Raw genomic sequence first — 62,375 nt, 5'->3', positions numbered from 1 at the left:
CTTTTCTTTCAAAGTTGTAATAAACAAAAATGCAAGTAGTTGCTTTTGGACAATGTCCATATACTGACAAATTAAAATGTATTCATGTAAGTTAAACCTCCCAAATGTCTATCTGTTTAAGTGTTTTTACTAGATTTCACATGAATTCTTTCAACTAAATGTCTGTCAAAGATCGAATTCAGCAGATGTTTATTTCAACTCCACTTCTTTTAATCTTTGCCAGAATTCTCATAAGGGTTGGATTTATAGTTGGCTTATCAGTTTTTGTAGCTAAAATGTGACTATAGAACAGTGATTCTGAGCTCTGTTTTTATAATTTCACTAGCTGTTTCTAAAAGGCATATCGTAAAATTCCAAAATTTTTAGTGAAAAAAGGTAATTTTTATTGAATTGATATTTTTTAAATATAGCATTTTGGAGGAAAAAAATGGGTTTTATAAAAAAAAGGTCCCAATATGTAAAAAAGAGAAACATTCTTTAAACACTTTCCAAAATTCCCATTCTCAAAATACTTATTTTGATTTAAGTTTGTTTTGCAGGTTCTTTGCATGTTTTACTTACAAAATAAATAGTTTAGAGAAGTTTTATACAGCTTTTACTGTGTGACATGTCTTTTCTGAGGACATTCATGTATAAACCTATGTAACCCTTATAACATCCTTAGGAAGTATGTATAGTAATTCACCCCTTTTTACACATGGAGAAACTGAGGTACAGAGAAGGTAAATTGTTCAAAGCCACATAGCCAGCAATGCGCAACACTGAGATTCAAACCCAGGAAGTCCAACTCCAGACTCATGTCCAACTTTGTTCACTAAAAGTTTACCTATTTCCACTTAGAATTCCGGAAGCACTCGGTGAGAGTTGGAATAGGTGATTGTTGAAAAGGACTGTGCAGTAAATGAATAACTAAATCGAACTTTGACTGGATGCTTGAATCACTTGGGAAATTTAAAAGGAAAAAGTACCTAACCCCACCCAGGCCAGCTGAATCAGAATCTAGGGGGTGGCAGGTGATTCCAGTGTATAGCTGGGTTGAGAACCACTGATCCAAATCTCCTTAGCTAAGTCTTAGCCCAGCGGATCTCAAACTTGAGTCTGCATCAGAATCGCCCAGAGGGCTCGCTAATGCTCACAGCTGGCTGAGTCTCGCCCCCAGGGCTCCTCATTTCATCTTGGGTGGAGCCAGAGTATTTCTATTAAGTTCCTAGATGTTGATGCCGCTGGTTTAGGGAGTACACTTTGAGAACCACTGTCTTAATAGTTTAGAATAGAGACAAAGGTGTGGGGGGGGGCTGGGAGAAACTGGGCTAATTCTCTCAGCATCTCATCAACCCTGATGCTGACATGTCCTCTCCTTTGTTGTTTTACCCAATACCATTGAGCGAGGATAGGGGAGAAAAGAAAAGGGAAAGATATGAAGCTAAAGGGAAGTGCGGGAAAAGAGTTTTGAGAAAAGGAATCAACCCTGATCAGTAAATTAGTTTTCTAGTTCTCTCACCGACCTAATTATATGGCAAGGATAGATAGCATATAAAATAAAAATATTTAAAGATGGCCATACTCAAAAAGAAGACAAACCATTCTAGATCAGAAACACAATAGAAATGCAAAACAGTGTGTGGCACTGGAGGACGGGAGGACTGGTGAGGTGGGCCATTGGCTCAGGGTATGGAAACACTTGTTAGTTCAGCTCCTATGGGGTAACCTGAAAACCTGAGTGAGGGTGGCTCTTTGAAACCAAGGGCAGGGGCAGATATGCTTTCCTGTCCTTAGCACCATGAAACGAGGTCAAATGATTGGCCTTAATAAGTTGCCTTAAGATAGACAAGCATTTCTCAACTGGGGACGATTTTAATAGAGCATGGGTGGAGGTGGGGAGCACATTTTGCAATATCTGGAAATACTTTGTGTTGCTACAATGAGGGGGGGGGGTGTTACTAAAATCTAATGGGTGGGGATCAGAGATGCCACTAAACATACTACAATGCATGAAAGTGACCAGGTTGAGAAACCCTGGGCCAGAGAGCCCCAGAGCCATAACCTGGGCCAGGATGCCAGTTGACTAAATAATGAATATGCGAAATGAAACATTATTGCGGGCCTGGGTCATGCAGCTATTAGTGTAAACCTGGCTCTAGGCTGGAGTCTTCAAGGAGAAGCAGAGATCAGCACAACACTAGCGAAGGTGGAGTCAAGGGAGGCAGGAAGAAAAAGCCAACCAACCAACCAACAAAACCTTCTCAAAATGGCTTTGCCACACTAAACTCCAAAATACAAGAAGAAAACTGTTAATAAGAAGTAATAATAAAAAACTCCAACAAAATAAGCAGTTATAAGACAGGTTTACCTAAATTAAATTAAAATAAAAGAACAACCTGAAAATGACTTCAAAACTTTAGGATTCATCAAGAAACAAATGAATAATATCCATAGGAGAGTATAAGAATATTTGAAACAAAAACAGGCAGACATTAGGCAAGAACAAATCGTTATGGAAATTAACCAATTAAAAAATCGGGAGGAAACAGGATGGCCACATAGTTAGCAGCTGCCCCCGCCGCCTCCCACAGCCACATCAAAATTACAACTAAAACACAGAACCACCAGCACTCAGAACCTCCTGAGATCCAGCTGAACAGAAGCCCCACAGCCAGGGAGCTGAGGAAGCACCGAGACCAGCAGGAGGGGCGCAGACACGGGCGGATCGGGGCTGAATCTCGGAGATGCGGCCTCGGGCCCAAACCTGGTGCCTCGGGGTAAACCCAGGAGGGAACCTTGGCGGCAGAGGGTTCCCGGAGGAGCGAGGGGTCCCAGCCCCACAGCAGGCCCCAGCCCAGGACTCCAGGCCGGGAAGAGACTTCAGGCTGTGAAACCAGCAGGGACTGTCCCCGAGGGTCGCGGAGGCTGCGGGAGCCCCAGCAGCTCCTCTAAAGGGCCCGGCACGGACTCACTCGGACGCTCCCTCTGAGCCCAGCGCCGGGCAGCAGCCGGAAAGGACCCGGGACACTCGGGGGGGGAACTAACCTGCCTGAGATCCGGGCGAGAGGCGGAGGGGCGGCTTCCTCCCGGGCAGAAGGGCTGGCGGAGGCCATGGCTCCTGTGGCGAGTCCTCTGGACGGAGCCGGCAGGCAGGCACCATATTTGAGACGCCAGCACCTGACTCACACCTTTGGCCCCGCCCCGTGATTCCCGGAGGCCCCGCCCCTCCCCACCTGCAGCTCATCCGGGCCATTTCCAGGGGCTTTTCTGTGCAAGTGGCCTCTCGAGCCTCATGCTTAGGACTTTCCTAGAATCTCTCAAACAAGCAGCAGCAGGCCCCGTAGGGCTTGATAAGTGGCCCCGGGCCTGCACTAGTGGCAGCTGCATTGGCTCATAGCTTGGCCTCTCCTGGGCACCTCCAAGCCCAGTACAAGTAGCAGCCAACTACGGTTTGCTGTGTAGCTCATGCTGGGTGGCCCTGGGCAAGGCACTGGCAGAGGCTGACTTTGCACCTCCCAGGAGGCCCCAGAGACAGTGCACCTGGTGCTCAGACTCCACCACGCTGGATTACAACCCTACCACATCCACAAGTGACACACTCTAGGGCCGCACTTGGTGAACACCAAAGCCCCACTGAAGTAAATCCTGCTCCATAGGGGTGTCTCCAGCACAGCAGCTCTCTGGCTGTAGTTGCAGCTGGTCCTCACATCCGATTGGCCTGAGGGTCAATTCTTCCCAGTGACGCCAACAGCAATCAAGGCTCAACTACAATAGGACAGTGCACACAGCCCACACAGGGGAGCACCTGGAAGGCCCAACTCAGGGGACTGGGGAGGCTGAGCCACTGGATCCTACAGGACACCTACTACACAAAGCTACTCTACAAATCCCAGGAGACATAGCAGCTCTACCTAATACATAGAAACAAACACCTGGAAGCAGCCAAAATGCGGAGGCAAAGAAACAGGTCACAAAGGAAAGAACAGAAAAAATCTCTAGAAAAGGAACTAAATGAAATAGATCCAAGCAAGCTAACAGATAGAGAGTTTAGAATTTTGTTTATAAGGATGCTCAACCATACTAGTAAGAGTTTTACGAAAATAACTGAGAAAATCGATGACATAATAAAGTGCCAATTTAAAATGAAGGCTGCACAAACTGAAATGAAGAATAATTTACAGGGAATCAACAGTAGAGTAGAGGACGCTGAGAATCAAATCAGCAATTTGGAACATGAGGAAACAAAAAACACCCAACCAGAAGAGCAAAAAGAAAAAAGAATCCAGAAATATGAAGATAGTATAAGGAGCCTCTGGGAGAACTTCAAGAGCCCCAATATTTGTATTATTGGGGTGCCAGAAGGGGAAGAAAGAGACCAAGAAATTGAAAACCTATTTCAAAAAATAATTACAGAAAACTTCCCTTACCTCAGGAAAGAAATAGACTTACAAGTCCAGGAAGCGAGTCCAGGAAGAGAGTCCCAAACAAGAGGAACCCAAAGAGGCACACACCAAGACACATCATAATTAAAATGCCAGAGGTTAAAGACAAAGAATCTTAAAAGCAGCAAGAGAAAAATATTTACCTATAAGGGAGCACCCATATGACAGTCAGCTGATTTCTCAACAGAAGCCTTGCAGGCCAGAAGGGAGTGGCAAGAAATATTCAAAGTGATGAAAAACATGGAACTACAACCAAGATTGCTCTACCCAGCAAAGCTATCATTTAGAATTGAAGGTCAGATAAAGAGCTTCTCAGACAAGGAAAAGCTAAAGGAGTTCATCACCACCAGATCAGCACTACAGGAAATGTTGAAGGGTCTTCTTTAAGAAGAAGCTAATGAACAAAACAATCTGACAAACTATATAAATCCAGAGACACTGATGATCATATCTCAGAGGAAAGAGGGAAGGGGGCTGGAGGGTGGGAAGACATTAACAAAGAAGTTATATGCATATATGCATAACCCATGGAAACAGTCAATAATGGGGTAAAGGCCTGGGGAGGGGGTGGGAGTGAGGTGGAGGGAGTCAATTGGGGGGAAAAATGGGACACCTGTAATACTTTCAACAATAAAGATTAATTAAAAATAAATAAATAAATAAATAAATAAATAATTGGAAATAAAAACTTAATTATTGAAACAAAAACTTTATATGGGATTAAACCTGGATTGGACACAGATAGGGTAAACAACTATCCTCATCTGTCTAGGACTGAGAGGTTTCCAGGACATGGGGCATTAGTGCTAAAACTGCAAAAGTGCTGGGTAAACAGACAATTAGTCACTCTAGACACAGATGAAGAAAAACTTAGCAAAGTGGAAGATAAAGTTGATAATAAACTGACCTGTAATTTACAGAGATAAAAAATTTGGAAAAGCAACTAAAATCATTGAAGATAGGTTGAAACTAATTTTTATCTAATAGAAACTCCAGATAAAATAACTAGGAAGGAAGAAACGGTAGACTAATAGTTTTGGAAGAAATAATAGCTGAGAACTTTGAAGAACTGAAGAAAATTATTAGGCTATGGACTAGCCAACTACAGCCATGGGCCAAATTCAGCCTGCCACTTGTTTTTATAAATAAAGTTTAATTGGAACACAGTCATAAGTGTCATTGGTTATGATTGTCTGTGGCTGCTTTCATGCTAAAATGGTAGAGCTGAATAGTTGTAACAGAGGCCACAAATCCTGCAAAGCCTAAAATATTTACTATCTAGCTCTTTACAGAAATGATGTAGACCACTGCTTTAAGCTGATACTCTGAATACCAAATAGAATAAGTGAAAATAAATTCACATCTTTGAAGTATAAAAAAGTTGCGAAACATAAATATAAACATCTCAAAAGAAGTGACAGAATTTCACCTACAGGAAATGACAATTATATTTGACAGTACACTTATCCAAGCAACAATAGAACTCAGAAGTCAATAGAGTAAGTCTGCAAAATCTGAGGAAAAGTATCAATTTAGAATATTTATACACAGCTAAACTATCATTTAAGAGTGAAGTCAAAATTAAGTTTTAAGTCATACAAAGACCAATATACATCATAGCACGTTTTACTCTTCTTCCAAATTAGTACCCATCTGTGTCATTACTCTGCATACCTGAGGATCATGCATTCCTACATCTCTGTCCTGCTTAGCTGAGGCATGACCATGTAACTAATTTTGCCCAATTAAATGTGAGTGAAAGTAATCAAACATCTCTTCCAAGTAGAAGTTTTAAGAACTAGAAATAGGGTTGGAGAATTATGTCCAATGGGTAATAAGATTGTATTTAGGTTTTTGTCATGTTCGCGAGAGAGTAATAATAGAAATACTAAATAATTGTAGAAATTGTTGGACAATAGGTAAGAGCATATGTACTTAGGTAAGAAGACATATGAATCCACACCAGAAGAATCTGATATAAGAAACAATGATAAACATGGAATTTTATAAACATACTGACCAGTATGACAGATGGGAGCCTAGAAGCAGAGGCACATAGATATGGCAAATGAACTCATGATGGTGGAGGCATCAGAAGCAGTAAGGGGAAAGAACAGAGTAAAAAAAATAATACTAAATTAGTTATCCATATAAGAATATATTAGATGCCTACCTCACAACATAACAGTAGATAAAATCCAGATGATTAAAGACCTAAACATAAAAATAAAATCTTTAAACTATTTAAAGGAAAGGTTAGGAAAATACCTTTAATATTTTGGGGTCAAGAATAACTTATTTAAAATAACATCAAAAGCAGAAATTATAAAAGGCAAACTTTAAATTTTGACACCATTAAGATTTAAAACTTCTGTATAAAAAAGAAACACCAATTATAAAGTAAAAAAGAAGCCATAGATTGGGAACATGAAATTCACAACACATGCAGTTTACACAGGATTAATGCCTAGAATTATTATATAAGGATTGCCCATAAATCACGAGGAAAAGGTAGTACATAAGAAGATTGGTAAAACACATGAGGAAAATGTATAGAAGAGGTTACCTGAATGATTAATAAGGTTATAAAAATATGTTCCATCTCAGCAGTGATCAGGAAACTTAAAACAACAATGAAGTAGACTTCTGCATATAACATATTTTCAAAACTCTATAGATAAATGTGACAATATCAAGTTTTAGGGATGTTGTAGAGAAATCGTAACTCTCATGTGGGGCTGGTGCGAGGTGAATTGTTACAATTACTTTGGAGAACAACTTGCTGATATTCAATAAACTTGAAGGTGCTTGTGCTCTCCATGTAAAAGAATATTCATTCTAGTACAGCTCAAAATGGAAAATAACGTTGGTGAAGAGGTGAATAAATTGCAATATAATTACATAGCAATTCAATAAATTGAACCAGAGCTGCGTGTGTCCAAATGGATATATCTTGACAACATACCAACGTAGAGTGAAAAACAGCAAACGCAGAAATCATGAAAATAAAACCCAGCAAAACAATTCTATGTGTCATTTTATGGATATAGACCTGCAAAATAAAAATATAAAAATATTCATGGGAAGGTGAGATGCCACTTTCAGAGCTGGGGGTCCTTAGCTATTGGAGGGAGGAGCATGGAACTGGGAAAAGCAAAATTTGAAACTATGGCAAATGACAATCTTATGGCAAATGGTTAATATGCATGAGATCTGGGTGGTGAGAATGTGAGCATTTGTTATTTGTTTTATAACATACCATAATATTCCATTGTTTTTATACTATCATATTTTTAAAAAGAGAAGGACCTGAGAAGAAATAAAGGGCAGACAGAATGCACCTCGAAGTATTTGGAAGGTGATCTTGACGTTGCCAGATCGAGAGCTGGACCCCACAGGTTCACTTTAAGAAGGAGGGTGCCACACGGTGTGTGCTCAGATCTGCTCCAAGACGTGGCTCCCATTTCCTCCTACACGCATCGACGTGTAGATGACAAGGATCCCCTAGAATTTAAACCTCTCATCATTGGCTTAAAACCCGCTAGTCATGGCACAGAAAATTTTCCTTTAACCCTTTGGGCTAGATCTTGCTATAAAACGTAGGTGGCCCCGTTTGCAGAAGGGGGGGATAAGAACAGCTCAGGGAGTGGGGGTGGGGGTGGGGCAGTATGTGGAGGTGAATGAATTTCTATTTGGGGATATGAACATATCATTCAGGACTGTGGTTGACCACCCTCTCCCCGCCCCCAGCTTACAAGGCAAGGGCAAGAATCACAACTCTACTTGAAAGTGGTGGGTTGGAAGCCCTGGCTCTCAGAGGGATCCTGATTCAAATATTATGATTTCCCTGGGACACCAGCATTTAACTGGGTTTCCATGACAACCTCTCAAGTTATTTGCAGGTCCCCAAACCTGTTCCCCTCAGAAACCCTACATTTATTCTTTAACTTGGCTATGTGCAGATTTGAAGCCATAGTTTTAATGGATGAGGGAGAGGAAAGCCCATATTTAAGAGTCAAGGCTGTCGATGAAGATGCATGTCACTCCAGAGGTAGCCCTGCTCTCAAAATGTGGATCAGGTAACGGCGCTCCCTCCTTCACTTAGGAGCCTCCCATGACTGCCAGGGTGGACACAATAAGGTCGAATTCGAATTCCTTGTCATGGCATTGGAGGCGCACCAGTTAGGTGGCACTGCCTGTTTCGTGAAGGCACCTCTTGCCACTCTCTTCTCTTGTTCACCCTCTAGACATCCTGGTCTCCCTGCAGATCCAGCCTGCCCTCTGCCTCGCTTCTTTGTACCTGCCATTTCCTTTGCTAGACATGGTTTCACTGCCACTTCCCCGTTGCCCAGCTCATTCTCGCCCTGGTGCAATTCTCAGCCCTTGCTGGGTCCCACCTGCCATGTCAAAGTTTCTCTTTAACTGGTCTCACCTTGAGAATGGAGGTGACATATAAGCTGCTGAAGGGATTCTAATGTGCAGCCAGAGTTGAGAGCCACTGCTCTAGTCTAAATGTCACCTTGCCAGAGACCAGGCCCCTTCCTAAGAAGACATCTCTTCTGTATGCTCTACCTCAGCTCCTTAGTCACCTCCTCCGAGGTCACTACCGGGTATTTCTTTATATGTTTACTTTGATTAGCTTCTGAAAGATCCACTTCCACGGAACAGTGGTCTCCCGGTGGCTGGACCAGCAGGGTCAGCATCACCTTAGAATTGACTAGAAACATGAATTCTCAGGCCGCATCCTGAGCCTGCAGCTGATTTAGGTGCTGAAATTTGAGGCTCGTGCGGGAAGCGAGTGCACCGTGCGGTTCTCCCTAGATTCGCATCCAGAGCCCCACACGGAGCGAGCGGGGCTCCATAACCTTGGTGGAGGGAATGAGTGAGTGACAGCATATTTCTCTCCTCAGGAGCTCACCTGTGAACTGAAAGCCGAATGAAAGGAGCAAAACGAATGAACAAAAGCCCCAAACACATTTTTTACTTCATTTCTTAAAACCTTCTAAAATTTATCTATGAAAGACTTTTCTCCCCACTATCCATGAACATACAAACATTTGCGCATTACTGGAGAGCTGCTCCTCCATTCCCCCCCCCAGAAAATTCTACAAGTTGAAATGCACCTAAAAATGCTTGTCTTGTGAACAGGTATTACTTTCTATTATTCCCATTTTAGGGCTAAAGTGAACAGATTCGTCTAAGGCTGCAGATTAAGTCAGTTTCCACAGGGGCAGATGCTTGAGACGCAATTTAGATCCTGTTACCCATGTCTTTCACTTCTTAAATGTAGAATCATAGCATAAAGAACATGGGGGGACACCCAGGCCGGCTCTGTACCTTCACGGAGAGAGCGGCTAGAGAGAGACCTGGGAAGATGGGTCGAGATCGCACAGGGCATTATGGGAGCCTGGGCCTAGAACCCAGCACTCCTGGCCACTGTATGGCTAACACCCATCAATCTTAGTAGCCCACATGCTTGCCCTCACAAAACCCCGCATACTTTTGTGCTTCATTCCAGCAGGTTTCCACAGTTCCCCTACCAATAAGTTATGTTTTGGGCAATAAAAGGTGAATTTCCCGATAGCCACCTGGGCCACCACATGGTCCTGCTTTCTGATAGCTTCTTTCCTGCACACAGCCTGGAGGAGGCCAGGTCAGTCACACCGGCGACAACGAGGTGAGCTTGGGAGGGGCAGGAGGGAGAAGGCATTTGATCACTTAACCCCCCTTCTTGAACCGTGGGGTGGAGAACCCCTCCGGCCTCCCACCCCAGTGGCCTCTGCAAGGTTTCAATAAAGCGAGCGTTCTGAAGTGTAGACAGTTCACACTGGCAGTAGCAGAGGCTGCTACGCCCTGATTCCCAACTCTGCCAGGGAGGGCCACCTGCCTGAAGAAAGGCCCCTGCCCCTCTAAAAGCCAGTCCCCGACGTTCCTTGGACCACCTTGTCGTCTTCTCTGTGCCTACTTTTTCTCAGATGCAGACTAATGTACACAAGCTCTGACTCTGAGAGCGACAGAATTGTGCACGAATCCCAGTCCCGATATTTCATAGTTGTGTGACTGTGAGCAAGTGACTTACCCTCCCAAAGACTCAGTGTGCCTGGCTAGACAACAGGAAAACAGCGGTAACTGTCTCTAAAGTTTGCTGTGGGTTCTAATGACATAGTGCATGTCAGGGCTCACACACGTAACTGCCGTTGTCATACTCCTCCTCTGGTCCCGGAGAGTCTCCAGGCCGCCTCAGGAAAGTCTTTATCTGGGGCTAGAAGGACGGAAACTCATAGTCATCAGTGTGCGGCGGGTGCCTGCACTGTAGTAGGTGCTGCATAATTGTGATCCTGTTTCCTCTCCAAACCAGCACTGTGGGAGAGTCATCACTGTCACCATCCCTCTCCTCCCCCTCTCCTCCTCATCTCACCGCTGTTGGCCAAAGAAGCAAACTCAGAACGTAAACGACGGGCGGAAAACACATTCAGCTAGTGAGCAAAGCGTACGGAGCCGCGGCATAGCCTGTTGACTAGGCCACGATGCCTCTCCAGGAGAAGCAAGGTTTGTTTGCCTTCCTTTAATTTGCTACCTGCCTTTCTGCGGCCTTTCATACAAATGGCAGAAGCTACACTGGGGAGAGAGAAATGAACAGAAATGGACTTCCTCTTTAAAAATAACCCGACGTGCTACAAAGATAGGCACACATAGGCCAGGGCTGCAACTTGGAAATTTATCCACCGCACCACTATAGAGCAAGCAGACTTAAACAGATGGTTTGAAAAGAGGGCATCTTTTGTTAAAAGTCTCAAATTTATGTATTTTTTTTCACGTAGGAATTTTTCTAGTAGTTCTGCCGATGAAAACATCATCGGGCAATGCGTATGACAGAATGCTGCGACAGGCTTGTCTGCATTACCGTAAAGAAGGAAAAACAAGGAAAGTAAATGTCTAGATACAAGGAGCCGATCAAAATAAATTACGGGATGCTGCACAGTAGTTAAAAGTGGTTTATCATTAGAAATGATATCTAACTCATGAATCCAAAATATTTCAAATACAAAAGCAGATAAGAAAATGGTCTACAAAGTATGAAGGCACTTACAGAAAATTATATTTATACAATACATTTTTAAATGGTAAAGTTTAAAAGGATTGGTATTGACGTAACAATGATTGTCTCCTAGATGACAAAACTCCGGAAACCACGTATTTCTGCATGTCTATATTTCTAAGAAATTTTCTTTATAAGAAGATAACCTCGTAAGAAAACATCGCTTACGTATTCACCAAACACACACCATCCAGTTAAACTTTCTTTTTTCCTGCTATTATCCCCTTGTTTTCCCCAAGAAAATCCAAATAACTCTTTGTGAAGCACAATGCCCTCATTTATTTATTTTCTTATCAATCTGTAAATTTTATTTAAAAAAATCACTCAAAAACATGTGTAGACTGCAGTGAGACACTAGTACCGTATTAAATTTTACATTTTGATCACCAGTTCAAGAAATGTGCTCGTTTGTTTTTGAAGAGGGTAGCAGTAATTAAGGTCAGGCTGCTTTCTAAGAATCCTGAGCCTACGCACCCACTTTGGAAACACTAAAGGGATCTGCCAGCCCCGCCTGGATGCCAGCTGCCTTCCTCAGAGGGGGGCTGCGGGGAGGGCCCCGAGCTGCTGTTTGCTCAGCGCTTTGCTGTCCTGTCCCCTGTGCCGGCCACTCGCACCCATCTCTCCTTCCCTCTCCTCCAGGGCAAGGTTACACCCTCTCACTCCCACACTGTCCCCCCCCTCAAGAGCTGCCAGGCTACAAACGCATCCCATGAACCCCCTTCCCTCCCCATTCCAGCGCCCGCGGGGCGCTCCCTCCCCCACTGAGAACCTGTCAGAGTCCTGGTCTCCCTCCCACGTCCCCACTGGGAGCTGGTACAAGGAGTGACCCTCTCTGTGATGAGAGGGGGGACCAGCTCCAGTGTCCCCGGGCTGGGGAGGGGCGCGTGGGATAGAAAGTTGGCTCTCTTCTGGACTCTGGGAGCGTAAGACCACCACGTGTGTTAAGAACGCAGCCGATTTTTACAGAGAAATAGCAGGAAACTATGCAGCAGAATGTTTATGCTGTAGTTCAGCCACGTTATAGGTTACACTAGTTTTTTATGGTACGACTGGGAACCGGGTCACAATTGTAAGCGTGCTCTGAATGATGACTTTCAATTAACTTGGGGAACACAACCCATCCATTCCTAAGGTTTGGACTATTTGGGCTTTGTTTACTTTTCTTATTTAAAATAATAAAAATGCATTTTTTTAAAACAAAGGAGCTCCTTTTGCAAAATCCACTGTGCTGTCCAAACAGCCCTGGCCGTCAGCACTATTACCCAGCACATCTGATTGCAGTGCTCTTCTGGGATCCAAGTGCTCATCATAGGAAACCTAACTGCATTGCTCGTTCTGGAACCCAGCTAGCTTAAGAAGCAAAGGCAAAAAAATACAACTTTTCTTTCTCTAAGGCAAAGCTCTTCCTCTATTCTGAAGGCTAGAATCAGAAAAGGGAACTCCTGTAGCCCCAGTCTCTCAAGTGGTATAACAAACACTCAGCAGCTTCAATAGCAAATGGAACAACTTGGGACAAGCAAAACTTCCCGAGGCCTGGAGCACCCGGCCGAGAGGCACCCCTGCCCCTCCCTGCTCTCTGAGAGGTTAGGTGTTTGCCAGGAGACCAGGGAGAGCCTCCAGATGGATTACTTACCATTTTCCTTGAAGCGTTGGCGTGCCTGGCACACAGCGACCCCGCAGATGCTGAAACTTGGACAGTGAGTGTGCAGTTAACTCTGCAGAAGGCACTTCCTTTTTTGAACTGTGTGGTCTGTCCAGCTTTCGCACATTGATATGGAAGGTTTATTTGCATGTTATCTCAGCCCTCAGAACATTTGTATAACTGGTCAGGTTTACCCAGTTATTACACTTCAGTGGTATGAGAACAGCTATAGGTGAAGGTTTGAAGTTGGAAAGTTGACAAAATTTTTTTAAAAGTACCTGGGTATTAACGTCTGTGTACATTATTAACCTGTCTTGTATAAAGTCTGTGTTTGTGGATCAATCTACCCATTTTATCTGTCTTTCATCTATGAATGAAGGACTCACTCTAAAACATTAACAGTGGTTGACTTGGGTAGAGGTGTTATTATACATAATTCTTACTTTGTAGTTTGCTGACTTTTCTATTTTGAGTAGACAGTGCTTTTTACAAATGTAACTATAATGCTTAAAAGAACAAAAGGATCATGATCATTTTAATCACCAGTCCCAAGTGTATTTAAACCATTCTCATCAACATTTAAATGGTGGAAATATTCATAAGCTTATGATAAGCTGTCATTCATTTCATTAAAAACATAAAGCACATTTCAATCTAAGTTCATGTGTTAATTTTTCAGTAATTTTTGTTAGCATCAAATGCCTCAATCCTTCACACTGGCGAACTAGATATTCTTGAGTTAAGGGCACGGTATTTGATAACAAATAGTTAGATTGCCCACCAATCAACTGCAGTACCTATCTAAACATATTCTGGTACACAGATTTCTTTTATTTTAAATATATAGCCTGATTCTAAAGTAATTTCAAAAGCAAAAAGATCATCTTTGTTACCTATTGCAAAGGAAAGCCAACTGAATCCCTAATTTGGGGATGAAAATCTCTAGATCTTCTTGTATGTACGATAGCATTTACCTAATAGAGGGGCACCAGCTTTCTTAATTTGATGACGAGCTAATACTAATTATCCCTTATTAAAAGAGGTGTTCCTTATGTATTCCCTAAAATGAAAATGTTTTTCAAAATCAAGATGTGGTAGGAAATACGGATGGAATCATTGCCAGGGCAAGGCAGGAAGGCAGGGCAGGGGCAAGTTTAGGGGGTAGAAAGGAACCTGACATTGCTCCAGAGCTTGTGGGTATTTTAAAGAGGGGTGGGGCGTGAGGAGTCGCCAGACGCTAGGTGGGTGTCAGAGGCTGAAGCTGGGCAATCTGGGCGCACAGGGAGGCCGCGTGCGTCTGGGCGCCGGCAGGCCACCCATGTGAGCCGGCCCAGGACACCCTGAAGGGCAGCCAGAAAGCCTTTCTTTCGCTGCCTGCTCAGACGGGGCTCGTCACACTGCAGGGACAGCTGAGGGTCTAACGCAGTGACTCGCAACCTGGCTGTGTGTTAAAATCACCTGGAAGTGTTTTTAAAAGCCCAGTTACCAAGCTTTACCCCAGACTATTCAAATAAAAACATCGTTTTGAGACCAAGGCATCAGTATTTTCTAAAGCTCCCCAGGTGATTTCAAGGCGCGGGCCTGCAAAAAGGAGGGGCACACTGGCAACTCACACTAGCGAGGTGGCGAACAGGTCACCAGGCAACTTTGCAGGCAAGAATAATTCTGCACCCTGACAGTTTACTACCAAGTTTATCACGCATTTTCACCTTGCACTACGTACTAGTTACTTACACTTACTTGGTCTTTCCATGACTTTCCCTTTGTAGCAGTAAGCTGGACAAAATTCTGTGCCAAACAGAAGTCTAGCAATTTCCATGAACAATGTAGCTGATCGGACAAGACTTTGGGTAAGAGAACTTCGAATTTTAGTTCCTTAACTTGAATTCCATTTCAAATTCTGCTTATTTGTAAAGGCAGATTAAGGCAATTTTTAGTTGTTATTGACACAAATTTTCTCAAAAACATACACTTAGGAGAAGTATTTTGGCTAAGAGAAAACCAGGTAAGGGTTGAAGCTCCAGGCCGTAACTCATAACCCACTAATAAGTTTATACTTTTAGTTTTTGGAGCATAATCACTTTACGTAAAATAATTATCTCTCCCCAGCCAGTTTGGCTCAGTGGTTAGAGCATTGGCCCGTGGACTGAAGGGTCGAGGGTTCGATTCTGGCCAAGGGCATGTACCTCAGCTGCAGGCTCGATCCCCAGCCCAGGGGCTCATGCAGGACACAACCAATTGATGTGTCTCTCTCATATCGATGTTTCTCTCCCTCCCTCCCACTCTCTCTGGAAAGCAATGGAAAAAATATCCTCTGGTGAAGATTAAAAAAATATATATTATTTCAATATGTGAGTATATTTTCTGTCACATCAACTAAGTACACAAGTCCTTGAGCAGAAAGATGAAACAGGAAATGCAATAAAGATGACAATGTCATGATACCATCAAAGGAAGATAAAGCTATATTTTCCTGGTATGGGCACTGCAATTATTCCTGCTAGTGGAAGGAGAAGTAGCTCAGAGAATGCAAAAGTGGTTAGAATCCTTCAAGGACTTGGGCGTGCATTCTCTTTCCATTATTTGCAGTCTAGAAAACTGTTTTTGCTCAGGCAATGGTAAAATCTGTCCCTTTGGTATTCACTGAAGGTGACAGGTAGGTGGAGACTGTGAGGCCCAGAAACAGTGTGAGGCTGGCAGAAACCAGCTTCATTTTTAAAAGTCAATTTACAGGAAAATGGAGGAAAATTGCACAAATGAAAATTTAAGTAACACTACCTACTGATCATTATTTAACAGTATTGTCAATGTTGCATCTAACAGGCTTTGAAAAGCCTATGGTTGAAATTGTTTAGTATACAGGGTTAGAAATAATCTTACATAATTTTTGCTTTATCACCTGAATGGTTAACATTTTAGGGAAGAAACATAAGATCATTGACTTTAAGTGTGCAGCACGAATATGCTAGATAAAACCCCTGAGATAGGAGAATAGGGGGATGTCGAGCCTCACCTCTTCTAGGAAGCCTTCCCTGCTTGCTCATTCATCTCCCCATTTTCCTGAACTCCTGCGGACAACACCGTGAAACAAAGCTCTTTGATATGGTTCTCCCACTGAATTGGCCGCATTAAGTTTGGTTCCCTAATTAGATTTGAAACTCCTCCAATGCGAGCTAATTTTTGCACTTCCTTCTGTCACCCTAAGATCCTAGAGCAGCTTTTGTTTTTTTTAAACTTTTTTTGGCTCATGGGTTCATTTCAGAATCTGATAAAAACAGTACACTCTCTGGACACTCATTCTGCATGTGCACACAGCCGCCCTTGAAGCCCACCATTTATGGGAAGCAGCAGGAAAACTCTCGGCTAAAATATTGTCAAACACTAGTTGATGATCACCACATTGTTGCTTTTTGATGATGAAATGAAAGCACGCAAATGTTAAGTGACCCCTCAAGTTTCTAGACTGAGAGTCTGGTGAGCTAAAACTTCATTATTTTTTATACTTGACTCTCCTTATCAACATGTTTTTGAACTTTGCCGGCAAAGAACAACTCGAACTCATGAAATAGCTTCATAGCAATTCAAGGAAATTCTAGCCTCCCTGCTTGGACAGCTGCGGGACAGCCAAATGGAAAGCGGCAGGGACACCACAGGCTATGGCCAGGCCCGTTTAAAAGGCGGTGCAGCGGGAAATGGGCAGTCTCTTGATTTGGCTGTTTCCTTTCACTTTTTGTTTTAAAAACAAAATGGATTTCTTTTCACTCTTGTACTTTCTATTTTTGATGAAAGGAGGCCTTAACTCTTTCAGAACATCAATGCTCTAGAAGAAATAACTTATTAATCCCCTTCAGTACAAAGTGAACTCATCTTCCAATAGGAGAGCTCCCACCGTATTTACTAAGATGAGGAAATTTTATTTAAACTCAAGAAGGGCAGGAAACAGTTGTCATTACAATTTAAACCCAACCCCAGGCAAATGTTTACTAAACTCTAAAAGAACTGCTGAAGTAAGAAAATGGAAAAGTAACCTAAACTTTACTTAAGAAGTCTTTTATCCAAACAACTTACAGAGCAACGAGCAAAGAGAACAAAGCGCAGAGCAGAATTCTGTTGTATGTTAATTTACTTACTACTTTCTTCTGCTGTTGTGGCTATAGTTTGTATCTGACCCTCATCTTGGGTTTTGGGGAACTCAGAATACACAGGAGGACCTGCTAGTCTTGCATGTTCCTCTCATGACTTTTCACCTCTTTATTCCTTCTTCTCCAAAGCAGAATGCAAGTTGTAATTCTTTTATCTCATTGGGTTTCCAAGACAAGGAGATTTAACTGACATCATCAAAATATATGCCCTCATTGGATTGGTCATTGTGCTTAACAACTTAATGGTAACTTGCATTTTAATGGATGAAAGAAAGAAAAGGTCCTATATGGAAAAATGGATCTATTTTCCTTCCTTCCTTCCTTCCTTCCTTCCTTCCTTCCTTCCTTCCTTCCTTCCTTCCTTCCTTCCTTCCTTCCTTCCTTCCTTCCTCCCTCCCTCCCTTCCTCCCTTCCTCCCTTCCTCCCTTCCTCCCTTCCTTCCTCCCTTCCCAGTTTCCTTCCCAACAGGAAGATTAGGCCAGAAAGTTTGGCAAGTAATGGACATGCCTTGGGATTTTACAGACTCAGGGAAGATGACAAAGGTGAAAGTAGATCACCCCATGATTCCCTGAGTTTTTTCCCTTTCTCATTGCCAGTTAAGTGTGTTGTCTGTCTACCATGTGATCAGTAGACTAACTAAGCAACCTAAGTTGTAAGTACAAAAAGGAAAACATATAACAATACCCTAAAGTTTCTTTCTCCATTAGGCCCAAGAGAACACAATTTCCATCTGGCTTCTCCAGGTTCTTTTGATAACAGATGGGGTTCAGTGTAATGATCTGAATGTATAGCCAGAGCTCCAGAGGACTCTCTTCCTCACATGCCCCTTGCCTTGAATTGGTGGTGTGCTTGGCGGGCAGCATGTGAAGGGGAAGTTATACTCCACCGAGTCAGGACTTCCCTTCTCAGGAGTCTGCTTCTCCCAGCCACAATCCAGGATGAGCCATGTAATGCCCAGCAGCCAGAAGGTTCTCTCCCCAAATTTCTGGTGATTCTTCCTCAGTTTAGGTCTAGAGACTCTTCTTGGCTGCTTCCTGTTGGGTAGTTTCTAGTATCTTAATGGTGCACCCTCCTGGAAATGATCTACTGAGGGAGGTTGAAGGATCTCACTGCCAGTGGTAACCCTACATTGTTCCCCCCATTTCCAGTAGAAGGAACTCAGAAAAATCATTAAGCTGATCCTTGGGAATCTGGTTGAGGCTCAGCTCTTTTGTTGTTTGACAAAACAACAAAATTCTCGGTAGTTACTACTCCCCTTGTTCTAGATGCTCTATATCAAAAACTCTCTCAGTGAATTGTTTAAGACCAGAGTTCAGCGTTTATATGCATTCAACATCCTCAGTCTTCCCAATTCACTCAGGTTTTCGAGGGCTGGGAATTCTCTGGAGCTCGGAGGGCTATTTTATACCCTAAAGGGCCCCTTAGTATACCCTAAAGGGCACCATTAATTTTAGAGTACCATCTCTATATCAGACCTAATATACTAAAATGCCTCCCATAGGAGATCCAAGAGGGAGGCATTGTAGACGGAAGCTACACTCACCTCCTCCTAGGACCAAACTGGAATTACAAATAAATGATATAGGACAACCATCCTGAATACCGAGCTGAAGATGGGCTGAAGAGAAGTCTTTTAACCAAGGATTTATGGAAGAAGCCACATCAAAACTAGTGGGAAGGGCCGAGATATGAAGAAGGCTGTTCTTGCCCCTATAGGCGGCGGCTGAGGTTCTGGAGGGATATATCAGCTGCAGGGGTTCCCCTGAGAAGCCTGGGGTCTAAATCCCAAGCTGGGCTCCCTGGCCCTGAGCATCAGAGCTGAGAAGAAGCGCCCACATAACACCTGGCTGTGCAAAGCAGCGGGGTTTCTGTCTGCCAGGGAGAGGCAGGAGTCCACTAGAGACACAGGCCCTCTGAAAGGGCCAATACACAAAAGGTCAATAGCAGCCACTCACCCTGGGCTCTGGCAGAGGGAGGGCAAAGTGGACCAGAGTCACATGAGGAGAGTCTGACGTTTGTGACCCTGGAAAGGTACCCACAGGGACAACCCCAGGATCCCTGTGCTGTCATTCTACCATACCACAGACACCATCTTTCTTGGGTGGAGCACTCCCCTTAGTGTGGCTTCAGCCAGGGGAAAGCAATAGCTCCAGCCTCTGGACTCCCTCTGGCTCCCCCTGCGGAGCTTAGCCTGACGGAGGAGTGCTACAGCCAGAGGCCCTTTCAGTCACTGAGCCTAGCAGGCAGCAAGGCAGAAAGCAGAGCTCACAATCAGTGTGCAGAGGATGAGCTGTAGAATTGTGCACCTGAAACCCGCATGCTTTTGTTAAGCAGTGCTTCCCCAATAAATTCAATAAAAAGGAAAATAAATTAAGCAAAAAAATTAAATGCATTCCATAGCTAATAAACTTTTTCTTTGTTGTTAAAAATTCTTAAGTAATATTTTTAAAATTTTACTTTTTAATTTATTTGCCAATACGCAGTTTATTTACTGTGATCTCTCAGTAATCATGTGCATTCTTAGAGTTTCCACAAAGTGAGAAAACTAACTTAAATTTATTTATAAATGCATGAAATGTTTATTAATAAGAATGCCAATTAATGGAGTTGACATGATACATTTTATTGATGTTTATTAAAATATTTATTAACTTTGAATTTGCATTTTTCCCCATTTGTATTTTGAGCCTTTCTCTTTCTTTCCTTTCTTTCCCTCCCTCCCTCCCTCCCTCCCTCCCTCCCTCCCTCCCTCCCTCCCTCCCTCCCTCCCTCCCTCCCTCCCTCTTTCTTTCTTTCTTTGAGTTATCAGGTCTTTTCAAAGATCTCAGGCCTTAACTACCATGCTAGCTAATGGATAAAATGGTACAGCCAGCTCCCCTAATCAGTTTCTTATGTGTAGCTTTACCCTATACAACTCATAAGGATAGATATTAAAATGAATCATATGAATCACTGTTTTCATTTCTCTCTCTCTTTTTCTTTTGGTAAAATATGACCCAACAGAGACAATTTCACACAATTTAATCTAGTACTTTTTGGTTACAAATACAATAGACTTTTTCCTGTGGACATATAGAGTTAAACGGGAGAGCTAGAGTTAAACAGAGTCCTGTGCCCATGATAGGTGCTCAGTAAAGATTCGCTGAATGAATGAATGATCGAATGAATGAATGAATGGACATAACGACAAATGACCAAAAAAGATGAAACTAAGTAAACAGGAACAAAACTGCATGGTACAGACTCGTGGCAGTGGAAGTGGCAGAACATGTCAGTCACACAAAGCACTTTGGCAGTTACGTGAGTCTTTCTAACCAACATTCTCTTTTCAATTTAATTTTGATTTGTTAGCAAGAGATTGGCATTGCCTGTGGGAGAAAGCAGTCCTGGCATATTTCACTACTGACTCTCCTTGTTAGGGAACAAAGAAAAAAGAACCACTATAGGAGTTTAAGGAGGGAAAAAAGCACCTTGGAGCTAAGAGAGGAGACTTCAGAGGTTGGTAGAATTTTCATGAAGCACGTTGCTTTTCATTTGGCAGCAAGGACTGTCTCCATGGGCAACATCATAAATTGAACGTCTTAGTGTTCCTGCTGATTTTCCTTCCATGTGATCCCAGGGAAACCAACAACTCTATTTCTCGCCCATTGACAATTCTGGAGAAAACAAAGGATCATCAAATCTTAATGATTAATAGGACTTCAACCTTGGATGCATTCACCCATCTATTTATTCACCCCCTCAGCCTGTTATATCATGATGTGCAGGATTCTGCCCAGGTACTGGGAACAGAGTGAGGTTTAAGATGTGAGATATCTCCAAACCAGAGGGGATATTCAGCTTGTATAGGGAGGGTAAGTGTGACTGGCAATGAAAGAGAAAACTGGGGAGAAAATAGAGGTCCTGCATACCAATAGTGTGGAATTTGTGAGAATACACATGCTTTTTGGGTGGCAAAGCACCAGGTTGACACTTAAGATAGATGAGATAAATTAAATAACCCCAAAATGCATATTATTGTTCCTAATAACATCGAATAACTTTCTCTCACCGGGAATAGTTACTTCTTTACTGATTTCACAGGCAACCCCCTCAGCTGTGACTGGGCAAGAGCACACACATTTCCCATCCAGCAGAATCACGGTGCCCCCATTGCGGCATGGGCGGCATTTTTTCACACTGTATTCATTGACATAATCGTCAAGGGCTCTTTCGAAATTCTCTTTCTTTTGGTGTGCATCTTTCATTTTCACTGGAATCAGATTATGTATAGGAGACAGCTGCAAGAAAGCAAAACATTTAATTTTAGGTCTTCTTCTACTGGCCGAGCTTGTAACATTCTTCACTGAATTATTTACTCATTAATGAACTAATTTGACAAAAGGCTTATTGAAGGGTTATTATTGCCAGATATGATGGTAGCCTTTAGGACTATAGTAGTGACCAAAATGAGGCATGATCTCTTTGGTCGGGAGATGACATTATGGAAGTAAAGAGGCTGATATTAAAATAATCATACAGATAAATTTAAACGGAAACTATGATATGTGCTATAAAGGTTGGGTGTGTGTGTTTTAGAAATGAACAGTCCGGATTTAAGCTTTTGGCAGCATCATTTATTGGCATAGTATTTTGTGAGCTGTCCTTCTGCCTTTCCCCTTCCTCTCCTCTTTCAGAAGATAGCCAAGTGCTTGTCTTAAGAGGAGGTTTGTGTGCAAGGCCAAGTCCAGAAAGCCCTGAAGGTCACCTTCTTATTGACTTTTTTCTCTGAAAGCCTGAACTCATTGGGAATGTTTTTCTGGGAAAAGTATGAGAAGAATGCCGCTGAAGGAGAAGATTCTTCTAGACCAGGGAGGGGACAGCGTTCGCATGCACCCCAAGTAGCAGGAAATCATAATCAGACCTCTAGCAGTTATTTTGGGGAGTAGCAAGACCTGTGGAGTACCCCAGGGAAGCTAGGTATCGAGGACCAGGGCTCCAGTTTTGTCAGTGATCCCCATGCACAGTCTTGGCATAGAAGGCTCGGAACCACTTGACTCCAAGTGAACATGTGAACATGATCAGTGAGGTTATCAGGGCGACCACAGTGGATTCAATACCTACGTACCTCGTCTCCCCATCTCCCCAACAGAAGCATCAGGATTCATGCATTAATTTAGGCAACAAGGAAGACCTCCCTGAACCCCATCCAACAGATGAATGAAGGATACATTTTCCAGCGTTATGGAGAAATGGGATCTCAATGTGAAGTTTAATTAGACTTCAAGGAAATGAAATGAAATGATTTATTTTGCACACTTAAATTTCTGGAGCAAGATACTAAGTTGCTACAACTGAATCAGAGAAGCTTGGGAAGATTTTCCTGAGAAAATGACTATTAAGCTGAGATTGACGGTATTAAGGAAGAAAGAAGAGGATTCCAGTCTACAGTGCAGAATTCAAAAAGTTCCTGTCACGGAGGTGCCATTGCTTCTTGGCCTATTGGCTAAGGTCAAGTGTATAGTAGAGGAACCATAACATATATGAAAACTTGCACCATATGTCCATGAAATTTAAATGAATTCAATTATGTGACTATAAAGAGCTGCTTGAGTGAAAGAATTGTAACAAATTGAGGTCCTTTGGTGGCACTGTATTTTGAAACAAGATACCACAAAATTCAAATGAAATTGGAATCTAAAGATTCAAGAAAGAAGTAAGAAAAAATATACCAGCAATTCCTGCAGAACAGTAATGATGGATTAAGTATTGTCAACTAATCCTTTTACTGAGGACAACGGAAAAAGCTGAACAAAATATAACCAAAATTAAACATCTGCTTGAGGGTCCTGGAGAACTAATGAGGTGATAAAGAATTAACAAGGTAATGAAGATCTGGGAGAAGATGGAAATTCCATGAGGTGAGCCCCGCATTTTGGGGCCCCCAGTCCCCTTGACATATTTCCTAATTGAGGGAGAGGCGGTCAAGTGACTAAATGGTAGACAGCATATTACTGGACTGGGGGTGGGGAGATTGGAATTTAGGACCCAAAATGGTAACAAGGGACCCAACCCGAAGGACTACAGCACTAGCGGTAAGAGGCATGTGGAAGCGGGTGGCCCTGGTGAAGACTGCAGCCTGGTTTGCATGAAAATGATCCTGAATTATTAGCACTCAGAAGCTTTCCAGATATAAATGTGTATTTCCTTTGGAGGAAAACAAAATTATCTCAGGTGTCACCCTACTCCTATAACACTTTTTAAAGTATAATCTTCAACCCACAACAAAAATAACTAGGTGCACAAGGAAACAAAGCAACACGATGGAGAACCATAAAAATAATAGAGGCTGGAAACAGAGTGATGGGAGATGCCAAGATTCGAGCTCTCAGACATAGATTTTAAAATAACCGTATGAATTGGGGGATGGGAGAAAAGTTGGCAAATGTTAGCAGAGAACAAGAAATTATCTTTTTAAATGGAAGACTTGGAAAGGTAGATATACAAGAGCTTGATATTATAAAAAACCAAATTAATGGCCTAGTTAAATGGCAGATGTGACACAACTGAAGCAAAGTTCATGACCTGAAATATAGGTCAGAAGAAAAAGTATTGACAGTGAAGTATGAAAAGATAAAAGTTTGGGAAATGCAGAAAGAAGGTAGAAAACATAAAAGAGTGAGAAGGTAAAGAAAGACAGAATATATGAAAAGGAATATTTGAAGACTAATGGCTGAGAATACTATAAACCTGGTGACAGACATCAAGATACTCCATTAATGAAAAGCAAGGTTAAAATTGTTCTTTTTGCACCCAGCCACATCAGAGTAAAATTGCTGGAGAATAAAGCAACATCCCACAAATGATGACAGTAGAGAAAATCTTAAAAGCAGCTAAGTAAAAAACCATAATATTTTGAAAACAGACTGACATTTGATTTTCACAGATATAAAAAATATACCACCAATCAATAATACAGTCTAAATTATTCTAGGACAAGGAGATATTCAAAGGGAAGTTTTTTTAAAAAAGTGACCTAACTTACACCACACACAAGAAACAACTCTAGGTTTATTGTAGAAGGAAATGTTAAAGTAAAACAATAAAGCTTCTGGAAGATAACACATAGGAGAGCATCTTTAGGACCTTGAGGTAGGGAGTAACTTTAAATAGGACACAAAAGCACCAACTGTAATGAAAAGAAATGTATATCTAACTATATCAAAATAGAAACAACGTAATTCCTGATAAAATGAGGAAGGACATGATATCATGTTTGTGGAATTATTACCCAAAATGCACAATCTCAATCTACTCTAAGCCTAAATAGAGAAACATTTGACACAAGTGACCAGTACTCATCAAAGGTATCAAGGTCATGAAAGACAAGAAAAGTCTGAGGAATTGTCACAGGTTGGAGGAGACTAAAGGGATGTGATCACTCAATGCAGCATGAGATACTGATTGGATCCTGGACCAGAAAAAAGGAGATTAGGGTGCAACCTGGTGAAATTTAAATAAGGCCCATGATGTAGTAAATGTGAATTTCCTGGTTTTGATGATGGTACTATGGTTATATATATATATTTTTAATTTATTGGGATTACAATGGTCAATATGAACATATAGGTTTCAGGTGTGGGTTTCTATGTTACAAGATCTGTGTATTGCTCTGTGTCCACCACCCAAAGTCATATCTTCTTCCAATTAAGTTGTTAATATTAGGGGCTTCTGGGTGTAGGGCTTATGTGAATCCTGTGCTAGTTTGCAATTTTACTAGCTGTACAATTTGTGTCATTTTAGAGTAAATCTCAAATGATTTCAAAATAAAAAGTCAAAAAGAGGAAATTGGTTATTAAAAATACCATTTAAGGGTGAAAGTCCTCAAGTGAGAGAAGACATTTATAGTACTTTTAAGTAAATAGTCTCATATCCAGGATATATCAAGAGCTTCTACAAGTCAACACAACTGTCCACCAGCACACCACTGACGGGTAAGTATGTAGGATATGGATTTCAACTCTGTCATATTTATTTGGAAGGAAGAAACCCACTTACCAGCATTGCCACATTAGCACAAACAGCATAGGCACGTAGTGGAGTTAGTTTGATTTTTAAGAAAAGAAATTCAGCCTGGCCGGGCATGGCTCAGCGGTTGAGCATCGACCTGGGATCCAGGCGATCGGGGTTTGATTCCCGGCCAGGGCACATGCCCGGGTTGCGGGCTCGATCAGTGATTCTCTCATCATTGATGTTTCTGTCTCTCTCTCTCCCTCTCCTTTCCTCTCTCGGAAATCAATAAAGATATATTAAAAAAATAGTAATAATAAGTAAATAAATAAAAAAGAAAGAAAAGAAATTCATCTTGTTTTACCCTTCAAAGGAAAGTCAAGGCTAGATAATCTCAGATACAGGAATAGAGGGTCATGGGGAAAATGCAATTTGGATGAAATGCACCAATAGTATTCAAAGAGATAAAGGACATGTAATAAAGGCAGTTTCAGATAACCTCAAACCCTGGAGCCAAAAATCTCACAAGACGACAAAGGACAATTAAAATGTACATTCTGAAGTTTTCCTGAAGAGCTACACCTTTTTCTGATGAACTTTGGCCTTCTGTTAAGTAAGAGAATGGTTATAATTTTTCTCTTATCCTAGCTGATGCTTTTCTACCATTTGTAGAGAGATGTATTTTTAGTGGATGTAGTCTATCATGAAATTTGCTAACATACAAAAAAAATGACAACATAGTTTAATATTAAGTACTTAGATTATTATAATATTAAGTATTATGTTAATACTATAATATTAAGTATTTACGTTTCTTAAAGGCTTCCAAACGAATTAAACTATATGCACCAGATGTAGATTGTTAATAGAATAAGTATTATTTTTATCCCTATAATACTTTTATAATTAACCTAGTTATTAATAACAGGAAAGGAGTAAAGGGAAGGCCAACTATTATGGGTGAAATAGGGAAGGTACTTGTCTGTCAGTAGCATCCAGGAACAGGTCATTGGCCAGAGCAGGCGTGGAATATTTAATCCCCTAAACAAAGAAATTCACTCTCTTGGCTCGTGGCCCTCTTGTATGCTCAGTGCTCTTGGATGCCTTGGGACTCCTGTTGCAGGGGGAGCGTTCTCTTGGCTCCCCTGCATTTACCCACATTGTGTGGACCCCACACAATGGAATAATGGACTGCAACTAGCCTGATGCTGAACCCGACCCAGTTACAACACGGAACGGACACTCTGGACACTTGGCTTTGCTTCTAGCTCTGCTGAATCCCCAGCTGTACTTCTCCCAGGACTAGATTAAGGGAAGTGGGACTTTGGAAACCCAGGGATGTAATTCCACACAAATAAAAACCACTCCTCCTCCCATATGAGTCTCAGAAAATTCTTTTTCTTGAGATATCATAAGGACCCCGCCCCCAGCACTCATAACACTGATAACACCTATACCAGAGTTAGGAATGATTTTCACTGTGCTGTTAGAACTGTAACGACTATAACACAGAGCACTGGTGCTGCAGCTCTTTAAAGCACTGATTGTCATTAACATCTGGCGCAGCACTGCTAAGTCGCACAATACAACAAAAATTGTAGGTTGAGTGGTTCATGATTACCCAAGATCTTCCAGAAACAGCTTGATATAGCTCGATACGTGGGTGGATAAGAGTGGATGAGGGTAATGAAAAAAGGAGAACTGAGAACAGAAAAGGCAAGATGAAGGTAAAAGCAACACACAAGCACAAAATTCAGGAGAACCCACCCATCTGCATGAGGCGGGTCACAAAATCGGTTATATTTTCCAGAGCGTTGAGTGAAACAACTGGATTTAATGATCACGTGCATTTAGGAAAACATACCTGAGTCCCAAGAGAAACAAAATGATCCTTGAAACGAAGATTAAGGAGTAAGACCTCTCATGAGTTCTCATGAAGGAGACCTTGTGAACTTCCCTTTCATGAAGGCCCTTAATAAATACCATTCCCGTGTTGCAAGTGGTAGTGTGATGCCACCCAGAGGCGAGGACAACCAGGGGCAGATGGAAGGGCACCAACCATTCCTGAGCACCTATTTTGTGCTAGCCTGTGCTATGGGCTCTATACCTGCAATCTTATTAAATCCTTAAACCTGGAGCCCTGGAGAATTTAGTGTTGAGGAAATCAGAAAACATGACACATCTCGTGAGGGACAGAGACCCCAAGCTCAGCCTGGGTTGGTCTGATGTCACACTCTGTGCCTTTCTTCTATGCCATGCTTCTTCCAGGGGGTGAGATGGGAGTGCATCTGAATGCTTGAATCTTTCAGATGAAACTGACTGTTCATCTGAACCAACAGGGACATTTAATAGAATGACAAAATACTCTACTTGAAAATAAACATTACTTACCCTTTCTTTTGTGAGCACTGGAGCATCACTCAAGGAAGAACCCCAGTTTACAAAGTCCACCACATCAACTGTTCTGGCTCCTCTGAGAAGCTTCTCTTTCAGTTGAGTTGCATATTGTTTGGTTCCTCCTCTTATGAGTGAAATGACGTCGTCTATGATGCCGTCGCCGGTGATGTTTACTGAGAAGAGAGAGAAGATGGAATTCAAGCGTTTTTAATTCTGTGACATTTGATAAACATTTATTGAACCCCTTTTGTAAAGTATAGTCTAATATATTTATTGAATTTTACTTATAAACATTACTTACGCAACTTTTGCACCCCAAATCTCCAAGGGCAATTTCTATTAGTCGCTAATTGTAGACTTCAATCATCTTTTTAAAAATAAAATAAAAATTTTACCATGATTGAGATGCATGGGTAATTCCAAGGTCATCACTCACTCCTGTGCACACATGGGAACTAAACACAACTTTAAATGTACTATAATTTTTTTTTGTTGCAGACTTACCTTCATAATTATATTTCTTATTGGTTTGCTTTAAACGATTTTAATATTATTTAAAAAAATCAAAGGATTCAAAAAAGAATAAAGTGAGAAGCAAAATTTCTTTCTATCCCCAGTGCCTACCCACCTCTCCCTCAGTCTCTCTCCAGGCTAAACCACTTTTAACAAACTTTTGTGAATCTTTTAGACTTGTGAATATTTTGAACCGGAAAAAAATTCTAGATGATTTTTTAAGCCTTCCTCATTTTTATGGATGAGAAAACTGAGGCTCAGGGAGTTGGAGTGACTAGCCACAAATCACACAGTTAGCTTAGGGGCCAAACACTGAAATGATGACATTTGATGGCAGGTTCAGCTTTCTTTTCAGTTCATCACTGGCTTCCAATCATGGCTACATGTTAGTGGTTGCTGTGCTTTAACAAGTATCAGGTTTTCACTCTCTTCTGCTTCTCCGCCGTCTTTAAAGGTGAGTCTCAAGTATTTGAATGTCTGAAAATGCTCTCAGGTTTCTCTGATTAGAGTAAAAATTGAGAATTCCAGCACTGCCTTGTGCTTGCAAATCTGCTAATGAGTAACAATAGAAGTAATATTTATACTGCAGATATTTATATTTTTAAAAGGGTTATGCCATGATTTATTACATTAAGGATGGATTAGGGATTTCTTTTTTCATCTTTATTGAGATATAACTGACATGACTTGCCATATATAGGGCAAAAAAATTACCAGAATAAATTTAGTTAACATATATCATGTCATATAGCTACAAAATTGTTTTTTTCTTGTGATGAGGACTTTTAGGATCTACTCTCTTAGTAGCTTTCAAATTTACCACACAGCCGTGTTAACTGGGAATAGTCATGATGTTGTACATTACACCCCTAGTTACTTATTTATCTTATAACTGGAAGTTTGTACCCCTTGACCAATTGAGTGAAGGTGAATTAGGGATTTTAAATTGGGTGGAAGGTTGAGTTAGAGAGAGACTTTTGGTCTTTTTCTTTCTTAATGGAAGCATATAATACTGCCACTAGTCCATTCAAAACCTTTGTTAAAATTAGGGGAAGAAGAGGACATTTTTTCTCAAGATGTTTTTCTACCATTGCCATCGTAAACATACAAATCTATAATGACTGCAGTTTGAGCAGCGCCCCCTAGAGCTGCACACTGCACAACCGACACCATGGTGACAGATGAGTACATGTCCCTGGGTCGCTTATGTTTATAACAGTTTGGAAAACACTGTAAAGATAAAATAGTTTTTAAGCACTTCTAGTTTGTTGTGTTATTGTTGTATTTTTAATAAAGAAGACAGACAGTAAGAGCGCTCATAGTGACAAGGCAGTGCACATTGACATGACCCCCACCCCCATTTTTATCCTAAGAAGTGAGGCCATACTTACCACTTTTGCCACCACCACTCTTTATGCAATCCTTTTTATTAAGGTTTCCTTTTAATTCGATTCCAAAATTCACAGATAAGTCCAGATCATACCCAAGGCATTTCTTGACATCCTTTAGTTCCACACCTGTTTAATGTATTTAGTTGAAAATTATTAGATAATATCTATCAGTATCATAGATAAATTCCAGTTTTGCTCTTTTATAAGAAACATACTTGGATTTGTAGGCATTATTACTGAATGCAAATGGAAGGTTACATCTGTCCTGCTTTGTCCTTGAATCTAGTAGCCTCCTTTTGACTTTGCTTATCAACTTAATGGCAAAGGACATATAAATTCACCTCTTGTTTAAAAGGGACATAGGTCATACTAGGTCGGTTATAGCCCTAAGATTAAAGATTTGAGCCCTTGGAACTTTTTCACTCAAGAACTCTTAGTTCAAAGGGTTCTCTGTGCTTTGATCACTGCTACTGAGCCTTTCTCTTCTGATTTTCAATTTACTCAAGACGCACTCCTCTTGTGCCCATCTCCCAGTGATATCTATCAGGTGAGCTTACCAGGCAGGGCTCAGAGACTTCATTATGCTATCTTGCTGGCTTTAGCCCTGTGAGCAAAGCAATCTCATATTCCACTCCTCCAGATAACGCTGCTTCTACCTGCCCAAACTATACTGAGGCATTAAGAGCAGTTGGTTCTGGCCCTGCTGGCGTGGCTGAGCGGTTGAGCATCAACCTATGATCCAGGAAATCAAGGTTCAATTCCTAGTCAGGGCACATGCCCGGGTTGCAGGCTGGATCCCCAGCGGGGGGCATGTGGGAGGCAGCCAATCAATGACTCTCCCTCATTGATGATTCTATTTTGCTCTCCCTTTCCCTTCCTCTCTCTGAAATCAATAGACATATTTTTTTTAAAAAAGTGCAATTGGTTCTGGCTGTGTCATATTTATTTCACTTGGGGACAGTGTCAGGCTTTAAGATCACAGACACATCGCATTCTTCACTTGACACTGCCAGAGGCTATGAGGAAGGAGCCATGGATGTGGTTTTTGGAAACACTTCCCTTCCTCAGAGACACATCCCAACATTTTGAGGGCAGAGAGAAGAAATATGCTGGCACCTATCACCTCTTTAAGACATATTATAACTTTCCATAATTATAAAATAAATTATTAAAACTTGTTAATAAAGTCCCTTTGCATCTACTTTATTCTTAAAAGATTTATATAAAGCCTTTAGCCAGGATGGCAATTACGTAGCACAGAGGCCTCTCCTGTACACACAGCAAACATTGATGATCAATCATGGCCTTCTTTCTATGATTTCAAGTGTGGTCAGAAACCTACTCAACACGGACCCAATTCAACTACCACCAAATAATTAGAATTCTCATCATACAAGGTTGAAACTAATGTTCAACCCTTGCTTTAAGATGTTAGACTTATATGATGTTAACATTGCTTCCTCCCTTCTCCTTGAGAGAAAATTTAGAACAATATTTCCCTTCCAATACTGAAGACAATTATCATCTGTATAATCAAACCAGCCTACCGGCTAAGAAATAAGTTATATAAATTATGTCTCTTGCACTTTCATGTTTTAAATAGATCTTCATCAAAAGCAGCAGTACCAGTAATATTAAATTACAATACAATTTCTGCTGCTGGCTAGTGCATTACCAAGCCATCTTGTTTGAGGCAGAAGCCAATTTGCTGTTTGATAGGGTTTTAGGTGTCAAAGGGAAGGGAGAGTGTTCTTTCAAGGAAGCAGGTTACATATCTCTATTCTAAAGACTTTAACCACTGATAGAGGTTATCAATATGAATAATGGTTGGTTAAAACATTATTAGAAGTTACAGCTCTATTTCTAGGTATACCGTGTTCCTTCATGACAGCTTTATTCAGAACATATATTAGTTCATATAATCCTCCTAGAGACCCAGCGCTACTGTAATGAGTTCCATAGGTTTCCAAAAATGCAAAATATTCCCCCTTTTCATAAGTAGTTGGCAGATTTTTTAAATCATCCAGGAAAGTGGATGTCAGCATGATATCCCGATTTCTCATCACAAATCTTCCCAGATCAACTTCTCCTTTCACATGCATAAAAATTTTTTCCTGTGTTGCAGAGAAGAAGAAAATAAATGTGAGTTTTACCACCATTATTGCAAATTTAAACATCACAATATTTGAAATTTCCATAGGTAATGCATTTTTTAGCAGTGACTGTAAGATAATCACTTTAACCCAGTAGAATGGCAAGCTTAAAATACTATTAATACCAACTGTTGGTGAAGATGTGCAGCAGCAAGAATCCTCTCATACATAGCTGGTGGGAGTGGAAAATGGTGTAAACACTTTGGAGAACTGTTTGACAGTTTCTTATAAAAGTAAACACAGCAACCCTATGGTCAGTCATCCCACTTTTACATATTTATCTAAGATCAATAAAAAAGTAGTCCACAAAAAGGCCCGTACAAGACTTTTGTAGCAGCTTTAGTCAGAATATCTTAAAATTGGAATTGACTCAAATGTCCATTAAAGGGGAATTGATAAACCAACTGTAGTACGTTCACATGAAGGAATACTAGTTAGCGATAAAAACACACACAAGCTACTGATACATGCAACAACATAAGTAAATAAAAAATATTATGCTGAGTGAATTAAGTCAGACACAAAGAAATATATACTGCATGGTTCCATTTATATAAAGTTCTAGACAGGGGAAGCTAAGTTATGATCAGAGAAATCTGGTCATTGGTTGCTTCTCAGGTGGTAGAAAATTGACTGCAAAGGGCGTGAGGGAATTTTCTTGAGGTCATGGAAATGTGCTATACCTTGTTTGAGGAGGTGATTGCACAGGTGAATACAATAGTCAAAACTCATGGAACTATATGCTTAAAATAGTTGCATTTTATTGTATGCAAACTTACCTCATTAAGTTGATTTTAAAATGTTAACAATGGAAGGAAATGTAGACATTGTATATGAAGCCCAACCTTTTTATTTTGCAGATGAAGAAACTGTGATCCAAAGGTATCAAGTTATTTGCCCCAAATGACACAAATAGTTCATGGCAATGACTGGTACTAAAAACCTACATTTCAGGTCTCCCTCTTCCTTCTACTATGTCCTCTTGATCTTTGATAACAGAGATGGAACAGACAATATTTTAAGACACGGATCTCAAGTCAACCTAACACAGCTCAACAGTTAAGTTTCCTGGGAGGATGGCTTAAATTTCTAAGAGAAAAGTAGGGCAGTGATGAGCTATGTAATTCAATGCTATAGACTGTTCCAGCTAAAATTAATTACAAATGAGCTCCATGATTTTGTAGATGATTCTTTTAAGATTCTCCTGCTGTAGTTGTGGTTGGTACATGTTGATTGCATGGGAGTTAAAAACATGCTATTATTTTTTTAAAAAGGTACATCTCAGTGTCTATGAACATCACATCAAACTTTCTGTGTTCTAGAAGCATAACTGTTCATGCTGCATGACTTAACTGCAGGTGATAGTGGATGATTCAGCCTCTAACAAAAATCTTAAAGAAACCTACTGCATATATAAAAAGTCATATGAGTTCTCCATCTGATGACTTGCATAATAATTTTCAGTGGAATCTCAAAGATACACAAAACATATTTGGATTCCTTTGCATTGTTGCTAAAATTAGGAAGTCTATCTTGTCAGGAAGATGTTCTGTTCTTCCGCTCAAATTATTTTAGAAGTAAACCTTAGATCATTCCTATTCAGACATACTGTTGTTTCTTCCATCTTACAGGAATTTAAAATAAACCACTCTTGAGCTCATTTGTCCAACCTTGCTAGAAGCAACATTCCCTTAAAGAGTTTTCTATACTGGCTGCTTCCAATTCTTCTCTTCCCAGTTCTCTGAAATCTAATTTATAGTCATGCCACCGCCCTTACAACCCCAACAAAACCTGGCTTGTTGAGTCACCAATGACCTTCAAAATGCAAAAGCCATGGTTGCTTCTCAGTCTTCATCTTCTTTGACATACATATTAGTATACTTGACAGTCTATTATTCCTTTCTCCTCGACAGTGTTTCTTTTCCTGCCTTCTAGGGAAGCTCTTCTCAAACTGTAAAGTGCAAACAAATCACCTAAAGAATCTTGTTAACATGCACTTCTGATTCAGTAGGTCTGGGGTAGAGTCTGAAATTCTAGTTTCCCAGTGATGTAGATGCTGCTGGTCCATGGACCACACTTTGAGTAGCAAGGTTCAAGGGCATCATGCTAGCAGCACCTTGCTTTCCTTTGCTGGTTCCTCCTCTTTCCCCAGAACTTCTACTGAAGTTCCTTGGATTTAGTCTTTGATCTTCCTCTCTTTTTTATCTACATTAACTCTGTTCCTGGTCTCACCAAGCCCTATGACCATCGATACACCATAATTTTAGCTCAAGCCCAGGCTTATTTTCCAAACTCCAGAATCATAACATCAATTTCCTACTTGACATCTCCAAGTAAGTGTCTAATAGACATCTCATCCTGAATCTAACTAAAACTTAACCACTGGTGTTCTTCTCCAAACTTGCTCTACCTGAAGTTTTCTCCATCTCAGTTGATAGCAACTCAACCTTTCCAGTTGCTCAGGCCCAAAACCTTAGAGTCATGTTTGACTCTACAACTGTCCTGTCTGAACTATCAACTCTCACCTGTATTTCTATAGTAACTTTTAACAAACCTTGCTTTTGCACTTAACTCTCATAACCTCTTTAAATGAGTACCAATAGTAATCACTTAAAATATATTGGGATCTGTCAATATTCTATGAAAAACATTCTAATGACCTCTCATGTCACTTAGAGAAAAAGAAAACTCTTAGACTAGGCCGCCAGGTCCTTCAGGATATAGTTCAAGGTAAACTCCCCAGATGTTTCTCCTTCTGGTTCACTTTGGCCTTATGGGCAGGTGTATCCCCATATTAGAGGTTTGTCTCTAAAAGTTCCTTCTGCCAGATGTATCACCCAAATATAACTATTTGGCTATATCTTCCCCTTCAAACATTTGCTAAGATCTTATCTCCTCAATGAAGCCTACTATGAGCTTCCATTTATTTATTTATTTATTTATTTATTTATTTATTTATTTATTTATTTATTTAATTTTTTAATATATTTTTATTGATTTCAGAGAGAGGAAGGGAGAGGGAGAGAGAGGGAGAAGAAGAGGGAGAGGGAGAGAGATACAGAAATATCATTGATTGGCTGCCTCCTGCATGCCCAGTACTGGGGATTGAGCCCACAGCCTGGGCATGTGCCCTGACCGGGAATCAAACTGCGATCTCCTGGATCCTAGGTAGATGCTCAACCGCTGAGCCATGCAGGCTGGGCTGAGCTTCCTTTTAAATACCATCATCTGCCCAACTCTCCTGATTTCCCTTATGTTACTCTATTTTTCATTTTATTCCATAGCAGTTATCATTTTCTAAATCCTATATATCTTCCTTTTTCTGCAATTATGTTTATTGTTTTTGTCTATCTCCCCCTGCTGATCTTTGTCCTGCCCACGAGGTCAGGACTAGGACTCTGTTAGTTTGATTCACAAAAGATTTTAAGCACCTGGAGCAGTGCTTGGCCACATAGTAAGTCTACAATTAAATATTTGTTGAATGATTTAAAGGATTTTTCAAGTTACTATTTTAGGCAGGTATTCATGTGAATATATAGGCAATGTACAGACCCATATAAAACACTTCTATCTATAGGCATAGCATAAGTACTAAGAGTGAATTATTATTTTCAAGGTGGGAGGAGAGTATCTAAATAGGTGCTTGTGATCTCAAAAAAGGAAGAAGGGGCATTTTACAAGCATCACGGTGATTACAGAAAGTGTACTCTATATTTATTCCAAAGTTGATGAATCAAACTTTGAAACCTGGCTTAAATGTTAAAAAACAAACACATTTTAGAAATCTAAAATTAAAGGTAGAGCCTGGATGGGCGTGGCTCAGCGGTTGAGCGTCGACCCAGGATCCAGACGATCGGGGTTTGATTCCCGGTCAGGGCACATGCCCGGGTTTCGGGCTCGATCCCCAGTCGGGGGCGTGCAGGAGGCAGCCGATCAATGACTCTCTCATCACTGATGTTTCTATCTCTCTCTCCCTCTCCTTTCCTCCCTATGAAATCAATAAAGATATATTAAAAAAAATTTTTTTTAATAAAATTAAAGGTAGAATTACAAAATAAACAGACCAATTTCATATGCATTGTGTACAATTTTATGGCGTTGTTACTTTAGAGACACGCTTTATAATAAGTATGTGGTCTCATCCTAAGACATTGTAATGAATTACCCAAATCATGCAGTATGATTTTTCACTGTAATTCTGAACATAGTATAAATTGGACAGTTTATTACCACAATCTCAGTCAAAAAGTATGCTCTGAATTCTTAACATACTTGTTCTCTGTTCACTACACCAAACATCTCTTACTATCACTAAAGATCCTATTTGGCATTCTCCTTCCTGACCTTCTAGCAACATATTGCAACATATTGAAGAATTTATTGAGTATTGGTTTATTCTTCTGTCTTATGAGCTTGATCTGCTCTAAACACTTAAACCTAAAAGAGAGGGTTTGGTTAGTTTGAAAAATATCCCACTATGTTCTCTACATGAATTCCTGGGTCTTACCTTCTTAGAAAAGTGTGACAGCAACAGTTGGTAAGTTTCGTTTTTGGAATACCTATATCGAAATGAACCTGCAGCACCCAGTGGGGAAGCACTCTGTGCTGGGGCATCTGCACCAGGAGATGGCCCTCCTTGAAGGTTAGTTTTAAGCAGCTCAAGTTTTTCGGTGGGTGTGTATTTGAGAGAGAGCTCCGCATTCAGATTTGATGTTGTGTCTCTGATGACATATTTGAAGGCTTCTAACTGTTCTTCATAATGTTCAGTTCTGAAATTTTTATCAACTCTAGTCTAAAAGAGAATGACAAGGTGTTAAAAACAGCAGACAAAACCCACCCAAAATAAACACAGAAAAGAACACCCCCCTCAATTATTTGAAAGGCAGCAGAGCCTTTAAAGGAGGTAAGAGTAAAGGCCCTGAGATGAGACTGCTGGAATTCAAATACAGGTCCCACGACTTAGAGGACATTACAATGACCTCTGTATGTGTAGTCTGATTCCTAGTCTACGGAGCGGGGATACTCACCACGCCTACCCAAAGGTGGCTGTGAGGATGCAATGAGATAATGCATATGAAAGGTTTAGAACACAGCAAGCTTTCCAAAGTTAATATAGTAATAATTAAAAAGCTAGTTACATAACAGATGCACAGTATATTTCCTCTTGTACATAAAAAAAGAAATTAAGAAATGACAAAGCTAACACTTCTGGATGGTTTATCAGCCAGGAACTGATTTGTGTATTTTACACCTGTTAATTAATTTAAGTAGAGAGGCCAGGACTTGAAAGTTCAACTGCCTCATAACCTTTACACTCTACTGCCTACAAAAAAAACAACAAAAAACGGAAAAAAAATATGGAAAATTTCTGGAAATATAGACAAAGCACAGAGAGTGTTTGCCCTTGAGAAGGGGAACTGTGAAATGGGAATGTGGAGTGGGAACGTTTTTCCTTGTACAACCAATTGTGCTGTTGGACACTTTGATTCCCACCCCCCCACATTCCTTTTTGCATAAAAAAACCCCAAAAAACTGAACTAAACAACCTAGTTAAAAATGAAAACTTTCAATTAAAACATTCTTGGACACGTTGGCTATTGTCAGGTCTGAAGGGGAGGGTTGTTCATCTCAATGGCTGAGCTCTTTCCAGGGGACTTAGAAAGAGGTTATAACACTTGTCTGGGAAGGAGACACCCATCTCTTGTCAGTGGCATAGATTAGATTCAGTAGCGTGCATTGGGTGACTGTTCTGCCTAGGGAATGCTATGGTCTGAATGTTTATGCTCCCTCCACCCCAAGTCCATAAGTTAAAACCCTATGCCCAATTCCATGGTATTAAGAGGTGGGGCCTTAGGGAGGGGCCTTCATGAATGGGATTAGTACTCTTATAAAAGTAACCCCACAGAGCTCCCTAGTCCCTTCCATCCTGTTTGAACATAATAAGAGATCTGTGACCTACGAGATGGTCCTAACATGACCATGCTAGCACTCTGGACTGTGAGAAATAAATTTCTGTTGTTTCTAAGTTACCCTGTCTCTGGTATGTTGTTACAGGAGGAGCCTGAACAGATGAAGACAGGAAACCTAAAGTTATCATCTAATGGGAAAGACAAAAATTCATGTAATTTTCTTTAATGCAAGGTATGCTGGGGAAATTGTTGAATGGAAGGGGGAAGAGTAGTCTAACCAAGTCACTTTCCTGCTTAAAATATTTTAGTCTTCCCACTGCCAGAAGATAAAGTTTAAGCTAGACTTATTCCACATTAATCTCTCCTGACTGTACTCAAGCCCTCTAGTTATACTTTCTGGAATGTTCTCTAACACCCCTCCCACCATCCCATAACACCAACATTGTACACACTAATACACATTCTCTCACACGCTCATACAAATGCATACTATACCCCTTGCCCTGGTTAATTCTTACTCCAACTAAGCTATTTCAAGTCCTAGCTTAAACATCAGGGAGGACTTTTCTGATCCCACAAACTGAAAGATCCATTTGCTATAAGCTCTCATGACTCCTCTTTTAAAATAAAACAAAATGAAAAATCCTTCCCTTTTATAATTGTTTATTTAATAGACTTTCAGATGGTAAACTCCAAGAAATCAGGGGCCATTTCTGTCTTATCCATATGCTACTATAGTGTCACCACTTAATAAATTGGCACATAGTAGATGCTAATAAAAATTTATAAAATTTAATATGCAGATCCAATAAAATGAATGATGATAATTAATATTTATTGAGTGCAAACAAGCTTGGCATTTGCTTTCTAAGACCATAATATTAGAATAAGGGGGGCACCAGCAGTAGTAGCACCAATAAGTTGACTTGGGGACTTTAGCAAGCCTTAAGCCAACTCCATCAGCACTCTTCTTCAGATGGTAGCAAATAAATACTCAGGTCCATAATCCCTACATGTTTGTTTGTTTTTTTCCTCCTGGTTTTAACTAGATTTCTGTATTTTTTTACCTTGGAGGTCAAGACATCTTTATGACAGAAGAGTGGAAGAAATACTATAATGCAATGAAAAAGCTGGGATCTAAGAAACCACAAAGCCAATACCTCGGCCAGGGGTAAAAAAATACATATGTATATACATATATATATCTTGAGCATGTGAATTTTCAAATTATTCTTAATTTGCCTTTAATGTACAACTATTTCTTAAACAGAATATTTTGAATTTTGAAAAAATTTTAACAAAATTGCTAATATTTTGAACAAAAGTCCTTATAAAACTTTATATATAAATATTTTTTAAAGTTTCTTTACCTATATTGTTGAGAATATTACAGATGTCCCCTTTTTACCTCCATTGATCCCCTCTACCCCGCATCCACCCCACCCCAGTCCCAAGCCTTCCCCAGACCAATGTCTGTGTCTATGTGTTATGCTTATAAACATGTAAGTTCTTTGATTAATCTCTCCCCACCCACTCCCTCATCCCTGCCTTCCCTCTGAGATCCCTCCGTCTGTTCCATGCTTCTATGTCTCTGGATCCATTTTGTTCATCAGTTTATTTTGTTTATTACATTCCACATATAAGTGAGATCATGTGATACTTGTCTTTCTCTGATTGGCTTATTTCACTTAGCATAATACTCTCCAGTTCCCTCCATGCTGTGCCAAAGGATAAAAGATCCTTCTTTCTTACAGCTGCATAGTACTCCATGGTGTAAATGTGCCACAGCTTTTTTATCCACTCATCTCCTGATGGGCGCTTGGGCTGTTTCTAGATCTTAGTTATTGTAAATTGAGCTGCTATGAACATAGGGGTGCATAAGTTCTTTCTGATTGGTGTTCCAGGTTCCTTAGGATACATTCCTAGAAGCAGGATCACTGGGTCAAATGGCAGGCCAATTTTTAATTTTTTGAAGAACCTCCATACTGTTTTCCACAGTGGCTGCCCCAGTCTGCATTCCCACCAGCAGTGCACTAGGGTTCCCTTTTCTCTACACCCTCACCAGCACTTGCTGATGGTAGTCATCCTAACAGGTGTGAACTGATGCCTCATTGTGGTTTTAATTTGCATCTCTGATGATTAGCAACGTCGAACATTTTTTCATATGTCTCTTGGCCATCTGTATGTCCTCTTTGGAGAAGTGTCTATTTAGGTCCTTTGTCCATTTTTTTGATTGGATCGTCTTCCTTTTGTTAAGTTGTATGAGTTCCTTATATATTTTGGATATTAACCCTTTATCAGATGTGTCATTGGCAAATATGTTCTCCCATACAGTGGGCTCCCTTTTCATTTTTTTGGTGGTTTCTTTTGCTGTGCAGAAGCTTTTTAGTTTGATGCAGTCCCATTTATTTATTTTCACCTTTGTTTCTCTTGCCCTAGGAGATGTATCGGCAAACATATTGCTACGGGAGATGGCTGAGATTTTGCTGCCTATGTTTTCCTCTAGGATTTTTATCATTTCACGTCTTATATTTAAGTCTTTTATCCATTTTGAGTTTACTTTTGTGTATGGTATAAGTTGCTGGTCTAGTTTCATTTTTTTGCATGTATCTGTCCAATTTTCCCAACACCATTTATTGAAGAGACTGTCTTTACTCCATTGTATGTTTTTGCCTCCTTTGTCAAATATTATTGACCATAATTGCATGGGTCAATTTCTGGGTTCTCTGTTCTGTTCCACTGGTCAATATATGTCCTTGTGCCAGCACCAGGCTGTTTTGATTACAGTGGCTTTGTAGTATAACTGGATATCTGGTATTGTGATCCCTCCAACTTTGTTTTTCTTTCTTAGATTGCTGTGGCTATTCGCGGCCTTTTTTTGTTCCATATAAATTTTCGAAGTGTTTGTTCTAGATCTGTGAAATATGCTGTTGGTATTTTAATGGGGATTGCATTGAATTTATAGATTGCTTTGGATGGTATGGACATTTTAATGAAGTTAATTCTTCCAATCCATGAACATGGTATATTTTTCCATTTGTTTATATCTCTCTCTATTTCTTTTTTCAGTGTCCTGTAGTTTTCCAAGTACAGGTCTTTTACATGTTTGGTTTATTCCTAGGTATCTTATTTTTTTAGTTACAATGGTAATTGGGATTTTTTTTTTAGTTTCTCTTTCTGAGAGTTCATTATTGGTGTATAAAAATGTCATCGATTTCTGGGAGTTAATTTTGTATCCTGCTACCTTGCTCAATTCATTTATTAAATCTAGTAGATTTTTGGTGGAGCCTTTAGAATTTTCTATATACAATATCATGTCATCTGCAAATGACAATTTTGTTTGCTCCTTTCCAATTTGGATTCCTTTTATGTTTTCTTCTTGTCTGATGGCTGTGGCTAGGACTTCCAATACTATGTTGAATAAGAGTGGTGAAAGTGAACACCCTTGTCTTGTTCCTGTTCTTAGGGAAAATGGTTTTAGTTTTTGCCCATTGAGTATAAGGTTGGCTGTAGGTTTGTCATATATGGCCTTTATTATGTTGAGGTGTAATCCCTCTATTCCCATTTTGTTGAGAGTTTTTATCAAAAATGGGTGTTGGATTTTATCAAATGCTTTTTCTGCATCTATAGATATGATCATGTGATTTTTGTCTTTCAATTTGTTTATGTGATGTATCACATTTATTGATTTGTGAATACTGTACCAGCTTTGCATCCTTGGAATAAATCCCACATGGTCATGGTGTATGATTTTAAAAATATATGTCTGGATTTGATTTGCTAATATTTTTGTTGAGGATTTTAGCATCTATGTTCATCAGGGATATTGGCCTGTAATTCTCTTTTTTTGTAATGTCTTTATCTGATTTTGGAATTAGGCTAATGCTGGCCTCATAAAAAGAGCTTGGAAGTGTTTTTTTCTTCTTGGATTTTTTGAAATAGTTTGAGGAGGATAGGGGTTAATTCTTCTTTGAATCTTTGGTAAAACTTCCCTGTGAAGCCATCTGGGCCAGGACTTTTGTGTGCTGGGAACCCTTTGATTACTGCTTCAGTTTCATCAGCAGTTATCAGCCTATTCAGGTTTTCTAACTCTTTCTGATTGAGTTTTGGAAGGTTATATTTTTCTAGGAATTTGTCCATTTCATCCAGATTGTCCAGCTTGGTGGCATATAGTTGTTCATAGTATTTTCTTACAATCCTTTGTATTTTGTTGAGTCAGTTGTTATTTCACCTCTTTTGTTTCTGATTTTATTTGGGTCCTCTCTCTTTGTTTCTGACGAGTCTGGCTAAAGGTTCATCAATCTTGTTTATCTTTTCAAAGAACCAGCTCTTGGTTTCATTGATCTTTTGTATTGTGTTTTTAGTCTCTATGTTATTAACTTCTGTCTGATCTTTATTATCTCTTTCCTTCTACTTTGGGCTTTTCTTGTTGTTCTCTTTCTAAGTTTTTAAGTTGGAGGGTTAGAGTCTATCAGAAGTTTTTCTCTGTTTTTTGAGGTAGGCTTGTATTGCTATGAACTTCCCTCTCGACTGCTTTCATTGTGTCCCACAGATCTGGAGTTGTGTGTTCATTTGTTTCCAGGAAGTTTTTTATTTCTTTCTTGATCCCTTTGGTAACACAGTCATTGTTTAATAACATGCTTTTTAACCTCCATGTGTTTGAATGTTTTTTAGTGTTTTTATTGTAGTTGATTTCTAATTTCATGCCATTGTGGTCTGAGAAAATGCTTGATATGATTTCAGTCTTCTTGCACTTGTAGAGACTTGTTTTGTGTCCTAACATGTGGTCTGTCTTTGAGAATGTCCCATGTGCTCTTGAGAGGAATGTATATTCTGCAACTTTGGGGTAGAATGTTCTGTAAATGTCAATCAAGTCTATCTCATCTAGTGGGTCATTTAGGTTTACTGTTTCCTTGTTGATTTTTTGTCTGGAATACCTATCCAATAAAGCCAGTGGGTGTTAAAGTCCCCTAGTATGACTATATTGCTGTCCATCTCTCCCTCAAAGTCCTCTAAAAGTTCTTTTTATAAATTTAGGTGCTCCTATATTGGGTGCATATAAGTTTATCAGGGTTATATCTTCTTGTTGGATCGATCCCTTTAGGATTATGTAATGAACTTTCTTGTCTCTCATTATGGTCTTCATTTTGAAGTCTATTTTGTCCAATATGAGTATTGCTACCCCAGCCTTTTTTTCATTTCCATTTGCATGGAAAAATTTTCCATCCCTTCACTCTTATCCTGTGTGAGTCTTTTTTCTGAGGTGGGTCTCTTGTAGACAGCATATATTTGGGTCATGTTTTCTTATCCATTCAGCTACCCAATATCTTTTTATTGGATCATTTAATCCATTTACATTTAAGATTATTATTGATAGATACTTATCTATTGACATTTTAATTCTTTATGCCTATGTTTTTCTCTCTCTCTCTATTTCTACTTCTAATTACAGCAGTCTCTTTAACATTTTCTGCAATTCTGGTTTTGTGGTGATTAACTCCTTTAGCCTTTTTTTGTCTGGTAAGCTCTTTATTTCACAATTTCTCTTGAATGATAATTTTGCTGGATAGAGTAGTCTTGGTTTCAGATCCTTGCATTACACTGAATACTTCATGCCATTCCCTTCTGGCCTATAGAGTTTCTGATGAGAAGTCAGATGACAGCCTTATGGGGACTCTTTTGTAGGTAACAGATTGTTTTTCTCTAACTTCCTTTAAGATTCTCTCTTTGTCTTGAATTCTTGGCATTTTAATATGTTGTGTCTGGGCATGGGCCTCTTTGGATTCTTCTTGCTTGGGACTCTCTGTGCCTCTTGAATTTGTGTCACTTTTTCCTTCCCCAGATTGGGGACGTTTTCTGCCATTATTTCATCAAACAAGTTCTCTAACCCTTGCTTTTGACCACCTCTGGCACTCCTATAATGTGAATATTGTTATGTTTCATGTTGTCCCACAACTCCCTTAGACTGTCCTCCTGTTTTTTAATTGTTTTTTCTTTTTGGGTCTCTGATTGATTTTTTTTCTACCCTGCCTTCTAATTCACTGCTCCGATCCTCAGCTTCCTCTAATCTGCTGTTTATTCCTTCCAATGTATTCTTTATTTCTGCTATGCCATTCTTCATTTCCTTCATAGTTTCCATATCTTTTTTCATGCTGTTGAGCATCCTTACAATCAGTATTCTGAACTCTATATCTGATAGGTTGCTTATCTCTATTTCATTTGCCTCTTTTTCTGGAGACTTCTCTTGTTCTTTCATCTGGGGCTTGGTTTTTGGTCTCCCCATTTTGGCTGCCTTTTTGGGTTTGTTTCTAAGTATTAGGTAGATCTGCTAGGACTCTCAGTCTTTTTGGAGGGTCTCTGGTACAGGCCAATGTCAGACGCAGTTTGTGACTGGCCCTGAGTACCCTGTTTGGGGCTATCAACAACCCTCAGCTTGAGGTCTCCACTACTGGGGCTGGGTGCATTTGGACAGGACCAAGGTGCACACCAAAGTCTGCTTTTCCAAGGTCCAGGTCCGGAAGCAGATCAGGCAAATACTCAAAGCACTCTAAGGTCTGCCTCTGCCTGCAGGTTGATTAATCTGATTCTCTTAATGAGCCTCAGGCTATAGAAGCTCCTCTGGGTAGGGTGAGAGATTTTCCTAGCAGGGTGGGACAACTGATTTCCCCCCTCAGGCAAAAGCAGCAAAATGTCTGCCTGAGAAAAATGTCCTCCATAGTCTGGGGGAATGCCTCAGCACAGGAATCCAGATGGGTACCCTCTAATCTCACTCTCCAGAGCCCACAACCCCAGACTCTCCCCACACAGCCCCTGTCCATTCTGCCCCTCCCTCTGCTGGAGCTCAAGGTGAGTGGCTGCACACAGAACTTTGTGCATTAGCTCTTTAAGAGGGCACCTGCAATTCGAGCCTTGATGCCAAAACTCATTTGGAGGTATTAATCTGATTTGAACTTATAAATAGTTATTTATAGTCTTCATTACTCTCACTTTGTGTGAACATGGGCTAGTTCTGCTGTGGAAATACTGATGTGCTTCATTATGGGATACTTCTCCTAACTCCACTGGGGGTGTAAGTAATTTACATGGAAAACACCACATCTCCTATGTAAATTCAAAACATTCTGAATGAGGAAGCACATCTGTGTCCAGGTTTATAGATAAGAAAAAACAGGGGGCTTACTCCCCAACTGTAGCTTCAAGATCTGTCCCAGCCAACTCTCCGGCCCTTGCCAGGTACTGTCTCTATACAGAAGCTAAGAGTTTGGTCACAGTGACTAAGACAAGAAAAATGTATGATGTAAACCTAAGAACTAAAATCAAAATAAAACAACACAACAACAAACCTTCTTCCATCAGCAGTGACAAAGGTCACCTTATCTTTGGTATATTGTTTTTAAGAAAGTAGAACGTGTAATACTTTCTAGAAAGATTATCATTTTCCTCCTCAAAAAATGTGCTTAAAGAGGGTAAACCTGGCAAGATGAAGAAAGATCAGTAATTCAAAATGTTCCCTGCCATCTGTGGGAAACTGATGCTCTTCTGAATTTACAAGAACAAAAAAATATGACGATGTGGTCACATGATGAAAAAAATGCCAGTCAAATAGTCCAGACATTACAATCTTTAGCATTCATGGGAGAACGTGATCATTTCAGGCTACAATAGGTAGGGATTGATTTTCAATATTGATAGAAATAAAAGGACTATTAACTACACTTATTTAAAAGTATATATGCTTCTCAAACTGGTGGGAGTGACAACAATAAAAAAGGACTTTGTCATCAATGGGAATTTTAAAGAAACTGATTTTTGCTCCTGGTTTAGAATAAGCTAATTATTATTTTTTATTATATCTTGCTTAGACCAAAGAAGGCATCTCTAAAGGTGATAAGTATTAATCCTTTGAATGGGTCCAGTTTCTGGATGGTTCTAGAGAATTCAGGTGGCTTTCAGGAAGGCGGTGAGTTTCAAGTGGCACTTTGTAAAGTAAAAATCACTTGGAGAAATAGTTTCACAAGAGCTAGGGGGGTTTGAGGTGAGTGAAAATAGCCACTCACACTAGTCAAGGAGGCTTTACAAAGGGGAAACTGAAGGAAAACAAGCATAAACTTTTAATTAATAGGCTAGCAAAAACCAACCTTAAATAGCATGAAAGCAGTCTACTCAATGTTTAAATCACAGCTAATTAAATTTTCAGTTTTATCAGAACCATAGGTGATTCTTTTTATGGAGTCTAGGTATTTGCCAAAACTCTACCAGGTTATTAAGGGTTGATTATAGGCTACTTTGTATTTTCTAAAGAGATCCAAGTTATACATCTTCTTCTTTAAGTCCATCTTATATTCACATTAAATTCTTATTTTACTGAATTTTCCACACTATTTAGTATTAAATTTATTGGAACAGTTTTTAACTAAAAGCTGAACAATGTGTTTTTTCTGGGGAGACTTACTTCATAGGCCAGAGTAGCCACGTTCCAGGGTTTCCGGTAGTAGGTCAAGGTGTTCCCATCCTGAACACGTTCACATAGTCCATTGTAGAACTCATTGTCGAAGGGTGTGTTTAGGGGAACCATCCCTAAGATGTTGATCCTGAGAATGAACACAGGAGCATCAGGTGAGGAGGTGCCAAGACAAGTGCGAGACAGCCCTCTGCAGCTGGAGAAAGAGAGAGCTTCGGCTCATGTCCCCATCACCTAATATGTGTGGGATATAATCAGAAACAGAAACAAGAGCCTGTTCACCTCTGCTTGTGTCTCTGGCAGACAATATACTTTAGGAAGGCCTTGTAGACTCTTTGAGGCAACTAGGACACTGTGGAGAGCACAATGAAAGAAATGCAATAAATGTGGAGCAAGGCACTATATGGAGCCTAGAGTCTTAACTTCATTGCTGTAACTCTTAGCTCACCTCCCTTAGTGAACTAAGAGCCAGTACTGTAATTTCACTGTTTAAATTATTTGAGAACACAGCACCTCAGGGGGGCAGTATAACACATGCATGTAATTTTTAACCCGTGATTCAATATTGGGGCTCTTCCACTCTCTTTAAATCTAAGCCTTTTCCTCCAGTTTTCTCAGTGCCTGTCAAGAACCTCATTCCCTCTAGGCTTATATTATTCCTACATTTCCAAGAGGAACCCCAAAATTTCAGCATCTCGGTAAGTTCAGCATTCTCAGAAGTTCTATTTTTTTCTCCCAGCAAAATATTTTCATTTGGCAAGCCTTACCTCAGAAAGGGGAATCCTGTTTAGCTTTTAAAAAGTCGTTTGATTTGTAAAACAATTCAGATGATGACTTCAAGAGCAATTTATCAAAGGGTGTGGATGACTTACTATAAACCCACTGCTAATGCAAACAACAACAACAACAATAATACAGGGTATCCTGCTGCAAGTGGGTTAGTTAAAAGCAGCATCTTTATATAAACAGCACATCCTTAATAAGCTTTGAATCTACAAAGAAAATGAATTTTATAGCTCAAGTTTAGTAGAAGGCAAATTAAGAGACTAATTCAGGATTATCTTGCTCAAGGCTAACTGTATAGTTAAAATAAGCCACTTCTCACTTTGTGGATGAATATTACTTATTGTTTTGCTAGAAAACAGACAGGGTTCAGTATCAATTTTATTCCTACTTTATTTGTATAGAAGTAAATGTGGAGAAACTTTCCTCACATAAAGAAGTAGAGAATAGAAGAAACTTTGTCACAGCAATGTCAGTCTGTTCTTTGATCTTCTGAGTTTTAGGCCAAGACGTTTCTTTCATCACATACTAGTCTTTGATCAAAAATCATTTTTATAGTCCATTATCTAACAATTGATTAGGATATTTTTACTGTTGTTGATAAAAAGAATTTGAGACCACTGGACTTACAAAGTGCTAGAGTCCAATCCGGCGTTAACATTTGGAGTTGCTTCTCATTTTTTCCACCCCATTGTAAAATGTGAGGTGGGTGAGGGGTGTAGCCTTCTTTTGAAAAGTGGGAATGAGATGATTGAAAAAGGGGAGGTGAGAAAGGAGAATGGACTTGACAACTGGAATGCCACTGAGTCACCAATCTTATCAATTTTATGCGAAATATGTATGTATGGAATTGAGAATTTACCATGAATTAGATTAGATAAGTAACTTTTATCTTAAAATGTGCCAGTCTCTCTTCCCCTTGGGAAGTCTTTTTGCACCCCATGGTACCCATATCCCAATTGGAAGGTTATAGATTTAGAGATCAGCAAGTTGACCAGTTGACTGGGTCCATCTGGAAAGTTACAATGAGGCTGTTCCATGGGTCTAAAGCACAACTAAAGGAGAAATGTTACAAAACTTTTGACTTGGTTCCACTACTACAGAGACAGTCAGTCTAGTCTAAAATGAGCCAATTTCTTTCTGCCAAGAAACATGAAAACCCCTCACAGATCGAATGTCATCGCCTGGGAAGTGAAAAAAACACACGTGTTCTTTGGCAGCACTTAGGATGCCTGTTTCACACCTGCATCTATAACCACGGGAGACTCCAATTTACCAGGTGAACTGAAGAGAAGGTCCCTCCAGCAAAGCTGCGTTATGCTGAGATCACACACAAAAAGTAATTCCTTGCTTCTTGTACATTATTTGCAGCTGGTTTGCATTTATGCTTTTTTAATGAATGCTAGATGGGTTGGAGATTTCCCTAAACCTTTCTGGAGAGTCTCAGATGCCTACAAGACAACAGCCTGAAATGTTTGTGATACAATGTTTCTCCTGGCATAAGAGTTTAAATGAAGGTCCTTCAAAACAAACAAACAAACAAACAAACAAACAAACAAACAAACAAACAAACAAATATCCTTCAAATGTAAAAAAAGCAGAGTATAAATTAATTACTGAGTACTTGTGACTTTCATGTATAAAAGGATCTGACTGGATATGACTATTGCTAAGACTTTTTGAGGTTTTCCAGACTGGATGGTATAAATGGTATAAAAGCAGTTTACAAGTATATTGCTATGATTAGGATGTTTGCATCTATTACCTCTATTTCAATATGGCCCCACAGCCCTGTGTTAGAATAATGGAGGTGTATAGTAAATAAATATGTAAAATTAACAGTATGGAAGACTATCATAAATATAATAAAGCATGTTCCATTGATACCTCTCCTTAAATATTAATTACTAACTTATAAAACATTTAGATAATAAATACTACTTGAGTTTTATTTTCTAATGTTACTTTTGCTTTGAAGTTAGGGTGTCAGCTGGTTGGGAGGGGTGATGTGCTGCTGTGGGGCTGGGCATGTGGGGTGAAGGAAAGGTAAGTGGCATGGTGGGGAAAATACAGGTTATGCTCCCTGTCATCACCCTGCCGGTGGTGAAACATGAGGTTCTTCAGGAGCCCGGGCCAGCTCTCTGGGATGCTCTCTGGCAAATGCTATATAACAAATTTCCTTTTCCCTGAACAAAGGAAATCAAAAGATGATAAATAATTGTTTTTCAGCTAAATGGGCCAAGATTTCTGTACCCTTTTCCTATAAGACCCGATGTAAATTTGCATTAAGTGAGAATACATAACATATGTAATTCCCTGCTTCAAGCCCTTTTATTTAGATTAGGGAGAAAACTGTTTCTTGGATCCCAAGTAAAGCAAAATAAAGTAATAATGGGTTTTCACCACTCCCAGTCTCTCCCCGAGGAAAGCAGCAAGAAGAGTCGGAACTCATTGGAGCATGCAGTGGTCTGGTTATAGGTTTCGGCCCCATACCATTTCCACCAATTATTAAGAGGGCCTGCTGAGTTTGGAACCCCAGGCCATCTATTTGATTCAAAATTCCTACCTTTAGGCTTAAGGCCAGAGGCACTCTGTGCGATATTTGAATGCTGCTTGCTTGGAAGGATTTTATAAAGTGAATAGAAGGTGTATGAGATGCTTTAATCTGGTGCCCGACTCTTGGCATCCTGGATTTTTCTCTTACGTGACTGACGAGGTGGAAGTTTCCTCTGACTTAGAGAGAAGGCATCTCCATTTTTTACAGAAATCTTAGGAACGGTCTATTTCTATTTCTTTAGTGTAGGGTTTCTCAACTTCAGTACTACTGACATTTTGGGCCTGACGGTCCTATGCATTGTAGGGTCTCTACCCACCAGCTATCACTCCCACAAGCCTCACCATCCAAACCCTTAACAGTTGTGGTCATCAAAATGGTCTTCAGATATCACCCAATGTCCCCTGGGGAGAATATCACCTCTGGTTGAGAACTGCTACTTTAGTCCCTCTGTTAACAGTGCTCTTGCCATTACCCCCATCTTCTTTCCTCTCCCCATCTCCATTCCCAGGACCGGAGTCTTGAACCTGAATTTCTTTCTAGGAACTCAGTTTCAGTCTTACCTGATGTCAATTAATAATATTTTAGAAAGCACTTATTTTCATTAGTTAATTTATTTACCTATGTATCTACCCATCAGTATTTGTTAAGCACCTGTGATAAACCAGGCACTGCTTTCAGGGGATGAAATAGAGCCATGTGCCATCTCTGTCAATATACTACTAGATGGGGAAGAGCTATGTCTCTGTTGAGGATAATTTGTCAACAAAGTGACCCAAAGTATCTTTACTGCTCAGAACAATGAATGGAGATTACGCTGTGGATGTCTGTGGAATGTCCTCTGACTATATGGAACAGAACTAAATATCAGGCCGGTATCACTCCCCCAACTCCTAGAACACAGATCTCTGCAAATCGTATCTATTCTGTATAACTCTGAGTTCTAAACTGCCCAAGACTGTATCAGAGCTTACCTTCCAGATGTTCTGTATGGAAAATGAGTGAAACTTCAGCTCTGTAATGAGAACCACAGTCTCAACACTATCTCCAGCTGTCATTCAAATGGCTTTCTCTGTCCTATTCCTCTTGGGTCAACTCCAGAATGCTGGAACCTCCTGAGAATTTCTAACCAGGTATAGATCCAGGAAAAGTTCCAAAGGAAAATAGTCTTCCTGGCAATTCAAACATTTGAACGGAATTGCCAGACCTACTACGACTCAATTTTAAATGTAACTGATCATTTCACCATTGCTATGATCTTCCAGAGGTTCATAAATGAGGTATTTTATCTTCTACTGGACTCAGAAGTCATCATCTAATCTTGATAGTCTAGTCTGTTCTATAGACACCTACCGAGGTTAGGCAGTTGGTCTAAATTATTTTGAAATAATTACTGAGCTCTTACCCGCTTTCAAGCTCAAACGTAACTCAAGCAGAATACAGACCCATGGGCTGCTCTTTCTACCAATGAAAGCCCTGCACCACTTTAGCTGGGCAGGAGAGATGGAGATGGTTTCCCTCAGCTTCCTCCAGAACATTCATGTGGAGTACTGACCCAAAGCCTGCTGTTCGCCCCATCTCGGACTCTTCCACCACTCGGTCACGGCAGGGCTTACGTGGATCATTTTCACAATTATCCTCATCTGAATAGTCTCCACAGTCATTGTCGTCATTGCACAGAAGTCGCCTCTTTATGCACCGGCCTGCAGTCGAAATCAGGAAAGACAGTGTGTGTCTAAGGCCAAATTTCCTCTCTCTGAAGTTATCAGGAGCAATTTCATGCTGGAGGGGAGGGAGCATGCATACAGTTGACTACAGAATATACAGCATATATAGAGCACCCATTGGAGGCCCCCTCACTCATGAGTGCACACAGAAACACACAATGAGCAGTCAGAGTGCAAGGATTACCTGAATCACATTTAAAGTCATTTCCACAGTCATCGTCAGCGTCTTCACAGTTCTCAGTGGGCACACACTGTTGTCTGTCTCCCAGGCTGGCCAAGCACCTTCGCCCATTAAATTGTCCAAAGGTCTCAACGCTCCTTGAGCGAAACTGCACAAAACCAGTTGGAAATGTTAGAATTTCTAATTCCAAAAAGGGATTATCATCTGAAATTGCACCCACTCCACTGCAGCCCTCCAAACCCACATGAGTCTACGGTTTTCAGATGGGAGCCACTAAGGCAGTCACTAATATTATTTAAAGGAACGAACACCTCACATTCTAGAGCTGGCAGTCTCTTCTACAGAAGATGGCTCCTCATGACACTCATTTAGTGTGTGTGCAACTTTCAGATTACCCAGCAAGGTTACCCATATTCATTTAGAGATTTATCTTTCCTTCTCAGTTTGCAACTTGGTTGGAGGCTCCCTGCCTTATGGTCATTTCCTTGGAGATGCTGGCAATGCACTTTCCATCTGACATCAGCAGGGAACAGCATTGAAGGCTTACCCTTTGTTTTAGGCAAGGATCACATGGCGACCATTCGCTCCAGGGGCTCATCCGGCAGTCTATGGGCGGTGGAGTGCCGGTCCTTTGTTCTGGCTTTGTAGCATAGCTGAGATAACAGAACACATCAGTTTTTCATGGCCATTACGGATGCCTGTTTCCAAGAAGACCTCACAAAGCAGTTTAATTTATTTCCTATTTTTCCCCTTTCCAAATCATACTACTTATCTTTTTGTTACATCTCTCGTTACTTGAACACTTGACCACATAACCATTTTGGATTAGCAACTCATCTTTTTTGTTTAATTTTTGTACTGAACTGTAACTTAACTTTCAACCTAACAACAACAAATATGAGGACGGTGAGAAAAACTAGCCAGGCACCCTGCTAGTTGTCTTATATTGATTAGCCTTATATTGCCAGCTAGTTTATGACGTCACTGAAGCTATACACCTTGTTTCACTTTGTACCCCACAGACAGTCTGGCAAAGCCTGGAGCTGCTGCAGATGCATGGCAGGGGCGTGGCCATTCCTGAAGCAAGCACCTCGCAAACCAGGCCTTCCCACCCCGCCTCCTGCATTTCCTAAACCGAAGCCTCACCGCTTCACCTTCCACCTCGGAATTCTTCTTCATCTTTCGGCATTTTAGCATCCTGGGTCTGGGCAGTGATAGCCTTCCCTCCCTCTCCCAGGCCCAAGCTCAGCAGTGCTTTCCTGGCTTTGAACTTTCCTTTCTCTCGGGTCACCATTTGGAACTCTTCTGGTTGCAATATCACCTCTCATTCGTGACAGAAAATAAAAGGCCCAAACAGAAGCCACCAAACAAGAACCCTATCAGCTTCCGGCCTCCACGCCCCTGAGCTACCACCTATTCTTTTCACAGTGCAGCCTCTTACTCAAGGGGGGTGACAAGTTCAAACTAACCCCTTCACACAAGCTCTAGACCCCAACTCCTTTTTGAGACCGTGATCCATTGACTATCTCCTCCTTTTAAAATGCTCCCTCATTTCAGCTCCTTTCCATTTGTGGTAAAATGTGTATAAGTCTTTGACATCAAGTATAAACAAGCAGAGGAATGAGCCAATGAAAACCTCTTTCTGAACTCTGTTTCCTTTCAGCAATCACCCGTCTCCCTTCACAGGGACACTGAAAGGAACTGCTATAAACCTATTTATGCTTCTCTCTCAACCCAAATAAAAATAGTTTCATCTCCTCCTTCAACCCTACATGACCCTTCTCCCAAATTCATCTTTTTTAAAATTTATTATTATTATTTTTAAAATATATCTTTATTGATTTCAGAGAGAGGAAAGGAGAGGAAGGGAGGGAGAGAGAGAAACATCAATGATGAGAGAGTCATTGATCGGCTGCCTCCTGCACGCCCCCAACTAGGGATCGAGCCCACAACCCGGGCATGTGCCCTGACCGGGAATCGAACCCTGACCACCTGGATCCTAGGTTGATGCTCAGCTGCTGAGCCACGCCCGGCCAGGCCCAAATTCATCTTTTTAGCCAACTCTCTTGAAAAAGTAGTGTGCATCCTGTTTTCTTGTTCCTTACCTCCCAGTCACTGCTCAACTCTCCTGCCTCAATGACACTGCCCTTGCCAAGGTCAACGATGGCGTCCAGGTGGCTCATGTGGTTCCTTTCTGTCGTTATGTTGACTTCTTCCCAGAGGTCAATGCAGTTGACCACTCTTGCTGCTTAGAACACTCCCTTCCCTTGGGCTGAATGACACCAGGCTCCTTTAATTTCTTCTTTCTCCTCTGCCTTCTTCTCCAACTGTCCTGTGCAGACTCTTCCTCCTTTGATTGTCTCTGAAATCCTGTTTTTCCTCAAGATCTTGTCCTTTTGTTTTCCGCTTTACACTTTTCCCAGGGCTTTGATTTCCATGTATATGCTAATGACACTCAGAGATAAGTCTGCAGTCCACACATCTTTTTTGAATTTTAAAAGCTTGGATATAACTCCAATTGGACATCTGCACTTAAATGTCTTTGTGGCTCATAGAACTCAATGCATCCCAAAACCAAATTCTTTATTTTTTCTCTTCTCTCAAAGCTGCTCCTCCTCCTGCATTGACTATCTGGGTAAACAGCACTTCCATTTATGCGGTCACCCTAATTAGAGACTTGGGTATAACTTGTCTCTTCCTGCATCCCCCATGCTCATCTCCCATATCTAAGACTGTTGCTTATAGTCTCTTAAGTGATTCTCAACTCTATCTATGCTTCATCTCATCTAGTGTAGGCGTTTCTTTGGTCTACACTAACATGACATCCCTCCTAGATGACAACAGTTTCTTTCTAATCCAGTTTCCATAAATCATCCAGAGGGATTTTTAAAAAATGCAAAGTTGATCACACCATTCCCCTACTGAAAACCTTTCAGTAACTTCCCTTTGCTTTTAAGGTAAAGTTCAAATTTTCCAACATGGCATGATAGGGAGAGTAATGACACCAAAGATGTCCATGTCCTAATCCCCAGAATTTGTGAAGACTATGTTGCTTTACATGGAAGAGGGACTTTGCAGATGTGATTAAAAGGAAATTATCCTGTATTATTTGGGTGGGCCTATTCCAGATATGTGAACTCAAAAGCAGAAAAGTGGTTCAGAGAGATGTGAAGACAGAAGAAGAGGCAGGCAAAATTCAAAGCACGGAAAGGGAGTCCACCAGCTGTTGCTGGCTCTGAGGATGGATGGAGGCCATGAGCCAAGAAATCGAGGCAGCTTCCAGGAGCTGGAAGAAACAAGAAAATGAATTCTCCCCTAGAGCCTCCAGAGAGAAACATGGCTCTGCTGGTGCCTTGATTTGAGCCCAGTGAGATCACTTCAGACTTCTGATCTATAGAATTGTAGGATAATAAATTTGTGTTTTTTTAAGCCCCTAATTTGTGGTAATTTGTTACAGCTGCAATAGGAAACTAAGACACATGGTCTATAGAACTGTACATGGCTATCTCCTTAATTCTTCAACTTCATTTTCTCCATACTGAACTTGAAATTTTCAAGATAAGTTACTTTTTTCATGCCTTCAGGCCTTCCAGACTGTTATTTCAGATTCACCATACTGATGTCATCTTGGACTTATTTTTCCCGAGAACCTTCTTTAATCTTCTGTGTAATTTACTTTTCTATGTACATATTTATATAACATCTTGTTTTGCCCTACCTCATGAGCACCTTTGCAATGATATGTTTCATTTAATTAATTTACCTTTTCACTCATTTGTCCATTTATTTATTGATTCATCAAATATTTGTTAATCACCCACAATTTGCTATGCATCAAGATATAATAGTGTGCAAAACAGCAAAACAAAATAAAACAAAAACCATGATTCCCACACTAACAGAGCTCATGTTCTAGATAAAAATATCAGGGAATTAAGAAAATTTTAAATCTTGTTCAGCTTGCATATATCAAGTTCCTAGAACATAGTTGGTGCTCAGTACATTTTTTTAAAAACAAATAAATGAATAACTAAGTGCAGAAGGGGAAGTCCTTGATCATTTTGTCTTGGACAGTTGGCCTGTATTTCTCTAGGTTATGATCTCCTGGTGAACCATCCAAGTTGTATTAGTGCGAGAATTGCTTGTCATTAATGTTGGCTTCATGACTGGAGACAACGTTTTTGTAAGCCTGACTCTTTCCTACACTATCCAGAAAATCAGGAAGCCTGAAGAACATCAAACTTTCAAAAGTACAGATTAAATTGTATTATGCAGGCTGCCAAAACTTTTTAAAGAAACTGTTTTCCTGGAAGTCCTTGTGTATTTGTGTATATTTGTGTATATCTGAAACCACATGGCTGAGAAATTCTCTGCTAGAACTTTTCCATAAAACTAAGGTGGCATCCAGAACTCGCGGCCTCATCGAGGGGCAATGGAAGAGTCCCCTTTAAGATCTGGAGCATTGGTTTTCAATATTGATTGCATATTATATGAAACATAGGGATTGTAAAATCATGATCCTTACTCCAATTTGAAAAAAAAAATATGCCAAGTGACTCCCATGTTCACACAATGTTGAGAAACACCAGTTGGCAACATCTGGTGGACATCCATGAAATCTGAAAGGGTGTTGTTCAAGTGGGGGGTGGTCATTATATCAAGAGAACTCAAGCTTGAGGTGACAGTTGACATGAAAATGGCACTGATCTGGTCTGATTGATTATAGGAATTACTCTAGGCTCTACCTATTAATGTCTCTATAGATTTTTTCAATATCTTCTAGTTTCTCCACTATGAGTGCTGTTGCCTTCAACTGGATTATCTGCTCCTGTCTATCTTTTTTGTATTCATCATTTACTTAGATGATCATATTATCATTTTAACATCTCCCTGTGTCCTCACATGATCATTCCTCTGTATGTGTCTGTGTTCAGATTCACTTTTCTTATAGGGACACCTGCCATATTGGATTAGAGCCCATCCTAATGATCCCATTTTAATTTAATAATCACTTTAAACACCCTATCTCCAAATACAGTCACATTCTGAAGTACTAGGGGTTAGTACTTCAACACGTAAATTTTGGGGGGGTACACAATTCAGCCCATAACACTCAACAAATACTGTTTGATAAAGCAGTTTCTTATATTTGTCTACTAGTTTTACTAGACAATTTTCAAAGTGCATTTTCTCATTAATCTTTTATGCCACTGAGGGTATTAGTTCTGTTTTACATATGGGAAACTAAAACCAGAAAATCATCCTACTTACCCAAAGTTGAACAGTTAGTACACAACTGGATCTAGACTCTTCACCTCTGTACTCCTAGTTCACTGAAATTTTGCCCTGTCTCCTATGCTACCTTTCTCCCCTCTGACTCACTCAAATACTCTTTGAAATAATCTAAAAAGCCATAGCTCACTCAATAATTTCTAGATGTAACAGTCTCATGATTTTTAGACATTTTGAGATAACAAGGACATTTGCATGAATAAGGATACATTTTTTTTTTCAGTGCAACAGCTCCAGGTAAAGCACATCAATTGGACAACCTCATTCTTGCCTTGATGTGAGCAAGGAGTTATTTCTGGGGTCTCTGTCCTATTGCATTGACCTCTATCTCTGGTTTCATGCCAGCACCACACAGTTTCCATTATTGCAGCTTTGTAGTATAGCATCATATCAGGGAGTGTGATACCTCCCGCTTTGTTCTTTCTCAAGGTTTCCTTAGCTATTTGGGGTCTTTTGTGGTTTCATATCAATTTTAAGATTAGTTGTTGCCATTGGTGTTTTAATGGAGATTGCAGTGAATCTGTATATTACTTTAGGTAGTAAGGACATTTTAACAATATTAATCCTTTGACTCCATAAGCATAGTATATCTTTCCACCTATTTGTGCTATCACACACTGCTGTCAAAAGTGCAAAACAATACAAACCCCACAGGGCCATGGGGCAATTCCAGCGATTGATTAACTTTTGACCCAGTTTTATCATTTCTGGGAATTAGCCCTCAGGTAAGATAACCTGCTTGCAAAATGATAGATGAATAAGGCTATTCATTACAACACTGTTTATAACACAAAAGACTGGAAGCAACCCAAATGTTCAATAAAAGACAGGTTATCTCAATGGTATAGCCACACAATGGGAGATTAACCGGGTGTGCAGGGAATGAGGAAGTTCCTTCTATACTGATGCAGAAAGGTCTCCAGAACATATAGTAAAGAAAAAAGGTAAAGCTAAATATGAGATAGTATATATAATATGATACCTTGAAAAAGAAAGGGAGAGGGAAGATTACAAGCTAATAAAGGGGGCTACCTACAGGGGAAGGGTGGGGTGGATGCCGGGTGTTCTAAGTACTTTACAGATAGTCACACAGGTCTCATGAAAAGTTATGAGTAGGGAAATCAAGACTGCTTAATGTCTATCTCATTATAGTTTTGGTTCTTTGACCCATGTGAATATTATGCTATTTACAAATTAAAAAGAAAGGCATAATGATAGCTACATTCATTGCACACTTACCACCTGCCTGCCTGTCGCAGGGCTAAGCCCGTCACTGGGCTAAGCCCGTCACTGGGCTAAGCACATTGCATCTATTATCTCAGGGATTTCTCCCAGCAGGTCACATTTTTATTACCGCTTTTCAGGTGAAGAGCGGAGTAAGAGAAGTTAAGGAATTTGCTGAGGGTCACATAGCTAGTAAATCGTGGACCCTGGAATCAAACGCAGGTCACCTGGCTCCAGGATCTATGTTATAAGCTCTTATGGTATTAGCACAGTGGTTTCCAACACTTCTACCTTGAGAAACATAAGAGATGATATACCCCTCACGACCTATTCTCTAGGACACACTCGTGCTTGCAAACAAATGATCAATGAAAATCCCCCATGGTTCACCAGTAGCAATAGCTCTCAGTAGCTGTGGCTTCCTGAAATGTCTGCAGCTGCGTGATATCCCCTGAATGCTGGCCGTGACTCCATCCCTTCCTCTCCTAAACCAGAAAGCATAGCAAAGTGAAAGTAATAGCAATGTTATTATTTTAAAGGACATTTCACATGTGTCAAGGTCTTACCATGTGGCAGGCACAGATGTTGTGAGTATATCACATTTATAACATTGAGCCTCCACAAGAAACCTTATTAGGTTAAGAGATAAATTGTTGAAATTCTAACCCCCGCACCTCAGAAATTCTAACCCCTATTTGGAAAGAGGGGTTTTTACAGAGAAAAATCCAGTTAAAATGAAGCCATTAGGGTGGGCCCAATTCGGTATGACTGGTGTCCTTATCAAAAGAGGAAATTTAGAATTAGACAGACATGCACAGAGGGAAGATGATGGGAAGATGACCACGTGATGACAGAGCGAGATTGGAATGATGTAGCTGCAAGCCAAGGAATGCCAAGGACCGCTGGCCACCACCAGGAACAAAGAAGGATCCTTCCCAGAGTCTCAGAGGGTGCGCGGCCCTGCCCGTGTCTTGATTTAGGATTTCTAGCTCTAGAACGGTTAGGCAATACATTTCTGTTGCTTGAAGTCAGCTAGTTTGTGATACTAGGAAATGCATACAATCACTGTCTCACAGGTAAGGGAACAAAGGTTTAGAGGGTCTGAATAACTTGCCCAGACTCACATGGTCAGTTTGTATGTCATGGCCCCTTGAACTGAGTTTGGGAAGTCTAGGGCTCCATTCTAATCAAATTCATATTTTAAACAATTCTTTGCAACTTGATTCTCTGGCTGAACCATGTGTCTCACTTCAGGACTGATCTGAACACTCTGTTTTGACCTCAACCCTGAACCAAAGGGTGGAGCAGGGGGTGTTCGGAGCAGGGCAACCCTAACAAACTCTCGAGGGCACGGCAGTGGGAGCGCGGGAAGCCACGTCCAGCTGAGCAGTGCAGCTGCTGGAGCTGGGGGCCAGCCAGGGGGCTCTCTGGTCCTCCTTGAAGCAGCTGAGCATGGCCAGGACCCGGGGGGTACAAACTTCAAAGCAGCTGAAGCCTTCCCTGCAGCCTCTCATTTTTAATCAGCGGGAGTCACAATCCAGGAATGTGGGTTGTTAAAATTATTTTTTTAACTTAAGAAAGGGTCAGAGTAAGTACAAGAGGGCTTAAAGCAACTTCAGGAACTGGGTCCCCAGCTCTGCTTTGTGCCTGAAGCCCAGCAAGTTAACATATTATCTAAGTGGAACAATGCTGCTCAGATCACTTGGGAAGATGGAGAAATGGGTTGAAGGGAAGCCTGGAGGAGCACCTGACTCAAGCCCTGGAAGGTCTGTGTAGCATCTCCAGGTGCCCCCTCCTGGAAGATGAAGCCCTGTGAGCGAGCCATGTGCCCAGGGGGTCCAGGCAGAAGGCAGCCTCCACTGCAGCCACGAGTCAGCCAAAGAGATGCTTCAGATGGACATCAGAGTCCAAAACAGAATTAATTTAAACCAAGAATCAAATGACCAAAGAAGAATGGAACACAGATCATAGTTAGGTCTGGGCAGAGGGATGGTGTTTGGGAAGATAAATTCCCCAGCTTTTCTATCAAAGCCCCAAATATTTCAATATCGTCATCAGATCAGATCATGCTGTGTGGGGTCACACGGGTCTGTCCCCCAGCAGTTCTGGGTACAGTGTAGATGTTCAGTACTGTCTGGCTGGTTTGTTTCCTGGGCCAGCTTGGCATGGGCTTCCTGTTTCCAATTAGGGTCAGAGCAAAAGGAGAGAAAGTAAGTGTCTTTGCTGGGAGCATGGCCACCAGGTCTGCACTATGGTCATTCTTTCTGAATGGAAGCAAAGCCGCCTAACCCGAAGGACAAAGTGTGTGCCTTGGGACATCAAGGAGGGCGAACAAAGGTGGTTAATTTGCCTAACATGGAGGCCAGTGGGAGATGGATTCAATAGTTCACTGTTAGACACTGAGGCAGAGCGTGGGAAAGATTGATTTCCTTAGCTTTAAACCTCCTAGGCATTGGACACTGATAAACCCAGGTTTATGATACTCTAGTAAAAATCAGCTGTCTCAGAGCTCCAAGTACTTAAAGACTGTCTGGGCCTTAGCATTTGACTACCTTGTTTCAAAGAAATCCTTGGGAACAGCAGCAGGGTTCCTAAATTGCAGAGACAAACAGAACAGCGACTCACCTGGGAGTGGGCCCAGCTGTCAGGATGCTGACGTCTAACGCGCAGATCAACAACGCAAGAGCGAAGCCCCGGGTGGCCCACATCTGCTCTGGCCGGGCAGCTCCGAGTGGAATGGCCGGACAGGTCCCCGGAGGCTCTTTTTAGCACAGGGCGACCGTACGGGAACAATTGTTTGTTTTTGATCAGGTTTTGGGTTGAATTGCCTTCCTGGGTGCAAAGTCCAATCAAAGGAGAGACATTTCATAATTCTTGGCCTTCTGTTTTCTCGTATTGGCAAGTAGGTCCAGGCAACGCGCCTGTGAATGCTAAATGGGCTGAGATTAGCCACAGGGCTGTGTTATAACAACAGAGCAAACAAATGAACAAACACACAAACACACCCTAGTGGTGCTCATCTTCAAGGACTCCAAGAGGGAAAAGGGAGTGTGTAATTTGGGGAAAAAAGGTCTGTGCATGATTTCCACAGAGGCATAAACTCACAGTTATAATAAAACTGCACTGACTCAAGACTCTTCCACGGCCTCTCTGGACACAGCCAGGATGCCTAAGGACAGGACAGGGAAGCAGGCAGGGCTGGGTGATGTCTTATGCTAATTAGAATTAATGCTAATTGCTTAGGTTTTGTGATAATTGACTTGATAATTAGGTGTGACTGGAGATTGAAAACCTACCTCTGTCCTTGGAGTCTCACTGCGGGGGAGATGGGGAGATGGAGGTGAGGGGGGATTTCTCCGACAACTGACCTGAATGCTGAAATGCTCTGTGGAACTCATATTTATCTTATTCCCCTGGTTCAGGGTGAATGTAATGTAGCAAAGTAATGGGATCAATAAAGTATAATAATAATATATTATTATAATTATCATGTCATAATTATAAATAGTATACTATACCTTTTTCTTCTTTGCCCTTAACATCTATTTGGTATCTGACATGTTCTGAAATGAGGTTCATGTTTCAATGTCTGTCTGGGGTTAATGAAGCATCACGATGCACTAGACTAGAAAAGTGAAAATAATAAAATTTTTCATTAAAAAACACTTAAGGGCTTCCAAGGAACAGAACAGATAAATGTTTTTGTCCATCACTCACCCCCAGCTGTGAGTAACTAGAATTTGAACTTGGGGTGTCTGGCTCTGCATCTCAGGCTCTTCCACTCACTGCAACATGAGCTCTGCTGTTGTTGTTATACTTATGTCATGTTAAACAACATGACACTGGAAAATGCCTCCCTAAATCCTCTCAGTTCCACGGAAGTAAGTGTTCAGTGTGGTACAGATGAGGCTCAGAGAATATAGCTGAGGCTGCGCACAAAGAGGTGGCAGAGGTGGGATTGGAACAAACCATGTCTTCAAGCACTAACTCCAGGCCTTTTCACTATGTTGAGGCTGCTCAAACTTTTCACACTCAGGAGCCTTTAAAAATATTTTTTAAGTTCCCCTTGGTTTTAATGCACTTGGGAACTTCTGTTACTAAATTTTATTTATTGCGTAATAATAATTCTTTTCTCCCATTTTTAAGGCAGAAACATGCACACGTGTACGTTAGAATATATGACTACCAGGCGGGAACACTTAATTTTTACTGAGGTGATACAAATGTTTTGAGTGTAATTTCCATTTAACTCTTTTAAAGTGATAGAAACAGTTTTTTGAAAGTTTATTAGTCATTTCATGGACTTCCTTAGTATGCAGGGACCTCAAGTTGGGAACCGCCACCTTATTCCATACCTGACTCTAACTGAATCCCCAAAGATCCGTGGGTCTTGCAACACTAGAAGGAGATAAATTGTGGTACTTTTACTTACAACGCATGCACTTGCTGGAGGTAATGAGAATCCCAGGGAGAACTTGGAGATGGCTGTCCATG

General features: G+C 40.7%; 1 protein-coding gene across 1 annotated transcript; it reads right to left on the bottom strand.

Annotated features, from left to right (window-relative positions):
- Positions 1-20,311: 20,311 nt before the first annotated feature.
- C9 (complement C9) lies at positions 20,312-60,820 on the bottom strand. The gene is made up of 11 exons (XM_016223850.2): positions 60,507-60,820; positions 51,913-52,018; positions 51,369-51,513; positions 51,013-51,160; positions 46,112-46,250; positions 36,258-36,542; positions 31,471-31,711; positions 29,598-29,723; positions 27,688-27,866; positions 21,359-21,587; positions 20,312-20,963 (listed from the first exon to the last, which is right to left on the bottom strand). The coding sequence occupies exons 1-11, from the start codon at positions 60,587-60,589 to the stop codon at positions 20,941-20,943; spliced, it is 1,704 nt and encodes a 567-aa protein (XP_016079336.2). The 5' UTR covers positions 60,590-60,820; the 3' UTR covers positions 20,312-20,940.
- Between the last annotated feature and the right edge of the window lie 1,555 nt (positions 60,821-62,375).

Source organism: Miniopterus natalensis, chromosome 3 (assembly GCF_054644295.1).
Source record: "Miniopterus natalensis isolate mMinNat1 chromosome 3, mMinNat1.hap1, whole genome shotgun sequence".
NCBI classification, from domain to species: domain Eukaryota; kingdom Metazoa; phylum Chordata; class Mammalia; order Chiroptera; family Miniopteridae; genus Miniopterus; species Miniopterus natalensis.
This window is presented reverse-complemented; position numbering and strand designations above follow the sequence as displayed.

Bases quoted from the DNA above. Each gene is read 5' to 3' on its own strand.
- C9 (XM_016223850.2), bottom strand. From the start codon at position 60,589: ATGTGGGCCACCCGGGGCTTCGCTCTTGCGTTGTTGATCTGCGCGTTA. The intron at 21,588-27,687 runs GTAAGTAATGTT...GCTTTCTTGCAG, and splicing joins CAGTGCTCACAAAAGAAAGG to CTGTCTCCTATACATAATCT. The intron at 20,964-21,358 runs GTGAGAGAAAGT...TGTTTTCTCCAG, and splicing joins TAAAGAAGTAACTATTCCCG to AATTGTCAATGGGCGAGAAA.